Consider the following 72,089-nt stretch of genomic DNA (forward strand, 5'->3'; position numbering starts at 1 on the left):
GTAATCCTGACCTTTAAAAAAGGGTAAAATTTAGATAGCTCATTCTCACTCTTGGCATATTTTACTGCTAAGACATATTTAGCACAGTCTTAAAATTGAAACTCTTATCAGAGCTAACATAGAATGGAAAGTAAAAGTCAGTAAGAATGTCCCTAAATTAAACTGTATCAGTCTTTCCCACAGTTCCTGTAATATGTTCCAAATGGATGGCAGTCAGATGGTAATTATAAATCACTGCTTTCAGTTTTCTAACTTGAGCATGGTCCAAGATAGACAGTGAACACCTCTGAAATAGCTTATACTGCCACCTCAAAGACTTCAGGAAGATGTTAGGTTTGCTGTCGTTCTGTAGGACTTACATGGCAAAATCTGAAAAGTGTCTTCTCACATAAGGTTTTTGTACCTCTTTACAGTTTGAGAAGGTGTTGGGCAGCTGCAGAGACTCTGGAATAATCTTCTGTGAACTCAGGAAGATGGTACTATACTGTGTCATTCTTAAGTCACTTTAGAATTTTTTTTTCAGGAACAGCACTAGAAACCTTTTTTAAAAATGAAAGATATTGGCATTCATGGTGGGGAGTGGGGGCATCCTGCTGATTGGATTTTAGACAGTTTTTTTGATCAAATTCTATCTGTCACTAACTTACAGAAATATATTAATAGTGCTCAAAGGATCATTTATTGCACTCTTGATCTGTGAAAAATACAGACTGGGTAAGTTTCCTACTTGCAGTTTCCTCTTCCACATCTCGCAGGATCTTGTGAAATGTTCCAGCAAATTCAGGCTGGAGTAATACTAGAACAGCTATAGAAAGTGTTGGATACACAAAAATGGAGCAATGGACAGTAGAGGCTCTTCCAAAAGGAAGCTTGAGAACACATAAATATATTTCAAACAAAAGTTCTAACCTGGTGAAATTTGCGCAGAGGCTTAACATTTTACTTAGTGACTAACTCTATTTAAATCAATGAGGCTCTTCACAGCATGTAAAACTTGACACATACACAAGGCTTTACAGGATCAGGGCCAAATATTTTTTTAAGTGTGACTTGCTTGGAGACATTCCAGAGGAAAATGAACCATGTGGATCTCTCTATAAAATTGTTGGCACCATTCTGCTTATTAAATAGACATGAATTCACTCAAACAAAATAAGGTCTAGACATTTATATCAAGTATGTGGAAGTTTGTGCCTATTCCTAAGTTTAAAAAAAAAGTAATAATGCTTCTAGATTTGTAGGTTGGGTTAAATTCTTGTGAATCTTCATTTAAAGTTTTATAAGCTTCCCTCTCTTACCTATTTTAGTATCTTACCTATAGTTTTTCTTTCAGGCTAAGTTTGTTCTGTGAGCCAGTAAATTGCTGGAAGTTTCAATGGAAAATAATTTTTATTATTTACTTCATTATCTTAGATGTGGCAAACATAAAACTTCCTATCTTACCTCAAGTTAATTCCACGCTGAGACAAGAATTTGTTGTTCAATTTGCAGCTTGTGTATTGAAGAGCAATATATTCATTTCAGGAACAGAGTCTAATTTTAGATCCATATTGAAGGTGTGATGAAAAGGCAAATGCTGGGAATATCAGTAGGACTTTTCAAGAGCAAGCCAAATATAGTTCTTGAACTATATAATGATTGTGAGATTAAAGAAATCATAGAATAGAGTTTACTGATCTAAGTGGAACCTGTTACTTACCTGAAATTATTTACCCCCCACCTGTTATCATGGGCATGGCCTTAAACTATTTCAGATAAATGTGTCAACATTAGAGCTCTCCAAGAAAACAGAATTAGTCATTTGACCCACTGGATGCTGGACTGCTGGTGGGTAGCTGCTGCCAGCCCTTTAAATAAGAGGTCAGGGGAGACATGTGGAACATCTGGCAACAGCAGGTACTTTTGTTAATCCCACAGGCCACAGGTCACATTGTACCACAGCTCACAAAATCAGCCACTTTTAGCAAAGTAGGTTTGCTTGACCTCAAGGTGTCTTGAGGTCAGATTCAAAAGCTTCTGCAGATGTAGACAGGAACCCAGCAGGATCTTCACAAGTCTCCAGGTGCTTGCTTCCAATTGGTTTCTCACTGGGACTGTCTTTGTAGGAATACTTTAAAAACAGTTCAAAAATATGGCATTAGGTGTCTTAAGGCACACTGCTTCAGGCTGCAGACAGCCAGATGCTGCCTTTTGGGTATTTGGTTTTCAGCTAAAGTTAGGGCAGCTGTCCCATATCCATACCAAAATCCTCTAGTCCTCCCAGTCTGGGAATGTAGGAGACCTGGATGGGTTAATAGGGAGAATTGCTGCATGAACCAGGTACATTTTAGTGAACAGAATTGCACTGAATGTCTTGGAAGACTTCTTCTTCTGTGACAATCCCTGTGAGTTTTTCAACAGATATAGCACCCCACATATACAGGGAAAAGAATAGTTTCTTCACCAGCTGGGCTGAGCTTGATGCTTCAAAATCATCCCTGAAACAAGGATTCCTTCCCTTCTATAGGCATACTTTCCAGAGCAATTTCTGCATTCCTATTTTTAAAAGTTGCACATTTTGAAGATATGGGAACACATGCTCTTTGCAAGATAATCTCCAGCTCCTTCCCCACTCCATACTGTCACACTGCTCAAAACCAATTTTAATGCATTGCTGCAAAGTCTGTTATAGAAATGTATATAATCTATATGATGACTTGCCTGAGAAAAAATGGGGAATATTGCCAAGAACGGTAATTGCATTTTTAAGGTTTCAGAGTGTTTAGAGGTGGAAGTATTGAATCCAGAGCAATGTCCTTGAAAACTATACAGCAAATACAAGGATCAGCAGATTAGCACTAGATGGCACTACAGTAATTTCCGCTCAAAAAGCAGAGGCCAAGAACAGGGAATGATGGACTCAGGTCCAGCTCTGAATGGGAAGCTCAGATTTACCATCCAAATTTTACTTGTGTGGCCTAGGGAGATTCTGGGGAATATGAGGTGCAGCAGTCTTTCCAAGGATTAAAATATAGAGCCTTCACTTATATAGAGCCTTCACATCACTTGAAAACTTATATAATACAGATGATGAAGAGTGGAAAGCTACCTGAATGTTTTAATTTCACAAAGTGAGAAAACAAGGTACCTGAAAATCTGTTATGTTCTACTGAATCCAAGGTAAGCATACCTAGATTCAGAATATCAAAAGGATTCTCACTCAAAAGCACACCAGAAGTGTTAAGTGTTGTTTGGGCAGACAGTTCATTGTCTGTCTGCAGATACAAACTGCCTGTTTGTAATTACAGTAGTTTGTGCTTAAAAGTGAAAACTTGATTTCTTTCACCAAAATCACCTGGATTTTGGGACTAACCTCATATCTTACATTTTCTGTCACACAAAGTAAAATGCTGGCTCTTGCCAATTTCTAATATTTCCCATGGGTGATAGCTAACATCAAAGCTCAATCCATATCTTGTTCTTATAACAGTCAATATAGCTCATTATCTCTAGCACACTGATTTGAGAACTTTTGGAATTTTGCAGAGGTACAGTCTTTACACAGGCAGAACTGAGTGATTCTGTAGCTTACATTATCAGATACATATAGGAGAAAATAGAGCCTGTCAAGAAAGTCATACTCATTCTTGTAGGCTGAATCACTTTAAACTAAATGCATACGTTTGTGGCATTGAAAAAAAAAAAAAACAAACCATGGTCTACCTCAGATTTGAATTTTAAAACACTGTAGAACCAGATTTATAAATCTTGAAATTCCTTTAAAAGAAATACCCAAGTGCAGATTATTCACTGCAACAGCACTACAAGTTATTTTTACAATAGAATTATTTTTCTATTATTCCTATGAGTTATATTTTGCCTTCTGTTATGCTCCAGGTTCAAATCCTCAAGGGTAATTATTATCTATTTCACTGGAATCAGTGGGAGTTAGATATTTCAAAGATAGGAAACTCTGACATTTAAATTTTAAGGCAAGTTCAATATGAATGTTTGAGTTTCTTCAAGTAAATCTTGTTCTAGTCATACAGCTACATATACTTTAGAGATATTGCCAGCTAAAAGTCCATTTACTTGTCAGTCAAAAACAACCAAAAAAACCCTACTAGTACATTCCTTTACCACAAGAATGGTCTTTATCAATGGAAATAGCCTGACTGGAGACAATATAATCACTTAAGTAAATAAGCACTGGAACCAGTAGTATTTGACCATAAGCTCTGCTCTCACCCAGCCACTGTGTGGAGGTTAACTCAATGGGCTTTCATCCCAAAAATGCTGAAGAGGGTTAAGAGCATAAAAATCTAGCATTGCACCCTTGCTTCAAACTGCCAACACTTAAATAGCATCATTTAGTAACAAATGAGACGCCCCTTGTGCTGGAATTGGACTGTTTGCCCATGCAAGGCTAAACCTGTGGTAAAGAGGAGAGACACATGATCTCCAAAAACACTTTAAACTCTCTCCTTCAGTCATGAGCCACTGCTCTTTGAAACGATTCCTGTGTGGCTCTGAGCACATCCTGAGAAAATGTTCTGGTTGTCCTACTTCTTCTAATGTGTTCTCTAATAAGGGCTCCTTTTAATCTGTGCTTTAAATCTCCTTTAATCTGGTCATGGTTTCACACTTTGAGATGTTTCCCTGAGGCCTCCTCTCACCTCAGAAGAGGCTTGAAAACAACCATAACTTGCTGCTTGCTTTTTCAGACATGTCTATGACTGTTTCTGGAGTCCATGTTGGTGCTGACAGACACTGCAGGCTCCATCCTAGATGCAGGAATGGTCTGTGTAGCTGGCAATGAAGCGTGGCCCTCTTGGAATTACTTGGTGAAGGTCTGATGAGACATGCAGTTTATTGTTCCCATCTTGCAACCTGGGTGACTTTACCAAAGTCAATCCCAAGAACCCATTTGAAGTCCAAAATGGCATCTGGAAAAGATCCCCAGCAATGTGTTATGCCTGTGGGAAACAACAACAGTGCCCCAGAGCTCACTGTTTTCTTTGTCACCGCACCAGAACAGGGTGACATGGAGGTGGAAGAGCAAGGCCAGCTTCAGTGGAGGTGTATCAGTGCCCAGCTGTGCAGAGCTGGGAAGAGCACTGTGCTTGACAGATTGCTGGGGACATTGGCAAACCACTCTGGGTGTGTGTGTGTGTGGGTGTGTGAGGCAGGAGAGCCAGGAGTTGTCTTACCTGGCTCTATCACCAGGTAACTCGCCTAAACTAAACCTATGCTCTCTTAGTGTCAATGGCAAGGTAGGTAGGTTAATAAATATATTCTGTTCTAACCTAGAAGACAAATATTAAAAAACTACTTTAGAAGGTTATTAGCTACTATTTAGTTAGCTGAACATGTAATAAAAGTTTTCCCTCATTTAAAAAATAAGGCAAACAATCGTGAAATATTTTCAAAATATACCACATTTATGACAATCTAATTCCCTTCTAGGTTTAATATTCACATTTGAAACTTTCCCAACTTCTTCAATTTATCTATTGCCTTGAATTTTGTCCCTCTTCATTTCCAACCTAGCCTGTTTCACTCCTCCTCAGACAGCCTGGGCTACCTGGGGATCACAATAGAGCTGCTGCCCTTATTGAGGTGCTTGGGAGTGTTTAGCTGCATTCAAAAATCACGTTAGTAGCCACTAACACCAACCATTACTGATTATCATCAGATTTTTATGAAAATAAAATAGCTAAATCCTAAATCCTATATTGCTGATGTTCAGTGCTTTGAAAACACAGAAGTTGTTCAAAACTTCTTTGCTGCAAGTCCGGAAATCTCCAAGTGGAATGAAGCCACCAACCAGAATGTCTCCCAAACTACCTTGTGGTAGGCACTGCCTCAGAAGAATACAGCCTGCACAATTATTCTCGGAGACTGTGCAGCTGCTTTGATTTTTTACACTCAAATTATGCTGACAGTCAAGTGACCTGGAGAACCATGAGATTTTTTTAGAGCTATTTTGTAGGTTGTTCGGTAAAAAACCTTGGTCAGTGTAACACAGCACTGTTGATGCTGGTGTCAGGTGTCACACACAATTTTGCTTCACCTCTCTCCAACTAATGGTGATTTCTGCAGATTAAAATTGCTCTTACAAGTGCTGAAAACCAGTCTTCCACGTTGAATCATGGAAGGCATGGTCTGCCAATCCTGCAGTACAGTGGACAGTCAGAGGGACAAAGCACTGAAAATACAAGCCTGGCATGCATCTGGGTGGTGTTAATTGGGCTTCAACCCAACCTCCTCCTACTGTTGCTGTAGCCTGAAAAATTGTGCAAATGCATTGCTGCTGAAGAAAGGAAGGAAAACGAAACAAGTGCAGAGAACAGAGCCACCAGCTCACATTAGTATTCTGCCCCAGTGAAATGAATCAGATCCTTCAGACTAAACAGGCACAAACCAAGGTCTCCTCGGGAATACAGCTGCTTGAATAGGAATGGCTCTAATCTCAGCAGTACCACAAATCCCCTTTGAGAAAAGGAACTTTGGGACTCTTTAAATTTTTAATTGTTCCTCGTTTTCTGTGAAACAGCACTGTGCCTCAAGCACTCTAATAACATTGCTGGCTTGCTCTGCTGTAACAATCTGTAAAAACTCATCCAGTCAGATGATTTGGAGTTTAATATCAAATTGCTTTGGAGAACATTCATGGCTGGAAGTGCATAATAATATGTTTTATTATTGCTGTAAAAAAAAAAAAAAAAAAAGAAAGAAAACCTAGAAGAGAAGTGGTTTGCTTTCATCCACTGGGGAGCTCTGCTTTGTTATTACATTCTGTGCAATGATAATTAATGATTCCACAACCAGCACTAAAAAAAAAAATGTTCCCTGGCTAAAATTTTCAAAAGTAACTAATGGTTTGAGGTTTCTTTGCTTTTATGAATTCAGTTTGAAATACCTTGAAGATGGTTTTCAGAAAAGGCTAAGCACTGATTTTCTGCAAATGGTCAAACTCCCTCTCAAAACCTTCAGACCCTGTCATTTTAAGATCATGGTAGATACTGTTTACTGGTGACAAAAGTATGCCAATTCATGAATTAGTAACAGAGCACCACATTAGATCACAAATAAATCCATTTCAAAGGAAAAATTATACCTTCCTTGCACCTGCAAGAACAGACTTCTCAACTCTTGGGATGACTGGAAATTACTTAATGATCAAACAAACAAGCAAAAGAGGGTAGGCTAGGGACCGGTTCTAGCAGTTGCTTTGTATTACTCAGTAAAAGAAAGATGAAGAATGCATACTACACTCTTGGGTGGTGCTTGGACGTGTCAGAGAACTTGTGAGTGTCACTGCATGTGTTGTGCCTGCCTGAAGCTGTCCTGGAGCCTGGTTGTCCTTTTTCTGGCAGGAGGAGTCACTATTAACACCTATGCAAAGTGGGATCCTGCAACCAAATCAGAAAGTTGATGTTTCAGCTTTGATGTCAATGCTTATTCAAAGTCCAGAACAATGGAGAAAGGAGCATCATAGATGTTCTTATTTCATCCACCCAAATGACTCAGCTTCCAAAAAAATCATAAAGTCTTCCAGGTCTTTTCCCCAGCTCAGCTGCAGTGGAGGAGGCAGAGGGAAGCAAAGGGCTGGAAAGCAAGTAACCAGCCCCTTCTGAGCTCTTCCTCCACCACAGTGATTACACTGGGGTATCCTTATTTCATGCCCCTCTATTTCTAGTCATGTTCAGTTAGCCCAGATTAAACAAACTTGGATTTATATTGTCCAGCTTAGTCCAGTCACTTCACCAGCCTTGCCTTTTCTTTGAAGGGCAGTCCCTGGCTAGGGCAGGTCTGCTGGATGTTCAAATCAGCATTTAAAAATCTATTTTTCTTCTGATACCTGAAGTTCTTGCATTCTTAAGTGCAACCTTGCCTTCTATTTATTTAGGCAAGATAGAACTTCTGGTCCTGTAAAATTAACATGATTCTGCTTGTGAACAAACAGATCACCAAGCTGTGACTGATTTTACATGTAAGCAAAGCTGCCAGAGGTCAGTGAAGGCAAAGCAGGGCAGCACTTGGTAGGTGAAGGTGCCCAGCAGGCTGGCCTGCTGATGAGGGTTCCTCCGTTCTTAATCCTGAAGCTGTGCCATGTTGGGATTATTTTTGTTAGATTAGACACCAGACAAGACCCTGCATTTGCTCTACCTTTCCCAGGATTGTCCACTTTTGCTTTGCAGAAATCTCTTGTCCCTATTGCAAGTCCCTCTTGCCAAATCTTGTGGTTTATATCTAGTACATGCTCATCAGCCTTTTGCTTCAAGGTGTCCTTTGCTGACAGGATTTATCCACAGACACCAAGATTTCCTCAGCAGGATAATGAAAGTGCTTATTGTTTTACTCCTCCTCTCTTTCCTTGCTATTATACTAGGTTTTCCATCACTAATTATTCGTCTCTGCCTGGCTGAAGGAGAGAGTAATATTCATCTCACTCTGAATGGAAAAAGACTGGAAGTAAGGAGGCAGCATGGAGTACTCACACTAATGATGACTACCCTGATTCCCATGGGCAATCCTCTGGCTTGGTGCGTCACCATGGGCTAGAAATGCACCCTAGCACAGGAAATTCCTACCACTGTATCTGCACCTCAGTTCCACAGACACACAGATTTCTGGGCACAGATGATGGGTCTGCAGAGAAGGCTGCTTGCCACATCAGCCAGAATTTAAAAGTGCTCTTTAGCCTTGCTGAAGTCCAGTTTTACAACCCCTGACACTGAGGTTTGGTATGTGGCTGTTAGGAGTGAGGACAGAACATGTACATTGACTAACTTCTTCAAATTTATTAAGTTCCATCTGGAATGAAAAAGTTTTATTTAAGATCATCATAAGATCTATGCCTGCATTTGCTTTCTCAGAATTGCTCTAGGCAGAAGAGAGGATAAATTCTGGACAAGGAAGTGGGAGAGAGTGCTTGGGGCCAGAGCTGCAGAGGTTGCCAGGGTCAGACAATTTGCAATACAGAAGCAGGATCAGCCAGGGACACACAGAGCAGCAACAATCCAGCAAATTTGGGCTAAGGAAACATGGTTAATGTGGGGCTGGTGAAGCAAGCACGGTGGCCCATAGCAGAGAAAGTGGGCAGTGTCACCCAGGAGTGGCAGACTGAGGGCACTGTGCACAGCATGCCTCGCAGCGCTGCATTGTTGGCAGCACACACCCCGGGCTGGCGGCATGCCTGGGAAATAAACACTGAAAGATGAAAGCAAGCCAATGTGGGAGGTAGCAGCCAGCTCAGTTTCCAGCCTCTGATCACCTTCTTCCAAGTGGTGTTTCCTCACAGCATCCCCATGTCCTCCTACAATGCACAGATCATTGCCCTCCATCAGGAAAATTAATTGCCATATGAAAGATGGGGTTGCCCAGAAATTTCCCCAGGGAATTGCTTTTCATTCAAGACTGTGTGCACACCCTAAGAAAGGTGATCTGATTTCTTCCAATAGGCTCATTGCAGCCTCATAGTTTGGAACACCCACCACAGTCCATGGCTTTCTCATATCCTTCCCAGTGTTATGGACAGAGCTCTTCAGAGCCCCACACAGTAGTGCAGAGCAGCCACAGCAAGTTCCATCATGCTTTGAGGGCTGAGAGCTGGTCCCTTGCATCAATGATCCCTCACAAAATCAAAGTATGTCCTACAGCTGTGTGGGTCAGGGCATGATAACCACCAGCTTGGACATGATAACCACCAGCTGCACAGTCTCCATTCTCCTGAGCTCTGCCCACAGCCTAGCTCTGCTGGTATTAGGAATGGTATTAGGAATTTTTCTTCTTGTTTATAGCATGTAGCAACCTATTTCCTTTCTTTTCGTCCATCCTATCATCAGATCTTTAAAATGAAACAAAGCAGTTGATTATTTCTCTCCAGCCAGTTGTAAGTTCTTTGTCCTAGTAGCAGGCCAGAATGGCAGGTGTTTTCATTAGATGAAAACTGTTGGCTGAACTTTAATCCTGACAAAAATGGTAAAATCAAGAGGACCTGCTCTACAAATATAAAGAGATGTAGCAAATCTGAGGGTTTATGTTTCTAAAACTTTATACTTCTGATAAGTTTTAAGTATCTAGCATAAAAATTTTTACTGCATACTGGAAATGAAAATGCTACCATTTGCTACAGAATTAATTAAAAAGCAAAACAGCCTATAAGTTGAGGTAAAACTGATTCATAGAACTTTTATACAAGTGGAGTCAGTGTTGGATAACTGCAGAAAAGACTCTTGTGGTTTAACCCCTGGCTTCATCCTCTTTCTATCTTCCCTTCAGGTATTTATACACCTGAGTAAGATCCTCTTCTAAGCCTTTTCTCCTCCAGCCAGAACAGCCCCATCTCCTCCATCCCCTCTTTACAGGAGAGGTGCTCCAATCCCCTAATACCTTAGCGACCCTCTGTTGAGCTCTCTCCAGTAGCTTTGTACCTCCCTTGTACTGGGGAGCTTCGCAGGTTCAGCCTCACCAGTGCTGAGGACAGGAGCAGAATCAACTCCCTCAACCTGCTGGCACCATGCAGCCCTGGATGCTGCTACCCTTCTCTGCATCAAGGGAGTGTTCCTGGCTCGTGTTCAACTTGGTGCCCACCGGGACCTTCCCACAAAGCTGCTGGGACAGCCCCCTGCACGTACAGGCACCTGGGGCTGCTGCTCCCTTGGTGCAGGACTTGCATTTTCCCACGTTGAGCTGTTAACCAGATCCTGGCTATGCTGGCTCTATATTTATTTTGCCTGTTGTTGCTACGTGTTAGCACATTCTTTCTTGCACTGTTTATGTAGGGCTGCCAAGTGGCAATTCAGCTGCATTTGTGCGGGGTGCACATGAATCCTTCATGAGTGCTACCCCACTCTAGAAATGTAAATTCACACACTGGCCTCATCAGTATCATTTTGAATGCAACTAACATCCATTAGCTATGTTTCATTATATTTTTCATCCTCTTCCAAGGTGCAGAATTGCTTATACAGTGTATTATTTAATCTTTGGGGTTTTTTGCTTGTAATGTAGATGCTAGGCTGTGTTCTGTATGCTGAAGTATTTTAAGTTGTCTCTTCTTCAGGCTAATCCAGGGTGGTTACCTCAAAATCTGCTCACAGGGCAAGTGCTGCCCCTTCCCCTGGAGCACTTGGTGGCTTCCACTGAACTTGTTTTAGTTTGTTGAGATTTTCCTTGCATTTTGTGACCCCAAACTGGATGCACTATTCCACAAGTAACTGAGCAGAAATAAATAATCTCTTTCTTTGGCCTACTGGCTATGCTTCCAATAGTATGACCCATGCTCTTGGCCTGACACCAATGTGCTGTCCAACGAGACCCCACATCCTTTGCTTCAAAGCTGCCCCACAGCCCATCAGTCTCCACCCTGTGTTGTTGCAGAGGCCTGTTCCTTCCCAAGTGCAGGACCTGTCAAATTTCCTTGTGTTCATCCTTGCTGGGTTTCACAGGCTTCCTATCACGTCATTCCCCACCCGGTCTACATGCACTTAAATGGCAGCTCTGTCGTTCAGCACTCACTGTTCCTGCTTAGCACCACCTGCAAGCTTGTTGAGCACACGCTCTGTGTCCTCCTCAGAAGCCTCTGAGAAAGATGCCGAGAGAACCGGCTCCTGCCATTCTCTGCTTGCTGCTGCCTCCCAGTAGAGTAAACCCTGGACCCTTCCCTTCGAAGGGTCCTGCATCCTTCCTCATCTGAATGCACCGTAGTGTCCCAGTGTGCCTGCCAGACACAGGAAAATGTGATATGTTCTGTCACTTGGAATAGCAGCCATCTTTTTGCACTGGTGCAGCAGAGAGCGATTCCTTTGCCGACGCGATCGGATGTTCCTTCATCTGCGCTTAGGCCAAGCCATGGATGTGCTCTCCATTACACGGGGGAAGGGAGATGAAACTGCTTTGAATGGGGTATTGCTCCCAACAGCACTGTAAAAAGGCCAATCACTTGGGTTTTTTTAAATTTTAAAAGTTTAATAGTAATAAAATGGTTATAAAAATAGTAATACAATTCGAGTAATAATAATTTGGACAATTTGAATTAGGACAATATGAGACAATAGAAACAAAGAGTTATGGACGCCCGGGTACCTTTTTCTGGGCAGCACAGGCCCGAAAAAGGGCACACGTTAACGAAGGATTAACCCTTAAAAACAATAGCCTGTTGCATATTCATACATCTCATACACGATGCATAAATTCCATTCAAATACAGGATTCTGTCTGGTCATCGTCAACTTCTTCCTCTGAATCCTAACAGCGCCTTCGAGGTGGGAAGAAGTTCGTTTCTCCTGATAATGGGGCAATAAATCCTCTTTGAAAGATTCAGGTGTCCTGTGGCTGCTATCTCGCTGCCAGTCCTTTCTTTAAAAAGAGTATCCTACATAGCATAGTTTCTATTTTAACAATTTTTATAACCTAAAACTATATTAAACACAATACTTAAGAGAATTAATACAGCATTACTTTCTAACACAACACATATAATATTCATTTTAATATTTGCGAAAAGCCAATCCTAAAATACGCATTTTCCACAATACCGACGTGTTCCAAGGGCCTCCACGCGTTAAGCTGTTGCTGCTCCCTGCAGCGCGCAAGGAGCCGCCGGCAGGCGCAGTGCCGGGGCGGTCCCTGCCTGCGCAGCATCCGGCGTCCCGGGAGCCGCACTGTGAGAAGCCACCAGCTTTCCCCCGCCGTTCCGCTCCGCTCCGCCCCACCCCTGACGCCGGCTGTCGCGGGGAATTCCGGCCGCCGGCGGGGCGGGGGCTCCGCTCGGCCGCCCCTTCCCCGCCGCCCGCCCCCGCACGTGGCTCCGCCCGGACCCAAGATGGCCGCCGGCCGGCCGCCCCATTCCCGGCGCGGGCATCGCGCCCGACTCCAAGATGGTGGTCAATGGAGGCCACCGGAGACAGCCTAGCGGGTCAGTGCGAGCGCCGTGCCCCGGTTGGCTGGGCGACGCCCCGCCCCCGCCAGCCCGCCGCTCCCATTGGCGCCGCGGGGGGCCAGGCCGGCTCTCATTGGCCGGCGAGGTGTCGCTCCCGGTGTCTCCGCTCCGGGGCCCGGGGAACTATTTTACATTGGGCGGAGGGAGGGAGGGGGCTCGGTCCGGTCGCTCCGGGAGCGGCACCGGCGGCGGGCCCGGGCTAGGGATGCTACGGGCGCTGCCCCCGCCGGGACGGCGCTGAGGCGCTGCTGCCCCCGCCGGGACGGCGCAGCGGTAGGTGCTGCCTCCGGTCGGGGCGCGGGCGCGGCGGGCGGCCGGGCGGGCGGGACCTGCCTGCGCCGCTCGCCCCCCGGCGGCCGCGGCCCCGCTGCCGCTCGCCGAGGCCGCGGCTCCGTGCGGGAGGGGGGCGGGAGCTGCCGCCCTGTCCCGGCCCGAGGGCGTCGGGGGCCGGGAGAAGAGACGGCGAGGACTGGGCTGTAGCCGCGGCCGGGAGAAGGGCGCCTGGGGCGGGGGAGGCGCGGAGCGGTGCGGGGGGGCGGCTCCGTTCGGTGCCGGCCCCCGCTGAGGGCTGGAGCGGAGCCCCGCGAGCGGGCATCGAAGCTGCCCGGCCGGACGGCGCTGCCCGGGGTCGGCACCGGGGCCATGGTGGGGCCGGTGCGGGAGCAGCGGGGCGCTCGGCGCTCTCCTGTGCCCCAGTCTGCACGCACGGCTTGTCCGTATGGAAACGTCCTGGCAGAATGACCACCGAAGGGACCTCGGCGCGGCCAGGCTCCCGTTAACCCCCGCTGCGGAGCGGCGTGCGCTGGGCAGCGGGCCGGGCTCCCTCGTGAGAGCGCATAAAAGTTTGCAAGTGGTCCTTATACGCATCTGATTCGAAGTTGTGAATGATTTCTTGGAATTGTAGGAACAGTAAATCGAGTTATTTCTGCTGTTGTTGTTAACTTTATACTTCAGTACTTGCACTGAATCACAGGAGCTTAATCCCATGGAATACATTTCTGTCTCTGAATATTTGTTTCATCAGGGTTGTGTATAATCTGGTGATGTGGTTTTATGAACCCAGCATGTACAATAGTCTGTTTCCATTCCCTGAATACTTACAGAATCCTCCCCTCTTGTATTTTTTCCCCTCTCCTGTAAAGCTTGTTGAAGTTTTCTGCACTGTTTCTGATTGTAAGCAATACATTTTTATGCTGTTCATCATGTGGCACCATATCCCATACTGTGAGGTCTGATCCCAGGCCATACCACACAAACCAAAGATGCTTTTTCACTGGAGCTAATTCCAGTATTGTTTGGGAATGTTACATCCATAGAAATCTGGAAGTGTGATCCGTGCACCTCAAGACCTTGTGTCATGCAAGTTTGTGCCATGAGAAGCTTGTGCTGAAGATCTCATGCAGCTCTCAGCCTGAGCATAACCCCTGTTACCTTGAATATCCTCAGCTGATGAGTTTGCTGCAGTGAGACACTTGAAAGGAGGCAAGTTTCCAAGTTAGCAACCTCCTACTTCATTCAGTTGTCAGTCTGTAAACCAGGATACTCAAATGGACCTCATATCGAAGCAATAGCCTTAGCAATAGAGTTTCTGTCAGAACAATCCAATTCTTTACATTTCTGTACATGACTAAGTATGGCAGAGTGAAATATTTGTCAGTCCAAAGCAAGCGACAAGAAAGAGAAAACAAACCAATTTTGTGACCTGGTGGACTGAGTGGATGAAATCTGTTCTGATTTTCCAGTTGGTCTAAATGCCCTGCCTCTGCTCTGGTTTTCAGCATTGCATTAGCAATACAAATCAGGCAGTGAATTCAGACAGTTGGGTAGCAGTAGCTTGACATGACTTCATGTGTATGAGAGCATTGCAAAAATGGCTGAATAAGTCCTTGTAGGAATATCTAGAATTTCTCTTCTGTTGCTCTTTTAATGATGGCAGGTACATCTAATAAAGAGGGAGCAAATGCAAGGGATTAGAAATCAACTGTGTTCAAGCAGAAAGGGTTTCTTTTAAATCTTCTTTGCAACATGTGAAACCTGTCTCTCTGCAGCAAGGTTCTAGAGAGATGACTGTTCTTCAAATTAGATGTTTCCTTGATGGACATATAACCAAAGATGGTATAACATGCATTTTTAGGGCTCATTCATTATGCTTAGAGATGGATTTTAGTCTAATCAAACAACAGTGATGGTTTTTATTAATAGTTGTAAAGCATCTCATCCTGTGATAGCTTCCTGCAAAATAGCTAAATTTTTGATAGATACTTCGTGGATTCAGATCACTCCATGTAACTTCCATACAGCAATTTTACCTATTCTTAAAATTTAGTTAAACTGGTGATATTTTATTTATTGTTGCAAATAGTGAAAACAAATGTAAAATCTAAACAGGATGCCTTTTTGTTTACTAAATTGTACATTCCTGACTTCATAGATGAAATAACTTGATGTAAAGGCTTCGTCATAAACTCCTAAAATACTGATTTTTATTCCAAAGTATTGGAATAGGTTGGCTAGTTAAGTAATTCCTGAATAATTGTCTGCTTTAGGCTGATTTCCTTGGCTTGTTTTCCCAAGAGCTGTGCTTCCTAGTTTCAGCCTTAGGGGGAAATGAGCACTTGGTTTTACCTGATTGTGTTTGTGCCTAGAGGCTTCCAGGGGGTGCAAGGTTTGGTTGTACAACAAGCAGTGCCTCCCCTCCATCTGATCATGGCCTGCACTGTACTGAGTAGCCCTCTGTCTTCCAAAGATATCCACCTAGTTTAAAAGAACACGTTTTGATTTATGGGATTTGAGGTCTGAAGGATGATCAGCTTTTCTGATATGCTGACCTATGCATTAGTTTGAAACAAGCATGCAATTGCTCCATTAAATAAGAGGTGCCCTGGAGTGATATGTATTTGTGTGGTTTGCTTGTTGGGCAGCTTATTTTAATCTTTGAGCTATATCTAGTTAAAATGTTGTATTTAAAATTTAGTAAATGTATGCTATACCTTCTGGAGCCCTTATACTTTGTCAGCTTGATAAATTAACTTTGACACACTGAATATTTTTCACCAGCTAACGTAGCTGTTAGTTAAGTTAAATAAAGGAGAAGAGCCCACATGCTCTCTCCATGCATACAGCTGGACATTTCTGTTAAATTTTTCAACAAAAATGTAATTTTGATTGGTTCTTAAAGCTTCATGAATACACTAATTGGTGAATCATCTGATGTGCAGTTTAGTTTCAGGAAATATGAAATGGCTCACTAACTTTGTAGTTACAAGATTATGCAGACCTTCTGAAAATCTCAGTAAGAAAATGTGTGCAGTGGTGGTGGTTGATATTTTTGGCTGTGAGAGAGGTTGGCTAAAACTCAATGCAGTTAGGCATAGTCTGCACTAGTTTATATGGTAGGCACTCACTTGAAGAATTATCTGGAAGGAAGAAGGAATAATTTGACAGGCTTATCTGCTCTCGGGACCTTATCCAGATTTTGGTGAAGAAGTTTGCAGTCAGGAACCTCTTCTAGCTCTGTAACAGGTCCTGAACATAGTTGCTTTTCACCCTGTGTTTTTATAGTGCCGTGGTTGTTGAATTCTTCAGCCTTAATGTTGGACAGCTGCAAAGCATTTAAAGCCTATCTATGAAAGATTGGGATAAGAAGGAGGGGGAGATGGAGGCTGGCCCAGATCAGTAATACTTCTTGAGGACTCTGAAGTATTTTCTTTATGTAGCTGAATACAGTGTGTTCAGGGCTAGCTGGAGACTCCTTGGTTATGTACTGCATTATCAACTGAAGCATTTAAACCAGTACTCCTTTTTTGTGAAAGTTTGAATCTTTACAGTAGTTGAAGGATCAGAGAAGTCAGAAATTTGGTTTTCTTTTTGTTGCAGCAGAATAATAACAATTTCAGTGCACTACATAACTAGTCTGTGTAAACTCAAGGTTTTTACAAGAAGTATTTTACTGCTGTTGTGGATCGTGAAGCATTCCTTAAGATACTGTTGTATTGCAATACCTGTGGTGAGCACCAGTTTGTAAGAGGCAGAAACTTTTACGGTTTTTGTAAGTGCTTCAGTGATTTCAGACTGGAGCACATTTACAGAGGTGAAATTTGAGATGTTGCTTAAAAATTGAAGTGGAGTAGGAGCAATCAAAAATAATTTTTCTGCAGTACTAAATCTGATATGTTTTTGTTCCTCCTCAGCAGAATGAATTCTGATAGTAATTCAATGGTCAGCCTGGCTCCCAAATGAAATAACTTGGGCCTCATTGCTCAAGACTCAAATGTCAGTCATAGGATTAAGAATTGTAATTCTGGGATAAAAAATGTCTGGGGCTTACTACCTAATATTCCCATTAGGCTAGTAGAGACTCAGGGACAGCAGTTGAATGAATTAGACTTGATCAAAACTCTGATGAAAATTGATCAAGAGAATTTCTTTGACTTTTTGGCCTCTAATAACAAAAATTTAGCTTGCAGTGGTGCTTATGCCAGTTTGACTTACTTAATTTTATTCATGGAACTTGCCCAGCTAAAGATGAGCATGTTTAATGGGGTAGACCCTGTTTCTTGAAAAGAACTTAAACAGGGAACTTCCATCTTCAAGACGTCTCTAACTTCTGATTCTTGGGATTTCATCTGCTTAGGTACATCTAGTTTTATATCAAACTACATACTCTGCCTCTGTACCTTGGGTTTTTGGTTTTGCAGCAAGACATGTGCAGCACTGTTTGATTTACTGACTGATTTACTTGTGGAAAAAGTACCTATTACTGAATTTTGGTTTGAGGGAGATTTTATACTTGGGGTCTGTGAAGGAGGCATTTTAATCATTCCACTAGTGCACTAACTCATCAATTTTATCAAATATATATTTTTTTAATTTAAAATTTGCTCAATAAGTTCAAATTTCAATTGAGTTGTGTCTTGCAGTGTTTTTGACTTGGTAGATATGATTTTCCATTTGTTGGTCTTACTCTTGGCTTGGAAGAGGAAGGCAGCAATGTATTTTTAAGCTGTCAAAGCCTTGCGGTGGTAAAATTATTAACAGTTAAGATTGAGAGGTCTGGCTAAGGGGTTATCTTTACTCCAACAACATTCCTTTCAACCAAAAGCTAGTAGTCTGATTGTTTCCAACTTTGCATCTCAGACAGGATAATACCAGGCCGCCCCTGTAGGCTCCACCACGAGCCATCTCCATGTTGTCACATTATTTAGTGCCAGAGTCCTCATTAGATTTATGGCTGTTTAGCAGCAGACCTAAGGAGTCCATCCCTCCCAGGGAGGGTACCTGGCTTTGTTAACATTGATGTGATTGCTTTTCCTTGCCTTTCTCTGAAACAATGTATGGTTTGGGGGTCTGCAGCTGCTTGGCAGAGAGCCAGGAAAGATGCTCTCAATGTTCTCTCACTGTGATCGTGGTTAATAAAGCTTCTGTTTGACCTGTCTTAAATTGCACTTGTGTTATTACCCGCTTGGAGTCTCCAGATTCTCTGACACAGTTTCTCCATTTTTATTCAACCAGTTGATTTAATCCACACTGTTCTAATTTCTTTTTTCCTCTGCATTAGTTGGTAGTGGGTTAAGGGAGACCAACTCTGGGCTGTGTGACAGGGCGTGGGGGTACAGAGGGGTGATGGTGTTACGTTGTCCCTTCAGACTGCAGTGACTTGTTCTCTTTTAAGTCTCATCCAGCCACACTCTTAAGGTAAGAAAAGTCTCTTTTCAGTGAGTGAAGTTTCTGCTGCCAGTATCTCACTGGGTATTTTGGCAGGTTCTTGCCAGCAGTTTAACTCATTTGGACATTTGACATGATCTAAAATTTTGGCAACAAACCCGATCTTTGATTTTTGCTTTAGTTTTATTGTTCATAGTACATTGAGACCTTAATGCAGATTGTCACAGTGATGGTAGATTGGAATGTAAATCACATTTAAAGTTTCAGTATCAAACCAGCTTTATCATCAAAAATGTGTGTGGTTTATCTACCAAATAAGTTCCTCATATTTATTGTTCTTAAGATTTGGTAAACTTTACTTATGGAAGCAAGAGCTTTGACAACAGGAGCTCTGGTTCTTACAGATGTAAAACAGATTATGTGTCATAATTTAGATTTAAATTAAGAGATTGAAAGTATTGATTGTATAGTATATCTTGGAGAATGCAGAAGTACTATTTCTGGGTTTAAAAACACTGAACTGCAGAGTACTGACTCTGTGAAAGGATATGAGGACTGTGTTAAAAAATAGTTCACCTGTTGTTGTATTCTCTACTGAGCAGCATGTATTGGCCAGACAGGATTTTTATTAGGTGTACCCTGTGATGGTCAGGGCTATTCTTATGTTACATCCCATTACTGTATTTCAGGAGTGTGTTGTCTGCCTGTTAGTATTTGCTGACATGATTAGCATATAGCCTGGTTCAGCAATTAACAAATTCTGTCCCATCTGGATTATGACATTGTAATTGTTGGTTTCTTTCCATAACTTAGTTCTCTTTAGTTGAGAATGTTTGAAATGGTCTTTTTCAGAAAATCTGGCTTTATACTTGACACTTCGCATAATGTGCACTAGTAAAGTTGTAGAAATACTGATTTTTTTTTTAACCCCTATTCAGTTAGTCTATTTGAGAAAGAAAATCCATTTTTTGTTCTTTATTAGAAAGATAACTTAGCAATTAGTCTTCCAATATGACAATTCCAAATTAAATTCTCTTAGGTCTTCTTTGGTTCTTTCATGTCTGAGTTAAATTATTTCCAAATTCAGTTAATCTGCATAGTAGTCTGTATTATAGAGGTACTTTTATTGAATTGTATTCTAGCAAAAGTTATTTTAATAAACACACACACTCTTTCAGATTGACCTGATGATGTTCTATTTCCCTTTACTGGAACTAAAAAGATAAAATCTGGGAATCAGGAGTTTTAATGTTTATAATGCTCAAATAGTTGTGCTGTGAGAAGTGAGAAAGCTTTGTGCCTCAAGAGTCTGTGTTGCCCAGTATCAGTTCTCATGTGCAGATGAAATGTCTTTGTTTTCTCAAATTCCTTTGGGTCTGAAGCATTTGCTGGAGGATTTAGCATTTTTGTTGGTAGAATTGTTAGTCCCCATGAGCATACAACATGGCTTTGTTCTCTCAAACTCCTTTAGGAGTGAAGTGTCTTTCAAAGGAATTACAGTGGTCTTGTCAGAATGATTGTGACTTTTACATTCAAAACTGTCAAGTAATTGCACACACTACAGCTCAGAGTTGCTTATGAGGGCAACTGATGACCACTGTGTTAAACAAATTTTCTATTTTGATATTTGTCCAACAGTTGTGAACAAAATAAATGAGGTTTGGTGCCTTAAGGTCCAGACACAGACCAGTAGAGCAACTGGTGTCTGAAATAGTAGTAGGCATCTTGTATCTTAGATCAAGGTTTGGACTTAGATTCAGTGTGGCACTAGATTTGGAAAAATATTGTGTTCTGTAGTTCTGTATAATTCAGGAAAAACTGACTTTTTGTTGATTGAACTTACACTTCCTTTCAGGCCAGAACCCGATTTCTTAAGCAGCTTGAAAGTTTGAAATGTCCTTGCTTTGAGTTGTTTGGTTTGCCCCTTCCCCACATTTGATGATCACTGTTGTAGTTTTTGGTGCCTGATGTTTAGCTTTTTTCACAACTAGTTTTGATCAGAATTTTAAAAATGGAAAAAAATAGCAATGTACCATTGCTTGTCTCTTTGACAGTACCTATATTTAAATACATATGGAAATCCCTGTTGCTAGTGTGCTCTATAGGAACTTTACAGCCCTTTTTCAGCAATAGCTTATGTGGGTAGAAAATATTCTCCTGGAGTATCATAGATGATAATAGATAGCAGTAACTGCAAATCTTCAGCTTATTTTGGGAATGGTTTTTAAGGTAGAAATTATTTGGGTTTTAGTCCTGGAAGTTCTTGCTTATAGGCTCAAAAATTATCACATAATGAAATCACTTTTTTTTTTTTTCTGTTATGCAAATAATTCAGTAGAAGCAAAAACTTCAGAATGTCTACATAGCCCATGAATTCTATATTTTTAAGCGTTAGTCAAATATGAAATGTTCATTCATTTTGCACCATGATAAGCCAATTGTTTTAATGCTAGTAAAGTTAATGTGGCATACTAGTAGCATATCTGTGCATGGTTGAGGAATGTGTGATCCTTGTACTTGCTTTAAAGCCTGTAATAAGTGAAAAGAATCTTGATTTGACAGTTTCAGTGACAGTGGCATGTGCAATTTCACACAAGTTTCCTAATGGCACACCTGCAGTGGGGTTTTTTGTTTTCCTGAGAAATACAAAGACACCACGATTTTTCGTTTGACTTGGTTCATAATTGCAGAGAGCAATAAGTAAAACAAACCTGGAAACTGTAGAGAAAAGAGAATAATGTTATGTAAGGAGATAAAATGCCATACAGTTACAGTTTATGATTTGTTCTTTACTATGAAATTTCACGAAGTCTTATTTGTCCTTTTTAATAATAATGCTTTTTTTGGACAGAGATTTGATACTGCAAAGATGAGCAAAGCAGAAGTTTTACTCTTTTTGTTATATAGTACAAATGTAGAAGGAGAATGTTCAGGGTTTATTCTCAGTTTTCCCTATGAACTCCCCACTTGTATCTCATTTTCTGGGTTCTCACAAATGCTGGGCTTGGTTTCTTCTTTCACTTGTAGACTTGCTTTTCTTTGTACTATTAAGTTTTAGCTGGAATGCCAGAAAATCTACTTTGCAATTTAATTTTGGCTGACTTCAAGAGGGTCAGTAATTACAGTTACTGTTTCCAGCAAGTTGAGTTTTTCCAGAAGTCTTTTTATGAAGAATGTGACTGTGGATTAATTGAACGTAAAAATGAGTCAAAAACTTTTTTCTGCCAAAGGCAAATATAGGAATAGGTGCTAGTAAGGTTTTCAAAACTGTTACCTAGGTAATTTGTAGATGTAGTGTGAGCTGCTGCCCAAAGTATAAAACTGATTTAATTTAGTGAGGAAGTTACTGGAGTACAGCTTACCTGTAAAATAGACAGCCATTCTCTGCAAGTGTTTTAGTTTTCACTCTTAGAAGCAAATTGATGTTGAGATATTTTTAAAACCTGCTGCTGCCAGGCTTCCTGTCAACAGTAAGGTCGTCATCTCTAAAGCATGGTACCCTGTCTTTTTTCAAGTTATTCTGAATTCAGAGGGGACAGTAAGTTAGCAGTTGTTGATTTAAGAATATGCTGACATCATGGATGACATACCTAAGAGAACTTCTTCTGTTCTGCCTTGCTTGTTTGTGTGCCTTCCTGCAGTCTGGAGGGCTGAAGAGGCAGCAGTGGTGCTCTGAGGCAGCAGGATGACGTACTTTAGTCATTCAATAGCGTGTGAGAGTGCTCAGCTGATGCCTCTCTTCTGAAGGATGTTTAGTTCTGTGGTTTCATTAATCACTGTAAGTTTTCCTTATGCCCAGGATGCACTTTTCTTTTATAAAAACATCATAGTCTTGCTATAAGGAATGATCCAAAGGGAAGCATTTTGCAAACATAGAGGAGTTTGTTGTTAGCATGGGAAAATAGTCTTGGTCTTTGCTGTTGGAAACCCTTGTGATTTGTAGATAAGAATTGTGGTGTTACAGATACAGCTACATATGAAAACATTCTGGTCTTTGATTTGGGACAGTGATGAAAGAAAGCCAAATCTCCAAAAGAATGTCAGTGTACAGAGGTAACTCTCTTTTACAAAATCTTGCTAGTGGGCCTACCAGTATAGCACTGTTTGCAAATCCTTTAAGTATAGCTGAATGCAGTACTCCTAATCTTTGTTTCCCACTCATTTAGCTTTCCATGTTATTTTGTCTTTTTACTAATTTTGGAGTTGAACTGTGTATTTAGCTCTAAAGGGAAGTGATGCCTCTATGCAGGAGCTGAGCCTGGGACTCAAATAAATATGTGTACAAAGTTGCTACTCAAAAGGCTTTGCACAAGCAGACCTGTCCTGTGTGTGCAGGAGTCAAATAGCTGGGGGTAAACTGTGTGTTCATGCACTCTGCTTGTTGTGGGAGCAGACAGAAAGACAGACTTGAGCCTCCTTGGTGAGGAGCAGCAGCAAAGGAGCGTACCATGAAGTAGAGGCGGGCAAGAAAGCTGGTGCAAGGCCTGGAAGCAATGTCCTGTGAGGAGCAGCCAGGGGCCTTGGGCTTGTCTGCTTTGGAGACAAGGAGGCTGAGCATGACCTCATTGTTCTCTACAGCTCCCTGAGAAGGGAAGTGGAGAGGGAGGTGCTGAGCTTTTCTGCCTGGCATCCAGAGATGGGATGTGTGGGAATGGTTCAAAGCTGCTCCAGGGCAGGTTCAGACTGAACATTGGGAGGCATTTGTTCAAACACTGGAACAGGCACCCTAGGGAGGTGGTCAATGCCCCAAGCCTGTCAGTGTTTCAGAGGTGTTTGGACATTGCCTTTAAAATGTGCTTTAACTTGGTCAGCCCAGAATTGGTCAGGCAGTTAGAGCAGGTGATTATTGTAGGTCTCTCTCAACTGAAATACTCTATTCTATAGAACAAACAAGCTTAAAAAAAAAAAAATAAACCAACAACAACAAAAAAGAGTAATTAGACAAAGGTAACTTTGTACCAAATGTAGCTGTGTTCAAAGGTATTGCAATAATTTTAGGCTGGGTGCAGGTAGTGCTGGTGTGGTGATACTTCAAATAGCTTACAATTGCCCATCGTGGGAGTTGAACAACAGTGACTGGATGTAAAGAGTTAATGGCCTTGGCTGTTTCTGGTTTTACTTATATGTGATGGAATTTAAAAAGAATGTCCAGGACTGCTTGTAAGAGAGTCAGAAGAGTGAAGGAAAAATACTGTCCTTGTGTATTTTCTTACTGTTGAGGTGGGGTTTTTCTTTGAGGGGTCTGATCTTGTCCTTATGGACTTTAGCTCCTGTTTGCTGTAGGCCTAAAAGTCCTCTACTGTCAGTATTAACTTAAGAGAATCTTGTCCCTGTATATGCCCATGTTGCTTCACTTGTTTGCTCTCTTAGGATGGAGCGTGACATTGTTTGGGATCAAGGCTGTGAAGTCTTCCAGTTGAGTCTGTCTCTGAGGCTTGCAAAGGTCACTCTGATTTACCTTTAGATTTTTTCAGGAAAAAATAAGATGGTATGGAGTGTTAATGTTACCTGATCACAGTGAGTAAACAAGCAATTGGAATTTTTAGAAAGGAAGATATTATTATGTTTTATTTGTGTTTGCTGGCTCCATCCTGTGCTGTCATTTCACTGAACCTGACACTGGTCATCACACAGATAACTAACTCTTAGAGTGTCCAGCTGTTCACCCAGCAGTTTGCAAAGTCAGAATGCACAATTTGAATGGTTTGATTTTGTATCATTGACAAAGCACCCTGTTTTGTTATCCAGCTGTAGACTTCTGTAACAAAGAGCATTGCTGGTTAAGTGAAAGTGGGAGTTCACACAAGTCATTGTTCCCAGTGGTGTTCTTCCTTCATCTGTTTCTTCCACAGATAATAGGAAGTGTTGGAAAAATTTTGAGAGCTGGTATATTCAATCATTTATAACTTTCCTGATCTCTGACCTCCTGGACCGAAATACTTAGAGGCTTTTCTTTGCCTTGAGTTTAATTTTGTTTAAAGCTTTTTGCCAAAATTCTTCATCTGTTTTCAGAAACAGAACTAGAATAATTGTGCCTTTTTTTAATGTCAATCTCTACTTTGAAATATTGTAGTGCACCTCTGAACTGGAACATTTACATGAAATTTGTCTGTGGGCAGCCTCTGGCTGAGCAGTATTGTTTTAATTTTACATGAAAATCTGTAAAAATTGAGCCAGTTCTCTTCTTGAAAATTTCTGATCTGGACACGACAGTTTTCTGTTTTGTTTTTTGTGGGGTACCCTGGAGACTCTCTGCATTCTGTATGCTCAGCAGGGTTTTTCTTTCAAGTACATTTCTGGGCTGCAATAAGCTGTGCAGAGCATGGGAGCCAGAATTGTCCCAAGTTAATTGATTGAGGGGGGTCCTATGGCACAAAGCCAACTGGGAAGTCTCTGAGACAGCCCTGACATGTGCCAGCTCCAGAATCATGCACTTGTGCCTCCTCCTTTCCTGCCCCATTGGCTCTGCAGTACCTCCAGGCTCCTGCCAACAGTGGTATTTTGACTGTGACTTTTTGTAGAGATTCAAGAGAAGCTGAGGTGTCCATACTGGGCTAAAGCTTGGCTTCTTCTGTGTGTGAATGCCTTTGTTACTTCTGAGCACCACAAGGATGTCACTCATCACACCCATGTATGTAGCTGGGGTTGTAGGGGGTGCTCAGTCACTGCCCACACACAGGGTCTATGCATTTGGTCAGGACTCAGTGCTGTGACAGCCAAAAAACTCCATAGGATTCTTCAGAGACCTTCACAGATAAAATCTCAAAAGACTGCTAGGCTGATGAACCTAAAGGTATTTTTCTTCAGGAGTTCCAAACTGGACCAAGTTTATTTGAACCTTTGTAAAGGTAGCAGAAGATACTCCACACAAAGGCTGAACTTTCCTGCATTTATAAAATGAGGTGGTGGCTTTTTAAAGGCGACCAAAATGTAAGTTTTTTGACATTTTTCCAACAACTTAGACTTTAAAGAACTATTTTAGGTAGCTACCTAGCCTGTGAAATTCTGACCAAATCAGAAAGCTAGAGAAAGCAATCGAATGTGCCTGATGATAGGAAGCATTGGGTGAAAGTAGTAAATAAATTATTTTGTAAAAAGGAAAAAGAGAAAAAATATTTTCAGAATCATGTCCCGTTGGGAAAAGACTTTGGGGCCACCAAGTAGACTGACTTTCTTTGCTGTTTTTAAGGTGACTAGTTTAAACTTTAAGAAAGATGCCTTGCCTGTTGACACAGCACAGCTGAAAATTTCTTTTTTCAGAAGCATTTCCCCTGTAGCAATATCTGTGTTAATTATGTAGGTGTTTGGAGCTGTGTGAGAGAGCTTTTCCTGAGTTTCTTTGCTGTCCTTCCTCTGAACCAGCAGCAGAGCCCACTGTGGCAGTGTGAACTTCTTGGGAAGTTGGTACCTGCTGGATCAGGTGCTTCTTTTCCATGTTCATTCAGTATAGGAGCAAACAGATTTTGCTGCAAGAATGTTCCAGTCTGCCTGCTGATCAGAATTCTTATGAAGATAAATAATTTTTCTTCAAATCATGACATGTTTTAAGTTACCTACAAGTTAATTTTGTATGTCTGTGTTCCACTGGTGCCAGTGCAATCAGAATTTTGCAGCCTTGTGTACAGTCAAACATTAGGCAGCGTTCTGGGGTTTCCCTCCCCCCACCTAAGTGGCAGAGTCCTGCCAGTCTGTAGCAGAAGAGTTTGACATCTCTGAACTTGCACAACTGGTTTTAGTTATTTGCACCCTACAACTTTATATAATGGTTTGAAGGGTGCTCCAGCTGTGACTGTGCATAAGTATTTTAAGAAAATTTCTTCGTTTTCGTCTAGTTTTGAATCTAGAATTTGGAGTTCTCATTCTTGTGATCACCGTGCTGCATGTTTTTCTTCAGGAATTCCTGTCCCCTGGGTGAAAGTTGTTAGATGTGGAAATTGCCATGTCTCATAATGACTTTTCTTTAATTTATTTTTTGCATCAAGAATCAAAGTATTTTTCATCATGGAGGATACTTAAGGATCAAAACTTTCTGAACTCTTTATTGAACAGATTGTTCCTGTGCTCTTAAAATGTTCCTGTTCTTTATAAAAAATACCAGAAAATGTCTGGTCTTTCATGTAGCAGTTGAACCATGTTTTTGAAAAAATAAAGGTGAATTTTTCTTATATTTCTATATTAATAGTTTTCCCTGTTAGCAGTGTTACAGTTCCTGATCTTCTGAAGGGTACACTGTTTTTCTAGATGAGTGTTAGTCTTGAAGCTAAGTTTTAGTTTTTGTTTTACAATTAAGATTTTGATTTAATAAAACGTGTTTCAGGTTATAAGGAGAATCTGGTTAACATTAAGGAGTAGGTTTCACAGAAATGGCTAAACCAGCATTAATGGCTCACTGCTGCTGGTAGACATGGTTCTTTTGCCTCCTTCTCTTGGTATAAGACTTAAAATTCTCCTACCTCCATGCTATCACTTCTCTCTTCTGGCTTCTTTTTTCTCATTGAAGTGCTGTTTGTCTGTCTGATGCTTCTATCAATTAGCTTATGGTGAAAATGGAGGTCAGATGAATGCTGGAACTGATGCGAGGGGATGGGAGGAAAGCAAGAATATCCTTTTTAATAGAAGCAAAGCAGTGGTAGATTAATTATCATGGACTGTCACCCTTAGGGTGCCCTTTCTATGGCTGAATTCTGTTCATGAGAAACAACCTAGAAAGAACTGTACTCTTCAATAGCTGCCCTCTGACAAGTTTATCACTCAGTAATCATTGATTTAGGTTTGCTCAATTTTCTGTGGTGCTGCAGGCTCTTCCTGCATGGAATGCAGCCTCTTAAGCCATTACAGCATGCCGGAATAGGTAAGGTTAGAAGGAAGGGTCTGCAGTGGATGATCTGGTCCAACCTCCCTGCTCAAGGAGGGTAGGCCATTCATGTAACTGAGTCTCTGCTTTCACAGGGCCAAAGAGCATTACAGGTTTTATTAGTGCCAGGCAGCTGGCAATGGTGGTGTAAAGATTCATTTTTCTGGTCTGCATCTTCTTGGAGTTCCTGCAGCCTGTAAGTTGTGTTCATCCATGTCAGATAGGAGCCCTTGGATACCAAGCAGCTTTCCAATACTGAATGAGCTGGTGTGCAGGTATTCAAGTGGGACCACAGGTTAGCGAGTTGTCTTTTTAGGTAGGCCATTTGCCTGTTGATTAATAGGAATGCCCATTAGCTAACCAGTGAATTAGTGATTCATGGCTAGGGTCTTGCTGGGACAATCCTTTAGTGATAACTGGAGACAGCTTTTGGATTGGATAGGTGATTTCAAAAGACAAAGCATTTCTATATTTTGAGAATAATTTAGGAGCTAACCAAATACGTATATTTTTCTTAGAAAATTCTCATCCTGTGGGGGCTCACTTATGGAACATGCACAGGTGCCTCTTTGCTAGAATAAGCATTTCATTAAAATAGTTTTATTTAACTGATTGCTTTATGCAAAACAAAGAAGAAAGATGTAGCCACATATTATCTATCTTGCTGTCCTATTTCATCTTCCTGTGCAATGGAGTCTAGCACCTTGAAGATAAGATAGTAGTGTAATAATCTAGTTAGCACCTCAGTTGTAATGGAGTGAGGAACTGATGCTCTTCAGGGGAAAGACCTGATTTTCTTATCAGTGCTTGTTCAGTCTCTGCAATGCATATCCTGTGCAGGTAGTCATAGTCTTACATTTCTGACTGTTGAAGGGTTAGGTATTATTCCTTGAAACTGTTATGGTGTGTCTTGATCCTGTGTTTTGAATCATGGGCATTCCTGTTTTTGCATGGCACAAGGAAAGTGTGGTGTGGGTGGGTTTGGGGTTTTTTTTTGTTTGTTTGTCTTGGTTTGGTTTTGGGGTGGGGTTTTTTGGTTAGGTGTTTATATTTGTTTTTGTTTGTTTTTTTAAAAAAACACTGAGTCATGAAGCTCATGAGTGGAGACCAAGAGAGCCTCTAGATTACTCACTAGTAGTCTTGAAATATAAATGGAGAGCAGGTGTTGCAAAGGGCTGGACCCTTTGCTGTCAGGCAGAGAAACATTTTTTTGTTTTTGCTAGAGCAGTAACTAAACACAGTAACTTTTAATCTCGTTACCCTGGGGTGTTTTCTTTTTAGATATTGCCTATGGATCATTGTATTGGTACTGCTTAGTACCATGAGCAGTTAAAGGAATGTTGCAATAATTCATGTGGTGTCCCAGGTAAGAGCACAGTGATACACTCTGCCTCTTTGGGTGAGGTTGTTCTACTGCTAACATGGGTTGACCATCAAGCTGTTCCACTGGAATCTTTTGTTCTCCCAAGCACCATCCATTGGCATGAATGCTTATTGATGGAAGTGTTTTTCAGACTGAGACTATGTACAAGTACTCTTCCACATTTCCAGTTTTAAGATGTGGAAACTCAGTGCTGCTCTACATTGTTAGAATTCTTGACTAGCAAGCTAAAATGCCTAAGATGTGAAAATTGGCCAAGAAATAATCAATGTATTTGCTGAGCAATTTGCTTTGAAGAAATTTAATTCTGACATTTTAATGTTTGTACTTACACTGTCTTGCACACAAAAATTTCTGATGTATATTGATATTATACATATTTTACATATATCAATTTTTGTGTATGTCTATATATAGCTAGATGCTTGTTGATTCAGTTATACAAACTCAGCTAAACTAACTAAAGGATTTTTTTTGTTCCTTACCCCTAAGAAAGATCTTCCTACCTCAGGGGCTAAACCTGCAAGGCTAATTCTTTTAGTTTTTTTTAACTTGAGTTTTAATATGAAAAAAACAAGGGCAGAATTTCAGAAAGCTTCACATTCACTGAAATCTTGATTCTTAGAAGAGGTCAAAATATTTTTAAAGTCTTTTAACTTTTCTGGAAATCCCACTTAAAATTCCTCATACATTCTACTTCTAGCTACTTTTCAGAATGTTGGGGATTTTTTAAACCTTTTTTTTTTTTTTTTACTTTTTTTAAAGATGCAGTTTAATTTGCAATGTTCATAAGTTGTCATTGCTCATGCTTTATGTGTTCAATGTACAGAATATCCAGAACAGTCTTAGTTTCGATTTTCTGGCAATTTAGTCTATAATTTTAAAGGTATGGTAACACCTTTAAGCAAATGGTGGCATTAGAAAACCAAAATGTCAGTTGCACTGGAATTTAGTGCTGGTGTTGATGTTGCAGCTGGCTGTGCTGCAGCAGGACCCTGCGCTCCAAGGCTTAGTGAGTGCTCACTGGCAGAACTTGCAGGTACAGAACCACAAAGCACAGGTTTCCTTCAGCTGGGAAGTTGAAATGTTTCTGATAGCTCTAGCTGGGTAGAGTCTAGGATGAAGTTGCCTGTGGATTGAAGTGAAAACATGAAACAGGCTAGACCTACTGGCAGCCCTCCAGCTGCTTCTCCCTCTTCTTTGCAGGGTTTATGTTCTTTTTCCCTCCCCAGGCCCAGCCTGGGGAACCAGGTGCTTGCTGCCAATTAGTCTTGTCAAGACAGCCCAGAGCTTCTCTTGACAAGCCTGACTGCTGACAGCAGCTGTGGGCTAGTCTTAGGCAGGATTTTAACTCCTTGCTTGCCAAATGCTTTGCAGATTAAATCCCCTGGTCTCATTCTGCAGTTACTCAGTTTTCTATTTTATTAAAGTGTATTCTGTACAGAAACTGATCTAAGATTTACAGTGGTGCAGTAGTGATAGCATTTACTTGCCAAACTTCTGGCATGACAGAATGTGAGTTGGGAGTTAAGTCATTATGAAGGTCACTTTATAAGTTTGTTATTAGGACTGTCCATCTCAGGCCACCTCCTGCTTGCTGTAAGCATAGCTGTAGCTGGGTAGCAGCTTGGGCTGTTAGTGTTCTCAGCTGTCAAGGATTTAGAAACTTTTGAACTTTTGGCTCCATTTCACTGAAATTTGAGAGAATGACTGCTTTATTTTATTTTTTCTGCAAATTTCATGAATGGCAATAAGGCTTTTCCCTATGTGATCACTTCTAGGTACATTGCTAGAGAAAGACAAGTACAACTTTGTTTTTATCAGTTGATAAGAGGTGGCAAGTAGCTAGTCTGTGTTGGAGAACATGATCTTTTGCTTGGTCAGGTTGAAAGGACACAGGGGAAGGGTGCATGAGCAAAGCTCTGTGTCCAGGAGCTGCCTGTAAGCTGATGGGGGGCATGGATACAGTGGTGAGGGAGAGGCATTAGACAGGCTGTTGAGCTTTTGGAAAATGTTGTGAGAAGAAATAGGACTGTTAAACCAGTATAAATTGACCCCAGAACAGAAGGATTGTGTTTGGAAAATAGGCCATTTGCAATTGAATGAAATGCTCTGTTTACAAAATATATTAAATTGGGTGTTTTTACTGAGCTTGTCAAAGATGTGGGATGTGATTTGACTCATCTTTTCAACCTTGCTTCCAATTTCCTTTGCTTTTAGTGAGGCACAGCTATTAAGGTATGCTTTTTCTTAACTCAGAACTTCCAAGAATTACATACAAATAACCATTAAATCACTCTTTTTATCAATTTGATACCTATTTATATTTTAGAACTTTGTAGAGGAGGATGTGCTTCATTAGTGTTCTTAGAAGTAGAAACAAATTCTTCTCTACTAGGGGAGAGCTCCATCATTTTTCTTGGAGTACTTATGGCTTTTGCAGAAGTCATCAAGAGGCCTGCTGTACTTGACTTGAACACTGACTGGAACCATTTATTCTATCCACATGAATTTTTAAAAAGTATAGTGGCAGCTTCTGTGTGAGAAGAGTTAAATGTAACAGTATGGGAGCCATTACTACACTAAATCACCTAGAGTTCCCTTTCATGGCAGGTATTTTACCTTGCTAACTTAATGCTCATTTTTTTTGGTGTTTTTTTTAAATGTTAAGGTAAAATTGAATTGCCTGCTTAGGGTGTATGGAGGTAGCTTAAAGGAAACTGCTTTAATTTAATGTTGCTTGTGTGGACTTACATGTTACAATGCGTGGCTGCCATCAGGATGCTGCCTAAATGGTTTGAAGGTTTCTTGACTTGGAATTGATGTGTGCCATTGTCTTGAATTTGCAGTTTCTAGCATAGAAATCTACCACTATGTGGAGTTCTTGGTAAATCTGTATGGTGTTATTTCTGTTTTAATATCTGAAACTCGTGTTTGCTGTGTGATTCTTACCTAATTAGAACTACCAGCTTTCCTCATGATGGTTATTACCTACTAGACTTGTGTAAGTAGAGGGAAAGAAGTATTTAAAAAGCAGTTGTCTCTAGTTTGGATTCAGTGCCATAACCTTCTGTTCTTTTATTGATGGCTTGTCTGCCTCAGGGATTTCAGATTTTCTGATTAGCAAAGAAATGGATAGCAACTGTACAGTACTTTTCAATGCAGGGTGAACACACATAGTCCCAAAATTGTCCTTTTGGAAACCCAAAGCCTAGTAAGGGGCTTACAAGAATGTTTGCACTGTTGAAAGTCTTGGAGCGGTATTTTTGGACTGAAGTTACCAATGTGTAGCTGCTTGAGGAGAAACTGGCAGAACATCAGCTGTCCAAGCTAAGACTGAATTTTGCTCAATGCAAATCTGCACCAAGGAGGGGGAGGAGGAGTTTACTTCTTGCTCCAGGTTGGAGCAATGGCAAAATATCATTATTTGGCTTTGACTTGACAGTCGGCCAGCTTAAGTCCTTGAAACTTGCAGCTTTCCTTGTGTTTTAGCAGAACTCATCAAGCCAACTCGGCATTTTAATTTTGAAGTAAAGGTTTTCAGTGGCTGGACTTTCAATATAAGTGTTCAAAGCAGCACATTAAATAGAGTCTTAATATCTTTCTTTGCAGCCAGAGCCCCACAGTTGAGAATGGAGATTTCTCTTCGAAGTAGCCATCTAAGAACATCATAACTTCAGCAGAACTAACCAGTGCTGCTGTGGAAGGAAGCAATCTTGCCCTGGCTGCTGCTTCCTCCCTCCTCATCTGCTCCTCCCATGTGTTAACTTGAATGTTTGTACAGAAGTCATAAACCAGATGGAGTAAATGATTGAGACTTTTTCTGAGAATTCATTTTAGTCTGGATCAGTTCCTTGAGCTGGTTGACTGAGCAGCCATATGGTGTACAGACCACCTCCTGCACCAGCACAGGTGGCCAGGAAGAGGCTGACGCCATTTCTTTTGGTTGCAGTGCTGACTTAGGCCAATTCTGTGTGTTGTTGGAATTATAGCTCTGTATCCTTTACCTCTTTTCTGGCAGGTTTGAGTTTTGGTTTGGGGATTCAAACCTTCGTATTCATCTTCCTATGCAACTGCACTTCCAATTTATCAAAGCCTAATAGTTAAAAACCAGTAGTACTTTATCCTAATAAGGCTTTCATGAGCACTTGAGACACTTGGCCCCTTTACCTTCTTTAGTTAAAAAAAAGAAGCAGCCACCTTTTCCTTCCAGGCCTCTAAATCAGCTCTTTGAGCTGTCTGCAGTGAGCAACATTTTTGTGTGTGTAGAAAAATGCATGGTTCCTCTTGAGCCAACAAATTCCTTGTTTTTCAGAAACGTTATCTCTAGTATTACAGTAGTAATTCATTATTTCTGGAATGTGCATTGGAAGGGAGGAAATTGCTTTGTAATCCTTAGTACTGCCCTTCCTTCCTCGAGTGGGTTACTTCAGATGCAGGGGTTGCCAGCCTTCCTCACTGTGACTGGATGAGGTTGAGGAGCACTGGTGGGAGCAGCTCCCTCAGGGCATCCCTGCAGCAGGAGCCTGCAGTGGGCATTTGGCAGCGGGCACACAGGGCAGTGACCTCTTCAGCAAGCAGCCCTTAATGGAAGCAATGTCTTTAATAAGAGTCTCTTGCCACTGCTCAGCAAATCATTTTGAGGAATGACACAAATAGAAGCAGTGTTTCCCTCCAGGCTTTTGCTTGTACCTCTGTGGTCCGTGCACCAGGTTCAGGGAATGTGGTAGCCAGTTTGCCTGTGCAGGCTCCAGCTAATATTGAGCTAAACAGTGTGCAGGTTTCTAGCAACTTCACTTTGTAGGTTCTTTTTTTTTTAGCCTGTTCTGTAAGATATCATAGTTTGTGCAGTGTATCATCTTTTGTGAAGATGGTACATTGTTAGAAGTTAATACTTTGAATATAATAAACCATACTGAGTAAATTTTAAATTGGGTGAACTGTGAGAGTGAAACGAGTGTATTATCTTCCAGACAGAGCACAGCCTTGACTTTGAATAGAGTTCCTTGTGACAAAGTCACAAGATCTAGGCAGATCTTTCTGCCTGTGACATTTCTGGAAGGAATGGTCTGAGTTTTCACAGTAGTCTGTTAATATGTGATATTTTAGGATTGCAAAGAAGTTGCAAGTGTAGCTTTATCATATTGCTTAAAATTTCTTTGTTGTCTCAGTATTTGTGCTCTCAGAATACTTGAAGACTACACTCATGCAAACTTCATGCATTTGAATGTCTCTAAATTTACTGCAAATGGGAGTATAGCACTAAGGTATTGCTGCTCATTGCTTCTGTAATCCCTATAGAGTGCTTATTATATGTCATTTTTAAGATCATTTATACCAGTTCAAAGTAGGTAGAAATAATTTTTAGTTGAAAAGAGATTGTGTTAAGAACATCAGTAGAACCTCTAGTTTTCTAAGAAGAAATAATTGAGTTTTTGTTTTTTCTTAGAAAATCTACAAATGGTTGGATTCACTTTGTGGATTTTGATGGAATGAAATGGATTTCCTGTTTAGGCTAGAATAACCACTGGCGGTGCTCCTTTGTAAAACTAGGATGGCTTTAGAACCAGTTCAGAAACAATTTTTATTTTGTCAAGCTTAGTGCTGCCACAAGAAATCTGTGAAACCACACATCTGTTGCACATTGGTTTAAAGTAATTTAAAATCACTAGGTTGAATTTTAAATACTTTACCAGTGACTCAACTTTTATTCTAACACAAGTCTGAGATGTCTAACTGAGACAATTTGCCCAAATTCAAGGAACTGTTTTCCATTAGGGAAGGCTGGTTCCCAAAGAAACCACTCCCTCCTGGAGCCACCTGGCAGTTTGTCCCACAGCCTGTGTCAGCTGGCTGGCAGTGGTGATGTGATAGGCGTGTACTGACTGCTCACGTTTCTGAGCAGAACTGAGAATAATGGGGACCATATAAAGCTAGTGCCATGAAGCATGACACTTCAGGATAAGCATCCATGTGGGTTTTTTGAATTTTTGATGAGTTAAAATGGTTTGCATGCAGCCCCTTTGCCACCTGTGCCCAGTAAAACAGTATCTCTGGTATTGTTTGCAATGAAGACGAACTTCAGAGGGCTGAATGAGCTAATGTTCCAAGTAAGGTTTTGTTTTAAGTTGGATAGCCCTTGTTCTAGCAACTTTACCTTGCATTTGCTCTGTTAAGGCCTTGCACTGAACACATTTTAATAGGTTTGACTGTCTTGTCTTTGTAAACTTGCTAGGAACATAATGCAGAACAAAATAAGTGAGAGTAAACGTTACAGTTGCAGAAGAACTGTACTTGTGCTTTGATCTTCATCGGCTAAATCCTTGGTGCTTGTCACTCTGTTGCTCTCTGAAAAGGTTACTTTTATGGAATCTCAATAGCAATAGTGTGGCCTAACTTTAAGAATGTTTCAGCAATTTTAGTGCCTCCAGAAGGGAATAGAAACTAGTAATACTTGGACTTTGCTGCCATTGCTCTGGAGTTTCTACATAGGAATATTAACTTTTAATATCCACTTAGAGATTGCTCAACCCTGTAGCTTTTCATTGGAGTACATTTCAATATTTTTCTTCCTGTTCTGTGTGTAAAGCTTTGGTATAAGTTCCCAATGTTTTCTCTTAACTCTTACTGCTATTCTTGAATCTAGCATGGAGAAGCAAATAAATCTTCTCTGTTCTGTTACTGTTACATTTCTGACAGTGGTGTGAGCATATTAAATCCCTCGACTCCTCTTGGATTTCTGAAAAACAATGATGATTATTTTAGGGAACTGCTGACCTACTCTTTTAATAAAGAACTTGTCTTGTATTCCACTTTCCCATTTTTAGAATCATGGTTCATATTGCTCTTGCTTCACAATCGTGTAACATCCTTGTGGAGAGTACAGCAGTTGCTTACCTGGAAAAGTAATATTAGAAAAGTGTGTATTTTTAGCTGCCTTTTGATGTGATGTAGCAGCTGGAAACAAGGAGGAGAGACAGTATGTGGTGATCTGACAGCACTGCCAACCACAACTTGAAACCAAAATGTGGGGGAACCATTTCATAGGCTTGATTATGCCCATTGTGCCTGGCACTTCAATGATCCAGATACTGTGGCTTTGCTCTTGGTTGTCAAAAGTTTTATTTCAGAGTCCTTCCCATGACTACTTGACAAATGTTGTTAATGTATAGAAAAAGCAAGTTCTGTGAAGCTTTTTGTTTATGTTAATATGCATTAAAAATATATAAAGACCAGGCAGTTACATGGACACGTTTCAGAAATAAATAGTAAAATATCCCTTTGATGTCAGTGATTAACAGTAAATGTCTAAATGAAAAGATATTCTAACTATTAACAAAATTTCTGCTTTTCCCTTTGTAGTAAACATGTCCACAAGTCAAAGAAGGAATCTAGCAAGTTCATGTTGAGGTATATTCTCAAGACAAGACTCAGTGACTCATTTGCTTTTCTGGGTAAGAAAGGTATCTTTATTCTCTTGAGTGTGACAAAAAGTACTTAACCTTTTAAATTTAACTTCAGAAAAGTACAGTCTGTCAAGCCAGTATGCTGGGGGGGTTGTGGGTGGAGTGTTTTGTTGGTTTTTATTTTTATTTGTTGAAGCTTTCTGGGCACATGTAGAGAACTTTCCACCCTAAGACCTTTTAGACTAGTGGCGCAAAGGAAGAGCAATAAAGAGAAATTTCAGAATAAAAGACACTACTGAATAGCATGTGATTGTTTGGAGGGAAAAGTAATTCCAGTTCATTGTCACAAAAATGTGTACATTTTCTAGCCTGACTTGCCAAGGGAATGGTGTTTGTGTATTATCTCATTCTTTTCTCTTCCCAAAAATTTTAAACATCTCTCTGTCTAGGAAGAGAATAAAAAACTTACAACTTGAGACAAAAGTGTAGAAGTCAACCTTACATATATTGTGTTGACAGGCTGGCAGCCAGCAAACATGTGCTCCTCCATGGTCAGCATGGGTATTCTGAGACACCACAAACAGCTATGATCATTGCAATGACATGAGACATGTTGGCTGCTTCCTGCAAATTTGTATGTGGTCTGATTTTAGTAATTCTGCTGCTCCTAGAATTTTCCCAGCTTGATCCAGACAACTCCAGAACAAAAAAGAATTTAATGATTTTGTTATTTTAATCAGAAAGATGTGCTTTGCTCATTTGCTTACAGTGTTTATGTATACATGGACCTGTGTAGCATCTTCTATGTGTAACATTGCTCTGCAAGTGTTTGCCTCCTTAATAACCACGTGGGTGCTGTGCAGATTGTCCTTTAGCACTGTTGTAGGTAACTTGTACCAGTAACCTTCAGAGACTGGAGGCCTGATTTCCTCTTTTCCTCAGCTCTCTCATCCACACTCAATTCTTGTGGTCTTGCTTAGTGCGGTTGGGTACCTGGGTTTGCTGGATCATCTGATGACAGAGTGAGAAAGAAAGCTTTTGTTTTTTTGTTCCTATCACAGTCAGGTGTTAAAATTCGTTCACTTTCATGTTTCTCATGTAAGCTGTGCCTCTGACTCTTCTCCAGTCTCAGTGGACTCTGCTATAAAGTCGTAGGCTTACAGCTGTGCTCCTGTTGTAAGGACTTGTGGGCTGGATCACCAGAGCATTGCCTGCTTGTTCATCATCCACTTTGTCATGAGCCCCAGTGCATTTAGTCACTGCTTCAGATTCCTCTCCCGTTATGAACAGAAAAGTAATGCAGCAACAGAGGAGTGTTGCTGCAAAATAATCTGTTTCCAAAGAACAGAGCAGTTTCCATAAAGAGTTAAATTAGATGAGATGACGTATTTTAGTCTTTTAAGTTTAGCACTTCTCTCAGAACTTAATTAGATCTAATTTAGTTTGGCATTGCCTGACTTTTTTTAGTACAGAATTAGCCTGTTTCTCTCTGTCCTAGGGCAGTCCTGTAATTTTGGCAGTCTTGTTCCAATTATCAAACTCAGTTTCTAAAGATGTAGTTTCAGAATACACACTGCTAATGTTTTTATCTTTTTACAGTATCTTCATGATTCACTGTCATCGTGTTTCTGCTGTGGAGCTGCTTTCTTTTTAAGTGTTCCTACTAAAGATAGAAAAGCTCCTTGGGCTCTTTCATTCTTTTATATCTTAAGTAATAAAGCCGACCATTGGTTGCTGGGGTTTTTTTTCAGCTGTTTCATATGGCTTATATTAATGTATCAGAGACTTTGTAATTCTAAAATTGTCTTTTGGTGATTGTCTCATCTAATAAGGATGAATGCTTTTTTTCCCCCCTAAATTTCTATTTTTGTGCTAATTCTTTTAATCTTACAAAGCTATATCTTGGAATTTATGTGGTGTGCAGCTGGAGCTTTTGTTTTTACGTGGTGCATCTGGACATTTGCAGTGCACTTGTTGGATTTTACTAACAGCTCTCCTAGTCTGAAGTGACTTGAAGAGTTCTTATTCAGGATTTGTTTTACTGCTGCTTATTGGAAGCTTATCAGGGAGTCATACCTAACATATGATTTAAAAATTCTTTCTTAAATGAAGGATTTTAGATTGTGTATTTCCTATTTATCAAATACAACTATGCAGACCTACCTCCATGCCTACAGAAAAATAGGAGGGCCTACTTGTAAATGAAATGTTTGCAATTTCTTAAACACCTTCTTTGTGGTGATTTTACCAAATACTCATTTAGAAAATAATCAAAAATATGGATATTTTTCTAAATGTTGAAATGATGTGATGCATCTTGCTTCCACATAACCCTGCAAAGACTAGGGCACTTTTTAAAATGTATTTCATTTAGTTAATAATAGTCATCTTGGGTTTGTAACTTAAATGATAACTGAAGATGTATCCTCATGTTTTAAAACTGTATTTTTATTTTAATATTTCTTCTCCTCTTGATTTAGATAACGTAATCCATGGATAAAGTGGGAAAGATGTGGAACAATTTCAAATACAGGTGCCAGAACCTCTTTAGTCATGAGGGTGGAAGCCAAAATGAAAGTATAGTTGTGAACTCCAATAATTGCTCATCTGGTAAAGAGAAAGCCATCCAGATAAGTGACTTGCCTCAACAACAACCCAGCAGTCCTTTGAGAGAAAACATTGCTTTGCAATTAGGCTTAAGTCCTTCAAAGAATTCAGCAAGGCGGAACCAAAACTGTGTCACAGAAATTCCTCAGATTGTTGAAATAAGCATTGAGAAAGAGAATGACTCATGTGTCACCACAGGAGCCAGGCTCACTCGAAGGGACTCTTATTCTCGGCATGCTCCTTGGGGTGGGAAGAAGAAGCATTCCTGCTCTACCAAAACACAGAGCTCCTTGGATACTGAGAAAAGATTTGGTAGAACACGAAGCGGTTTGCAGAGGAGGGAGAGAAGGTACGGGGTGAGCTCAGTCCATGACATGGACGCGGTATCCAGCAGGACGGTGGGCAGCCGTTCTCTGCGGCAGCGTCTCCAAGATACTGTTGGGCTGTGTTTTCCCATGAGAACTTACAGCAAGCAGTCCAAACCTCTGTTTTCTAACAAAAGAAAGATCCACCTCTCTGAACTAATGCTTGAGAAATGCCCTTTTCCTGCAGGCTCAGATCTGGCCCAGAAGTGGCATCTGATTAAACAACACACAGCACCCGTGAGCCCTCATTCAACTTTCTTTGACACATTTGATCCTTCCTTGGTTTCCACAGAAGATGAAGAAGACCGACTCAGAGAGAGACGTAGGCTTAGTATTGAAGAAGGGGTTGATCCCCCTCCCAATGCCCAAATACACACTTTTGAAGCTACAGCACAGGTAAATCCATTGTATAAACTGGGACCAAAGTTAGCCCCTGGTATGACTGAGCTGACCGGGGACAAAACCATAACACCTCCAGGGAGCTGTGACTCCGAAGAGGACACGACGACGCTTTGCCTGCAGTCGCGCCGGCAGAAGCAGCGTCAGATGTCGGGAGAGAGCCATGGCCATATCAGCAGGCAGGGGGCTTGGAAAGTGCACACTCAGATCGATTACATCCACTGCCTCGTGCCAGACTTGCTCCAGATCACAGGTAACCCGTGCTACTGGGGCGTCATGGACCGCTACGAGGCAGAAGCACTTCTGGAGGGGAAACCCGAAGGCACTTTCTTGCTCAGGGACTCTGCGCAGGAGGACTACCTCTTCTCGGTGAGCTTCCGCCGCTACAACCGCTCGCTGCACGCGCGCATCGAGCAGTGGAACCACAACTTCAGCTTTGATGCCCACGACCCCTGTGTGTTCCACTCCTCCACCGTTACGGGGCTTCTGGAACACTACAAGGACCCCAGCTCTTGCATGTTCTTTGAACCCTTGCTCACCGTATCTCTGAACAGGACCTTCCCCTTTAGTCTGCAGTATATCTGCCGGGCGGTAATCTGCAGGTGCACTACGTACGATGGAATCGATGACCTTCCTCTACCCTCAATGTTGCAAGACTTTCTAAAGGAGTATCACTATAAACAAAAAGTCAGGGTGCGATGGCTGGAGCGGGAACCTATAAAAACAAAGTAAAAGGAAATCAAAATAAGCTTCTGGAACGTGCTTTTTTTTTGTGTATTACAGTTTAACTGCAGCAAGCGCACCGATGGCGTCTAGCTTTTCTGCAATACCCTATTTAAGCTGAGTGTTAGTATCCTGTCAGATGCTGCCTGCTGTTAATCAAACTAAGTTGTGATGCCTCTTGGAAACAATAAGCAGACACAATTCTGCACGTTTTTCATTAAGGCCTAATGAAAATATTTTTGCTAATTTCTAAATATTTTGTTTCCCTTTTATAGCTGTAGTAATTGGATGAAGAAACTATGAGGCATTTCCCATGGGGCATTCATGTAATGCTGTTAAATGCTGTTAAAGAAAGGCTTTGTCGGAGGGGCATTTTGCTAATATTTGAAGTATTTTTTTAAAAATTCTCTTCTTGAAAACTTTCCTCAACTCAAAGTAATAATTTAGATCACAGACAAGTTTCCAAATACTGGTGAATATTTTCTTGTAATGAAGAGCAGTTCATTAGAAGCAGTCCATTAAGAGTTAATGGTGCTTTGAGGCTAACAGATGAATCATGCTTTTCACAGTGTATAATGTTTCCTAATCATTAAGACTTGAATATGCCTGCTCAGTACTGTAATTCTGTTACAAACACTTGGAGATTTAAGTGGCATTGTTAGCAAAAGTAGTACTGTCTCAGACAGTTAAAAATACCTTCCAGTGTGAATTGCTGCTTCTGTGGCAGGACACAGAATTAGATTATTGCTGTGAAACAGAAGGTTGTGGGTTTTTTCCAAAACAGATTTTGGTGTCCTGACTGCTAGTAACTTACAGTGGAAGATAATAGTGACAAGAAAAAAATTCTTAATTATTTTAAGTTGTCTGATATTTTTATGGAGAACATGACAAGTGGTTGAATTATTATAATCAGAGTACAAAATCTGACATATCTGAAGCAAATGTCAGGTTTCAAAGGTACTGGTACACTTTATTTGTAAATATCTTTCCATCTGCGCTTTTAAAAATGTTTTAAAGTAATATGCACTGATGATAGTTTCAACAGATTACTTAGAAACAAGATTCTAACTTCTGTTTGCTTATTTACTTGGAGATGGAACTTAAAAGTAGTTCTATCTTAGATATTTTGCACTAAAATCTTGTTGGAATGCCCTGACCCCTGTTTAATGTTTTGTACCAATTCTGAGTGCTCCCTAGTTTCTTTACCAGCTGCTACAGTATTTGATTCCTTCCTTCTCTACGGCAGTGACCTGTGCGAGGTAGGAAACACTTTGGCTGCAAGTACAATAAACGTTATTCTTGTATGCTACACTAACCCTTCTATTGATGTATTTTTCTGCTTGCTGTGCCTTGTTCTGGCTTTTTGTGCTAATAAAGTACAGTATGTTCAGTGTTATACTTGTATATCTGCTCTGTTTTTATATATTCACCTAACTTGTAGCAGTTAAATGAATTTTTAATAGGCTTTTCTTAGTATTTAGGATAGGTAATGCACAAGTACTGTGCAGTTGAGTATTAGTTGGTCAGCACACCTTACTCCTGGTTTTTGTTACAGCAACTTGACAGTGTACACCATTGAATAACGTTTCTGTAGTCACTGCAAGGTAGTGGACTTGTCTGCAGGCATAGAGCATTTTACAGGTTTTTGTAATGCAAAGGATAAATGTTAAGCAAAAAATGTTCTAAAACATTATTGATCCCCTGTAATGGTTGCTGAAGGTGTTTCAGCTTGTATAGGTAACTGCTAAGGTTAATATTTTGATACTCCCCACTGAGGAATGCTTATTCCTGTAAATTGACAGTACAGCAGCAGCATTTGTTCACTTTTAGACTATTTTGATAAATAGATGTACACACAAATTGGCCAAATGTCCTGTTTTTACCAAAGAATACTGTCAATTTATGTTGGGGTATTTTTTTAGTTAAAAAAAACAAACTCGAGAGTGGAGAGGTGCAATTTTTGTTCTATCAAATATTTATCCCAAGCTATGATAAACCAAAGTATTTGACAACTTCATCTGAACCTAAGTAATGTATACGTTTATGTTGGTGGAGCCTAAAGCTTTTACATCAATGGTGTTGTCATTATTCCTGAACTCACAATGCACCTGAAGAGGAGTGATTTAAATAATTTTCTAATGACTGGAACAGCACTACAGAATAGCTCATACTGCGAGGGGTTAATCTGAAGCACCCAGAAAGCACTTTAAAACATGTGTTTATATGCTTGTGCAAAGTTTGTGATCCCGTTATGCATTCTTTGTAGTAGATTATCTTCTTTCATGTGTTAAAAGACTTCAACTGTTAAAATGGAACTTTGTTTAGAATATGTAAATACTAAGTTTATGTAATTATGTGTACAACTGTGCTCTTGGTCTCTTAAGTTTTGAATTGTGTATGTGTCATTGGATATGCAACTCTTGGTTTAAAATCTGCTCTAAGCATAAAAAGAGGAAAAAGTCACCAGCATGAAATTGCACCTAAGTGTACCTTCACTGTGTCGTTCTCACTGTTCCCTCAGTCGGATCTGAATGCCAGATGAGTTTACTTCAATTCTTGCTTTCAATATTAGTGTCATACAGTCAGCCTGCAGCCAAGCTTTGTCCCAGTGCAGGGACCTGTTTTTCATTTACTCTTGTTGCAGTTGCTTGTCATGAACTAGCTGTGCCATTGTCAATGTGGTCAGGAATACAAATTCATCTAATTTTTAATCATGTGGTGGAATCTTTGGGAAAGAAAAATAAAAACCCCAAACCCTAATCTCAGAAAGTTTGCTCTTGCATTGTATAAATAATCTTTATGGAGAGATTTGCTCCCCTAAAACACGCAAAAAATGAATTATCTATTTCTCTACAACTTTTTTAAAGCTCTGCTTCACTGAAATATACAGAATAATTTGCTAGTGTGGTTATGCTAAAATGAATCACTTTTTAAATTTTGATGGACTTGAGTGTTGACTATTCCAGTTGCAGTGTATTTCTTAATGAATACATTTTCAGTTCTAAAGGCATTAAAATGCTAGTAGGTGGAGAATGCAAATAGTTGACTTCTTATTTGTGTTTCTCATTCTGGTTTCATTTAGAAAATCTTAAACATTTCTTAAAGAGGTGCACAAACGACTGCTTTATTTTTTTTAAATGTAACAGTAGGATTCAATGTAAAAAGGTACACTTGTATTATTCCAGTCTAATTTGGTTACATGACAGATGAGTTTTTGCGCCTCAGTCTTGTCAAGTGTTTTTTTGAGGTGATTCTCGTTTCAGCAGAAAGAGCTATAGAAAGTGCTTACTCTGTAGGAGGGTTTTGTGAGGAATCTTACCAAAGGTATTTTATGCCCCTGTGGAATTGGAGAAAGGAAAATATACTATATTTTGAGTATCCAGGAAGGGTCTATGAGTTTAGGATCTCTTAGCAGTTTTATCAGGTCTATGGTGTTTATCAGTTTTAAATGCATAATTCATGAAAATACATGTAAGGCAAGTACACTTGTCCAGATAATTTACTTGTCAGAATGGAACTTGTGAAGAAAATAAGTTGCTAATTAATGTTTTGCATTTATGTACTTTTAAATTTTATTCGCATTTGAAGACTTACTGCTTACAAAATGATAGTCCTTAAATCACAAGCATAGACTTGTGAAAAGATGTGTCTGTTTTTCTGTAGTGTTTGACAATATGAAGTCAAGCCTTACAGATGTCACTCAAATCCTTAAGTCCGTGTTTAACTTTAAGGTTCAGCACTGCATAGAAACAAGCAAAGATTCTGAATTTCTCTGGTAAAAAACCTGTTTGCTCCAGTCTCCATGTGCAAGCCAAAATATTTGCAGAATGCTTTAAAGCTTTTCTCTGCTGCAGAATTGCATGTAAGACAGAAATTGTCATTGTCAGAAGTTGCTGAGTACCAGAGAGATATATCTGCAGGCATCATGGTTCTTTTTTTTTCCAAAGTTCTCTTGAAAGACAGTATTTAATGGAAAAATGTGAACTGAATCTTAGTTGATTCTTTTCTAAAATAGTGTTTCTCCATTTAAGACACTTAAAACTCACATTTAAAATGATGACAGCACTTTTTGAGCCTCATTTTTTGAAAGTTTTGTTGTGAAGTGAGCACGTATGTGCCAAACCTTAGTCTGCAAGTATCAGGCACATGTATATTTATATGTTAATAAGATGCCTCCAAGCATGTTTACATTCATGGAATTTTTTGAAGCTACTGAAGTACACCAATATGATGAGCATTAATATATTGGAATTCTAAAAATTCTGTCTATTTTCTGTCTGTGTATGGCATGCTTTGCAATTAAAAGGACTATTGTATTTATATCTTCACCTGCACTTCTATATATTATGACCAGTTGATTGGTGTGTGTTTTCCTGCTGTCATCACACTTACCTAAACAGTTGTCTCTGGACTGTGACCAAAGGAGATTTTTCATACCTGTTTATTTTAAAGTAGAAATCAAATCAGTTGGCTTTTAAAGTATTAATCCCTATGAAGCATGGTGTAACACTGCTAATTGCTCTTTTCCTTTTTGCAGTATTATGTACAGAGAATCATTTAGCTTGACCATGAGTTGTATCTCTTGAATGTAGTTGACTTCAAATATCTGAATTTTAAGCCTTTTTTGTTTAATTGAAAATGTTCCTGATGAGGACTTTGAAAAGGAAAAGGTTTGATGTTTTTATGTCAAAATACCTGAAGTGAATGTTTTGCAATGAGATAAGGATCTGTTGAAGATGCTTTTTAGAAGTTTTCCCCTGTCACTGTCTTAAATCAAGACTCTTTAAAAAAAAAATCAAACCCCAAACCATCTCTTGATGACTTAAACCTTACAATCTTTTGAAAACTGAAATCTGGTGCTTTTACTTAATTTGCTTGCATATTGCCAGACTGATTTAAGAATAGTTGTTTCACGAAGCAAATTAAATCTGTTATTTCAATGAAGCATTGCCATTTATAATTTTATAAAATATTCCATTTACAAAAATTGTCTATCAACAGGATGTTAACCTGATACTGTATTTGTTGTTATCAGGGTAACTGTTGTGTGTATGCTTTTCAAGCTGAGTAAGTGTTCCCTTTGTAAATTTGCATTAAGGCTACAGCTGTTACCAGCAAGGTTCCCTAGGGCCAACACAATGAATTTATGAGCTGAAGCTCCTGGTGCTTGACCCTTTTTTGTCTTCAGTAGGAAAAAAAGTGTGTAACTCTGTGCAATACAGCTCATGTTACAAATTTCCATGTTAAGCACGCAGCTATGCTGACAAGCAGAAACATATCTGAACTTGCTTGTCTGGAGTAAAGCAACCTCTCTGACTTCTCAGCAGGAGCTGTAACTTGGTGGCACGTTGGCAAAGAGGAAGCAGAAATAGGTTTTGCTCTTCCCTGAGCAGCTGTTAACTGAACACGGGGTGTGCTTCCTGTGTGATAGGGTATCTGAACTCCTTAGAGCCCTGAGAATGTTAATAGCGTTCGGAAGATACAGAAGCACTTGGCTGCTTTGCCACTTCTTGCTTTCGTGCTTGTAGTTTTGCAAAAGCTTGAAGAGATGTATTTATTAAAATTGAATCTATGTAGTCACCAACTGTATAAGCACTGCTTTGTAATATCTTTACAGAGATATCAAATTCCTACACAATTATATTTAAACTGTTTTGGGAAAATGAATAATGACACTGTGGGCACAAATTAATTCAGATTGCACTATAAACTTTCTTACCAGAAGCCTTCATTCTTACAAAGAACTATGCGATCCCTACACAGAAACTGTAGCTTTGGTGGCGCGCTCTTTGGTCGGTGTCCAAAACAGCGGCATCCCGACGGTCCCTGGACCTTTTCTGACATTCCAGTTGAGGGGCCTGGCAGGCCCGCTGGGCACTCGAGGAGTTGGCTGGCAAGCACGCCGTGCCGAGCGTCACCCGCTGCCAGCACCTTGTGTAACTCTGCTGGTGTAGGTCTCCCCAGCTTAGATGGTTTTTAACTCACTGCAGCTTAAATGTTTCTCCACCCTGCCTAATTTGTCTTTGTTATTTGGTTGCCAAACTGTCTTGCATCTTAATAGAGTAAGAAAATAATGTGATTTATGGCTACCCAACCAGTGTATTAAGTAATAGATGGCTCTGTCTTAATAAACAGGGTATAAACTGCCATATTGTTTTCTTTTTATATTTGTTTGGGAGCAAAAAGTTGTGGGTTTAATGAATTTAAGTCCGTGCTGTAAATGCATAGTTTTACAAATATTTAGTTGCACATGTCAAGAACAGCAAGTAATCAGTAACTCATGTTAGAGTTCTTTTCTCTTTTATCTAAAATACTTGAGTGAAGAGATCCACAGACTGATAGTTGTTGTCTTCAAAAGTTTTATCACTCTCTGAAATTCATCAGTTAGTTTAATGAGTTTTCACTTAAATCACTTAAAGTGTTTGTCTCTCCAGCTGTGGGCTAAGGACATGTTTTTGTGACATAGACGTGTCTTCTAGAGCACAGCCCCTATGAGCACAAACTCAGGAACAGATGTAGATGTCATCCTGTAAGCTAAGAGTGTTTCTGCTCTGTGCCTGATGGGAGCTGCTCCCAAAGCAAATTAGTGCAAACCCTATAGCTAATTATGAAAACTGAGCAAAATGCTGCTGGTGAGCAGTTCTAGCTGGGCACAGCAACAACCATGTGACAAGCTGAAGAAGTGTCGTGGCTGCTCTGTGGAACTATTTTGGGCTTCTTAATTTGTTAATTATATATTTTCTAGACCACTGCTCCTAAAAATACATTTAGTCTAGGCTTCATTGGAGTATTTATATCTCATCACTGGTGAACTAATAGAAAACTGAAACCCTGAAAACAAACCATGTGGTTTTGGCTGTTTTATATAGAGATTGCCCATGTAGTTTTGGCTTCATTGGTACATGGAGAAGCCTATGTGTCTTAAACTCACCTGAAATAAATCTATAATTGATTAAGAAAGGAAAGTTATGGAAATTGATTCACTTGTTGTAGTGGTGGGTTTTAAATATTAAGCTCAAATTATGTAAAACTTATGGCAGATATCCTAATATTATATTAAGTATTTTATGTATTTAGCTAAGGAAAATACAGGCACAGTAATACTTCAAAAGGGTTGCAAAACACCAGGTATTCTGAAGCTAAAGTTCCTAAAATCAGTATCTTCTGCATCACTTTGCTAGGGAAGGGAATTTTAGGAGTCTCTTAGAAAGCTGCTGTGTTGTGACTTGGCAGGTACCTAGGAGAGAACATGTCAGTATATGGAATAGATATAGGAGAGGCCCTGCAAAGAACTTGTCTGTTACACTAGCACAGGTTGTGCAGGGCAGAATCTGTTCCTACAGGGTTTTTCTTGGGCTTCTAAGGGTCCAGTAAGCATTTATTTGGTTTCCTAGATGGAATGCAAGAGTTGTAAGCACGGTGGAGATTGCTGAAGTGGCATTGCTGCCACTGAACACAGAGGACCTGGACAAACGAATCCATAAGAAAGGTTTGTGTTGTCGCTTCACCTCTGAAGCAGCTGGTGGTGTGAGGAACATTAGGGTGGTTTCACATCTGCGCTTCCCAACATCTGATAGCTTGGATGTGGATGAAATAATGTTGGCAGGACCTGCTTGGAAGACTGCTTTCACTTTCCCATCAGGTGTCATGGGGTATCTAGGAAGTCAAAGTTGTAAACCTTCAGTGGAGACTTCACCGCTTCTCCTGAAAAGTTACCAGATGAATAAAAATCGCCATTTACAGGGTTTCTGATCTTCAGAATAGCATTAGTTGTAGCTCTCATCTGTTACTTTAGTAGGAATGAGTAAATTCATCTTGATTTCGAGAGTGGGACAAAGACTTCACAGGACCTCAAAGAAGTGCTTGGAATCAGACTGGCTGGACATGGGGCAAGTGGGATGTGTTGCTGCTCAGGGTTCCCTTTTGTGGAAGAAGAGTGAAGATATTTGATTCATCTGTGCAACAGTTTGTGCTCTGGTGAGGAGCACCACGTGTGTGACACTCGCTTCAGCGGGCGGTAGAGCTGAGGTAGGTGTGTGTATCTGCATTTGAGAGGTTTTGCTCAGGGATGGCTGACATGATGTACACAATTCATAGGGTCGCAGTGGTGTGGCACTGAGTGCCAAACGCCCTTTATGGCCTAACCCAGCCTTTGTTAAGTCATACTTTGGGTTTTCCCACATAAAGTGGTGTTTGCTCCTTAGAAGCTCCGTTGTGGAGACACTGGCTTTTGCCTCCTCACTTCTGTAATTTTATTTTTTGTGTCCAATCTGATAAGGCTGATAAACTTGCACACAGTGTGTGAGGAGAATTTCCTGGCGTGAGCCGAGGAATTGCTGAGATTGTTATCATTCTGTACTACAGAAGCGCCCTGTTTTATTTATACACCGTTTGTCTTCAGTTTCATTATGTGCCAAGAAGAAAAAAGACACTTTCCCTTCAAGTGGTTGCTTGTATAGCCATTCATACTACGGGTGTGTGGACGCCTTGATACTTCAGCTAAATGCTTTTCTGCCCTAGCAGTGCTTGTGATGATGCTCTCCTCTCCACCCCCAGCCTGGCACACGTTGTGTACTTATGGTTGGAGGATGCTTTCATCCTTGTTCTTCTAAATGACCATTGGAGCCTGAGCTATCCAGCTTTTCTTTTAAACTGCAGGTTTGCTTTCCTGACTTTGTGGGCATGGCTTTGCATGAAGGTTGTGGCTTAAACTGTTCCAGATGTGGTGGAGTCAATGCTGACCATCAGATGAGTGCTGCCACTGTTTATGCTGTTCAGGAAAAAGCCAGTGGGAAACATTCTGTGAGTAGGGCTTTAACTCAAGTGTTTGCTAGAAACAGCAATAGCTTCAGCTTTTTTTTCCCCCTTAAATTATTTTAGCTTCATCTTGATTCCATACTTTAAGGAGTCCTAATCTATGTGCTGGGTCACCTCAACTATATCTTTGTTTGCTTGTTTGTTTGTTTGTTTTGTTATATTGGAGGGTAAAGGAAAAGTGCTTGTAAATAGTTCCAGCACAAACTTCGAAAGAGCTATTTGCAAGACTGGTATGTGTCACTTTAAGACCTCCTTAAATTCTCAGGTGTCTGGTATCTCTGGCTGGAATTTAGGACTGGTACAGGCTCCAGATACAGTTGCCCAGAGAGGTCGAGCACCGCCCTGAAGCACTACTTGGCTGCAGCTCTTGGTGGATGCCTTGGAAGTCACTTTGCAGCAGGTCATCACTTGCTGCATGCACTATGTGCCTCACCGGCACTGGTGCCCTCCAGAGCTTGCCCTGAGTCCTGCTTTCTGGCAGTTTTAACTTCTTCACAAAGCTTCCATTTCCAATCCTTATGCTCCTCCCAGGACCAGTGCCACCTCAAGAGGCAGCCTAGGATGGTCTGAGGCTCTGAATGTGGCTCAATCTTCCTTGGCTTCCTTGGGGATACCTATTGTAGGTGGAAAGAGAGGGGGTTAGGCACAAGAGTTGATCCCCATTTCAGGCTGGGCAGAGGATGGATCTAGTGCCCAACCTTGCTTTCCATGCCCTGTGGTTAGAGAGCTTTTACTATCCTCCTTTAGCCAGAAGTTTTGGGGTGACAGGAGAGAATCTGACTTGGCTTCTGCCTGAGTAAGCCTACAGACCAAATCCCTCCATCCTAATAGGGCCAGTTCTGGCATCCCTTTCGTCCTGTACAAGGTAAGAGATTGTGCCCATCTGCCCTGGTTAATGGGACAGGGCTCTCCTTGGGCTGCCTTCTCCTGGAGTACAGAGATAATTCTGTACCCATATCATGAGCAATTTGCACTCTGAGCAGTGAGCTGCTTTCAGTTCTGTGTAAGGATAATTTCTGCAGTATAATTGCCCTCCTCAGGTTCTTTCAAAGGGCTCCTGTCTAGTCTTACTATGTCCATTTTAACTTGACTCAGTAATAGCTTATAATTTGTTGTGGTACAGCAAGTTTTGCCGAAAATAACTAAGTAATTAACTAATCAGTAACAATCAAGTAGACACTGATCAACACTATGCTTCAGAGTTGCTCACAGTCTTAAATCAGCATCTCCACTCAAAGCTCTATTCATTGCCCTTAGTCATATGGTCCTCAGTGTTAAATCATGACTTTGCTTTTCTGTTGGGAGATACCCTAATTAACAGCAGAAATGAATGCTTAAGCCAAGTAATTAGATTCTCTCCTTCAAGTTTAGTCATCACTTCTCTGCAGGGACATGTTCTTCCCTTTCCTTCTGGAACACTGTTTGATGTCTGAGCTTCTTAGTGAAAAGTTTGTTTGTGACCATCTTTGCTCCTCAAACACTGTTTTTCTCCTCCATCCTGCAATGGCTAGAAAGCTTATCGATTTAGAAACATTTCCTTTCATTCTCTTTTACTTTTCATCTCTAGATGTTATTTTAAAACCTCTTTCCTTAGTATTTTAATTGGATAAGACATCTATGAAGATCAGATGGCTGAGCCCCTAGCAACCATTCTGCTGGCTGTCAAATTGATGACAAGGGTGAGCAATGCATGCCCTTCTAGCTGGCCCTCCCTGCACTGCCTCTCTCTTGACTAAACTGCCTTTTGCACTTGCTTTACTGTTTTATCTGAGTTTTGTGCTAATTACAGTTTTCCCCAAAACTGCAGATACACAAATCTGAATCATCTCATTTTATCTTGGAGATTGAGGAACCATTTGGTTTTTTATTTAAACAGCATGAAATTTTTTGGGACCACCTTCCACAATCTAAGTCCAGATCTCAGCTCTTTTATCCAAAGGTTATGGAACCAAAGAGCTGGTTGTGACACCACCTATAATGAATGTGAGAAGATTAAAATAGTAAATGTGGTTAAAATGCCACTCAGCAAAGCTTGGACTACTCTGGTGAACTGGGTAATGAAAGCAGCTACCTGGAAGTGTGGTTGCATCTTTACCAAGGAGTGTGCTGATGTGAGGGCTTCCAGGAATGGTGAGCTTTCAGCAGAACAGTGCCCTGCTCCTCTCTCTCCAAGGGACTGCAAAATACTGCACCTCATCATTTATTCAGATTCCAGGGATAGCAGGGTTTTCTACCGATGGAGAGTCTGTGGAAATGAATGTTGCTCCTGTAAAAATGATATTGTGACCTCTTGTGTAGTGAATATGTGCTTTGACAGACACATACTTTTTATTGTCTGAAAGATTTCAAGCTTATTGAAGTTGTACTTTGGGAGGATGTTTCTCTCTGCCAAGCCACTCTCTTTGCATGGATGAGGAAAAGACTGAAAGACTTCAGGAAAATGTCTTCACATAAAGGTTTTTTAACTAATCAGTAAACATGCAAAAGAAGTTTAAAACTTTGTTCCAATGTGTTTATGTACAGAATGACTTTCCAAATTCTACAGCTTACTTAATTTGTGCATATGTATCATCCCCACCCAGAACTTACTGTGCACTTGTTGGTCAGCATAGACATAAGGTGAAAGTTAGAAGGTGTGCTAGGCATGTGTGTGATGGGTTACAGAATCACAGAATAGGATTGAGTTGGAAGTCACCCATCAGGATCATTGCAATCCAGCTCCTGTTTAGCTCAACTGGTGTTGGAACCCATGTTAAAAATGACAGGGCTGGATTCCTCCTGTATGAGATCCAGACCTGGATCAGCACATCACCTACGATTTTCTGTAGGTGAGCTTGTAGATCTAGAAATACAGAATTTGAAGCTGCAGGTTTTAATCATTTATGTTTTGTCTTGATTTGATTAAATGCTACAGTGATTAAATGCTGTTGTGTAAGATGAGAAATTAGTATGAGTTTACAATGGGGATGTAAGGGAAGCTTACAACAGCTGTGAGGGGCTGTTTTGATTTATTGTGAGTACTTGAGTAGGTAGACTCAGAAACAGTGGATTGGGTTAGGCAGCACTGCCTGTGTGGAGGGCTGGGAAGCATTCATGGAATACTTTGTGGCATGCAACCCCCCAGCCCTAGCTCCCCCCTCAGCCAGCCTGTCAAATTATTGCAGCTTTTGAGCTGTGCATTTGAATGTTGTTTGCATGGAAGCTGCAACATGGGGAAGGTGGCCACAGATAGTGCAGGCTCACCTCTTTCCTCAGAATGTCCCACAGCATGGCCGAGAGGCCACAGCTGCTCCACTGGACTCTCTGTAAGGCCATGCTCTTCCAGGAACACAGCTGTGCTTTGTTCAGTGCTGGCATTAGGTCACTGCTCCAAATAAGAGATTTCTTGTTGTGTATTTGTGGAAAGAAAGTTTGAGTCTCCTTTATTCCTCGCTTACCATGTCTGGCTTGGGATCCAGTGCTGTTTGGTGGCCTGTCAGGCTGCCTGTGTGCTCATCCTCTGTCGTGTTATCGCATGGAGTGCGGGCTGAGTCAGCTCGCTCTTTGTCCTCAGCAACCAGCCTGGGAGACACTGCCAGTGCTCCCTGCTGCTCCCAGGGATTCCCTGTGTATTTACAGTCGAACTTTTTTAGGATGAGCCCTGTGGTCATCCTGGAGCAGGTTTGCCAAAAGCAGTCCTACATGGTGTGGCAAAGGCCTCACACACAGCTCGTGCTGTGGCAATATTGAGATGGCCAAAGGTCCAGCCTGACGAATTCCAGCAAGGGGAACCAGCTACAGGGACGTCACAGGTAACTGTCCATTGTACAAACATGCCAATATTTGGTGTTTCAGGGCACACCCCAAAGAGTTTTGATCACAATCCCAGCAATTCCTTGTGCAACAGAAAGGCTGTTCAGCTCCTCAGAGATGATTAGGATGGGCTGTGTGAACACGGGGCGTGGTAATTCACTTACACGTGTTGTCACTTGAACGAGGTCCTGTGTGTCTCTGTGCTTCATGTGTATAATTGTGACTAAAAAGGTAGACATATTTAAAAACTAACTTGGATTTATTTTTTGTTTGTTTGTTTGTTTGTTTGAAGCTGGCATGGAGACAAACTGTAAGTAATTCACTGTCTTTTCTTTCCTATTGCAATTGTTGAAATTTAAATAGACCAGACCTGCTGTTCTGATGATGATGCCTGGTCATTGGGATTTTTGGGTGGTTTTGAGTTTTTTTTTTTTTTTTAGATTTGTTTTAAAATCTATTTAATTAAGATTTATGTGCCATTTACTTTGCCTGAAACTGTTAAATGGATACATAGGAGAAAATCTGTGGAAATGGTTCTTTTAGTATTACAAATTAATATACATTGTGACATTAGCATTTTACACTGCAAACTGGGACATACCCACGTTCCCATTCCTAATAGGACTACACATTTTGGGACGGAATCTCCTATTTATACCAGTTTATTATGTGAAATAGTAATGTCCCTTAATGGCAACGCCTGAAAGGTCTATCATGTGTGAAGAGACACATTAAAACTAGTGAGAATACTGTAGTGTTCTGAGCTATAGAACATAAAGAAAAGTCTATTAACCAAAGAATTTTTCTGTTATGAGAGCTAGAGATAATAGTCAGAATACATGTCATATTTACATTAAATTTTGTTTGTGCTGATGAAGGAAGTCAGACTGATCTAACGTTTGTTACTTCTGAGAAAAAAATCCTCAATAGTGTGTTTTTCAAATTTGATTTTTTTTAGAAAACAAAAATTTAAAGCAATCTAAATTATCCCGACTTTTGAAGTCTCTCATGAAGCCAGAGAGGCCTGAAAATACTGAATTCATCACATTACAACTATATTCGTCTCCAGGCTTAATACCTTAAAGAGCAGAATCTGCCTGATGAAACGAAAAGATACTCTTAGATATTGGCTGAATGCTTTGAAGTAGAGGAGAAAATATTCTGCTAAGTGTGGAGATAAGCAGAGATGAATGCTGGTTTAGGATTGCCATTGGCCCTCTTATGGTGGCTATGTGAGCTAAATGCTGTCAACAGCTTTCTTCTGTTTTTCTGAATTCAGAGATAACTCAAATCCACAAACACCCAAGCTTCTCTGAGAAACTTTACCAGGCACTGGGGACTGCTGAATGGGCGCAGATTTTATTGCTCCAGCAAAGTCAGTCTGTTACCACCAGGCTCTAGGGAACTTGCCTCCCCTTGGTGCCTTGGAATAAAAAGCTCCAAGTTTTCTTTGTTTGTTGGCTATGTGATTCTAGCAGGGTAAAATCTGGACAAATTTGCTAGGAGAAAAAGGCCCAGCCTTGTACCTAACAGCTTTTTGGGCTGTTAGAAGAAGTAGTAAGCCCTCCAAAGAAATAATTTCACTATCAGCATACTGGAAAGCATCATATACACACAACTGTTATTTCAGGCTATTCCTCCTTGCCACACTCAATTTAACAGACTATTTAAAGCTGCTAAACCCCAAAACGTTGGGGCAGTTGCCCACTAGACAAGGAGCACTACAGCTTAGCTGGCTCAAGGACATCAGATGCAATTGTTCCTTGCTCTTAATCCTCTCCCTTGATACCTCCTCTGAAATGTTAGTTCTATCTGATCCACAGAGTTAGTGTGGGACATTTCTCTTCTCTGTGGTGTGTCTGCTGTAAGCCTCTGAGCGATCATCCTGCTGTGGGGGTTTCATGCCAGTCCCATCCAAGGAGCTCCCAGATGCATGTCGGGAAACAAGTCAGGCACAAGACTTGGCTTCACTGCTCTCATGGGAGCCTTGAGCCACAGTTGCTGTCCAAGGTTCTCTTCACTTGATTCAGGAATTTACTTCAACGGTGTTTTTTGCTGCTTCTCAACTTCTGTGCATTAATTTTACTCTTTAGAAAATTGTAATTCTATCAGTAAGTTTTGTTCCCCCTCATTAAATTAGAAGGGAGGAGATAGATGACATCAGGGCTTGCTTAATGGACATTTAGCATGGGTATGACCATATCACAGATCCAAAGCTTGCCCTGACAGTGAAGGTCTTAAAGTCACATCTGTAATACAAATGATTCATGGCTGATGAATTTCATAGTACAGACCTTTAATATTGGAACCTAAATTTGTCAAAACCCGTCATTTCCCTTTCAGTTGAACGTGTACAGCTGTTGCAAACTCTGCTGCTTGCTGGTACCAAAAAATACCACATTTTTCTTCTACAGTTTGAACAGGAAATAATTGTGGTTTCTCAGATGCCACTTGGAAGCAGTGAGTTTTTATAGCTGGCTGACTTTAATAACTGTAATTGCACATGCAGTCCTGCTCCGGCTGTGCACCGGGCACTATGAGTCACTGTCCAAACCCATCCCTTGGGTTCAAACCACTCTTACAGGAATAATTCTAAAATACTCCTGAGGACCTTCTGATCTGTTATGCCTCTGGTCAGGGAGCTGTGTTGTGGCCGTTCTGGATGGTTTTCCTGGAGTTTGCATAGGCATATCCTACACTGCAGGCTCCCAAGTCAGAGCTGGGAGCAGGCTGTCCCCAAGGAGCAGCAGCCAGGCCAGGGATGGGCATATATGGGGACCTCATCGCAGAGCATACAAAAAAAAAGCAGACAAAAGTGTGTAGGTCACTGTGTTTGTCACCAGTGTCATCCTGGACCTTCTCTTGAGGGCACATGCTAGCCTGGGGACCTTCCCAGCGCTGCTGTTCACCACCTTGTGCCTCTTTGCTCTGCTTCTTGTTGCTGTCACTTCAGCATTTTTCCTAGTAGGTTAATTTGCTATGAACATCAACCAAGAAATCCAGGAATTTGTCCACTTTGTTAGAAGAAGCCACAGTTTAAATACTCTTGTATTACATTTTTATAAATTCCTTTCCATCTGCAAAACTCAGATCAGTTTATTGAACAGCTCAGTTTTGCCTGGTGTGGCTGTAAAAAATAAAGAAACTGAAGCAGAAAAGTTACATTAATTTCCTCTTGTTGAGTGGCCTGTAAGAGAGCTGTGGGTAAGGAGTTTATTCACTTCCAGCTTTCTTTGCAGCAGCTTTTGCCATGCTGTAAATAAAGTTCAAATACTTAAATATTTTTTAAATTCTTTAAAAATAATTATAATAAATGCCTTCCTATTTCATACATTTCCTGCCCACATAGCATATTTACATATTACATGTAGCTGGAAGGTATAATTAGAGATCCCTGTTCAGGCACCTGACTCATAGCACCTTTAGCTTTCCGCCATAAATAGGCATGTTCAGCTGAGACTGCTCGTGACGTGATGCCTCAGCCTGTGCACAGAAAGCGCCCTCTGCTATGGATCTTTAGGGTAAAGTTCAAAATCAGACTTCTTTTCCTCAGCAGAAGGCCATTTGAGTGATTCCCAGCAGATGTTTGCACAGGCTTGGGCCCAGAGGCTGGCCCTCAGCCCACTGCTGGTTTCATCAGGTGGGGTGAAGGTCGCCTCCAAATCAGAGCGGCCATGAGACATCCTCTGAGTGAGGCGCGGTGAGGCTCAGGGGATCTGTCTGTGTCAGCTTTGCTGGAGCTGCTCCTGCTCTGCTCTGCTCTGCTCTGAGAGGTGCTTGGTGGCAAAGCACTGGGTCTGTGCAGACCAGCTGGCCATACTGAGAAATCAGGCACTTGAGTCTGATTTCCTGATGTGCTGAGGCATGGAGGCAGGAGGTGGGGTGAGAGCTGCTTGAAGGTATCTCAAGGAGCTGGGTCTGCAAATGCACTCAGTAGTGCTACTACTGCCTGTAGCATGTATTCGAACTTGGAAATACAGGACTTTGTCCAAGAAATGCCAAATCTCCCTTGCCTAAGATGGGAACATGGCTCAGGTCCTGTTATGGACCTGTTATGGGTTATCTGATGCTTTGGGAGGTCCTTGACTGTATGTGTGTGAATTGTACCGACTGAGTAGGATGGTTTCCCAGCAGGATCAGACTTGGGCAAATCCACTGTGCAGCCATGAGCAAGATCTGGAGTAAGACTTTCAAAATTTTTGTAATACCCTTAGCAGTAGCAAGTTACATGGACTGTAGCACATATGTACCCTGGGTTTCGAGTTTTCTGGTAAGCCTGAGTGGATTTACTGCATAGAGGTTCCAGTCACTGCTGGACACATTCTGAAGTGCTGGGAAAACTTGGAACAATAGCTCCAACTGGGAAAAAGATATACTCAGCATCCTCTAGGAAAAATTATAGTTGGCCTATAAGTCCACCCCTGTGTCTGCATTGGTTAAAAAGCCAGTCCCATACATTTTCCTGAGTGCTGGGAAATTGTACAGTTCATCAGATCTGATCCAGTTTGTAAACAAATGTTTACTGTAGACTCTCAAGAGATTACCAGCAATCCTGGAAGGTTGCTTAGCTTGATGTCTCTCAATTTACAGAACAAATCCACATAGGATGCAGAACAGGATGTGGTTGCTCAAGCAGAATAGCAACATTCCTGAAGGACCTACAGGCAGAGAGAATTTTAATTTTAGTTATTGAACACAGAAGCATTTATCTGCTTATACAACGCTTAGAAGGGAAGAAGAACATGGTCATTCTGTAACGTCCTCTGTTGAAACATTGTAATAACTAAAGTTGTCCTTCAAACAGCAAAGTGGCAGCAAGTGTCACCTGGAAAAATTAAGTACTGGGGAGACTTTACACTCAGAAATGGCTTGACCTTGTATCACAGTCTCCAAAGCTGCACATAGAAGTCAAGGGATTTCTCAACATTAGAATGGTATTTGTTGGGTCTCAAATGATGGGTTTTTGCAGATTAGCAATCTGTCCAATGAATGATATAAGATTTTTTTCTAGCAAAACCTGCTGCCAACATTTAAAAATACCTACTAAATTATTTTCCCATTAAAACAGTCTTGTTAAAATTGTCTGTTCCAAACAGAACAATATTTTGCTGTTCTTGGTTATGTGGCTTTCCTCATCAGATTTCTGTGAAAGCACGTGTTTCACAAAGCATATCAAAGTTGTCTCATGGGCAAAAACATGTAAACATCAAGTGTGTAATTTTCTTGAAAGCCCCTGCAAAATGGCTGACCATGCTGCTTAAACACTCAGAGGCATAAAAGGAAAAGGATTTTGCAGGCACTCTAAGCTTGAGTGTGTGGAAGAGCTGAGATGAGGCTGTGGCTCTGCAGTCACCAATCAGGAAGTCACCCAAATGCTTTTTATGTTGCAGTTTCCTCATTTGGGAGGCAGTTACTGTGTAAAGGTTCTGCTAATGAAAAATACGACACAAGGTCCACGTGTGGCTGGGTTGGCCCATACCTGTTTCAGCCATACCTGCTGTTGTGATGCATAATCCTAGCTCATGTTCCTGGAAAAGTGCATCTTGCAGCACTGTGGGTGGGAAGTTTCTCTCTTGCACTGGCTCCACATTGAGCTCTTTCTTCTTAATGCAGCCAGTGGACTTAAGGAGGACAAGCTCACTTCTTCCTTGCCTGGCTGTTCAGGGTGAATCATTAACCAAGCCCTAGAGTGACAAACCCAAATTGTTTGTTGAGTGCCTTCTGCAGGGACACTTTGCCTTCTGCAGGAGGTATGGTTTGCTTCTCCCACGGAATAAAAGCCCACAGACTCCCTCTGCTCTGCACTGTGCTTTAACCAGACCTGCAGTATGTATATAATAATACAGAGATCTATGTCTAGCTACATATATATATATGTACTGAAGTATATAATCTATATTATAGCTACAGAACTTCTATATACGTATATAAGTTCTGTGTTGCTCCTGCTTTATGGGTGAGGAAAAGGGATGGTGTACGTATCCTGAACAAAGAAATTAACTTTTCCTTGTACTCTTCCTTTGTAGCCTGTCGAGTCTTTTGGTGAGAGGAATGATAATCCTTCTAGCAGCACTTCATGAACTGAAATCATTCTCTAGGATGATGATGACATGCCAGTTCTTGGTATATGGACATGACTCCTGAGATCCCACACATGGATACATGAAAGGACTGCACACTGTGCTGAAGACTGGGGAGAAGATGCCCTTGTGTGAAAGGTGGAACCTTTTTTTCCTAATGGCTGCCTTGAGTGTTTCCTCCATAGATTTTTTTCCCTGTCTTGAAAACATTTCCTTGATGTGCTGGGCTGTAAATCCTTGAAGGAATAGCATGGTCTAGGTGGAAGTTGGTTGGCTTTGTCCTTTTCCCATGAGCCAAGACTGAAGAATTACTGAAATGTTGTAACTATCAATCGGGTGAGTGCTTTCATTGTAAATCTGTAAATCCTCTTAACCCCTATTTGTATGAGATGAATGGGAGCCTGCAGCCCACCTACTCATGCCACTCCCATTCATGTCAGAGATACAACAGCAAATACTGATTCCTCCCTATTTAATGCAAGAGCATTTATCTGCCAGTGTTCAAACTGCATTTCCATGACATAACAAAAACTGTCTGGATAATTAACTAATACTCTTAAAACACACCAGTTTGAGCAGATGTTCTTGTCTGTGCTTTTAACATGAATGGCCTTGATTTTGCAGCCAAGTCAGTGAGATGCCACCAGAATGCAAGGGCTTGGGTTTGTGAAGTTTTGCAGAATGGTGGCCTATATTTATATTTCTCTCAGAAACTCTCCTTATACTGCATACAAACTTCATTCTTAGAGTTTTACTGAGACAGCACATTCAAGCCTTCATTATTAGGGGATGTCTGCAATGCCATTGTCTGTTTGACATTAATTCTTCCAGCTGTGCATTTATGTATTGTAATTGCCCTGATTTGTTTGGTCACACTTTGTCTTCTGCAGTGTCCTAGTGCTGTTCAGCACTTGTGATGCTGACACTGAACCTGGGCTGTGTGGCAGATGAGTCTGTCCTCTATCAGAAAAATATGGGAATATGGAGATGTCAGAAGGAATGCTGGTGTCTCCACTCACCCTTGGCTCTGTAATTTCATCATCCAGCCATGGAGGATCTGTGCAGGCACAACTGGCCAAGGTAATGGGTGAGCACAAGCTGCAGGAGATAGGGACCTCTTGCCCACAGCAGGAACAGCAAGTAACTGCAATTCTCAAAAGTCTTTACTGAGTCCTTAATTGCAGTATTTCCTTGCCCTGTAATCTGGCCAAATTTAGGTAGGTTTTAATAGGGATAGACATGTTTCTACCACAAAGGCCACTTCTCTGCCAAATTTGAAATTTTCACTTCTGCAGCTAGAGATCCTCATATAAAAGGTTGCCTGGATTTATTTAGTATGTGCCAAGCAGTATATTTTTCCTTTAATATTATTCCTGGAAATGGCTGAACAGTTTTGGCTAAAGCAGATGCCGAACTGTTTGAAATTAAATTCTCAGTGCTAAAGTTTGGCAAAGTAGAGTAACATGCCATTTTGTTGACACTGAGGAAGGCTGAGCACCATGGCAGCAGGGAGGGGAGGTGGCACTGCTGGTCAGCAAACCAAGGAAACCAACAAGTGCTGCTTTTAGGCAACTGCCCACTTGAAGCCAGTGAGGAACATCCCTGGGCTCCTGCACTCCGAGTTTTGTATGTTCACATTAAATGATGAACACAGAAACCCAGAGGCATCAGTGCTACTTTCAGCTCCCTTGAACTGCTTATATATGTAGTTTAAATCACCCAGGCTCCTTTCTCCCCACCTGTATTGCTCCTGGGCTTAGGGCTGGATCTATACATGGAATCTATAGTTATGTATTGCAGTTTGGCCTGAAGTAATTTGTATTGCTGACTTGGTACTCTTTTTTCTACTTTGGAAGTCCATCTGCAGAACCCCTCTGTGCCAGACAAGAGTGTCCCCCACAGATGTTACACCATATAGTTACATCTTTTGTGTTAAAGCCTTACAGGGCTGTGTTGTGAACCAGGACAAGGCTTGGTTCTTATTTGCTCTGTGCCCTGTCTCCTTTCTCTGTATTTTAGGACCCAAGCAAGAGGGACATAAAGCTCCTGTTCTGCTTCCTGGTTGTATATGATGCTTTATGACATGAATGGGCTGGGAAAAGCTCTGGCACACCGTACCAAGTTGGCTTTGTCTCAGACAATACTATTATTTTGGGGGTAGACACAAAGTTCCTATCTCTAGAATTTAATATAGGAATGACTGAACAAACCTGTTACACTCTTAAAAAATGTGTGTCCATTGACCTCAGCATCTCAAGTTGGATTTTCATGCCCTTTCCAAGTTCTTGCTCTGCATGTCCTTTCCTTGCGCTCACTTACTACTCAGACTTCTTTTTTTTTAAATTATACTGGTACCAAAGCATGGGCCCAGCACTTCTATGAACTGCAGAGCTGTGAATATCTGTTTTTATGGATCCAATGTGCGCGTGCTGAGGTATTGGGCACAGGGTACATCAGTGTTGGAGTGAGACTAATAATAGCCTCTAAAGATAATTTGAGAAGTTGCTTACCTTTCCAGGGAACAGGACATATCTTTGTATTTCCACCTTCAGACATACAACCCACTTGTGGGCTTGACTGCATAGCAAATACAGTATGAGAGTCATCCTTGCTTATGTAGATTTTTATTTTCTTCCTCTCCTTCATGTTTTGCTTTGCCCTCTCAGTAGCTTTCTGCCTGTTTTCTCTGAGGCTAGTGATTTCTTGGCAAGTTATTGTTCATAACCAAGGAAAGGTGGTGGGTAAGCAGCAACTGCTGCCTTAGGTAGCCCAAGCTGACCCTGCCACTGCTTTGGTAGGAGAAAGAAGCTGTTTCAGAAGAGCACAGCTGTCCTGGGCTTTGTGCACACAAGGGCTGCTCAGAGCAGCCCCTTGACCCCATGCTGGCTGGGTGACCTCTGCCACTCTGACTTATAACAGTGATCGCAGTTTGTGTTGAGGCTTTGTTCTCTGCTTCACAGAGAGAAACATTAAACTGCAGAGTGACTAAGTGCCTTCTCAAAGGCTACATAATGAATCAGTGAATGAACAACTCCCAGCATCTCCAGGCCCCCTTCTCTCTGCAGAACAATGCCTTTCTCCCTGTATGAAGATGCACATGTAGTATAGGTTGCATACAGAATTATGTATTTCAAAAGAAATTTGAATATTAATATTTATTCCGTACTGATGCCACTGTCCTCTAGGCTCTGTAAATACCAGCACCACAACAATGTGGATTATTCCTTTTATGCAAACCCTGGCCAGTGAAATAGCTTGCCAAAATAAAATTGCTGCACAAAAGTTTGACAGCTACATTCATTATATATGTCAATCAAAGGCTCCTAAAGGCTTTATTGTCCCTGTACAGAGTCTGAACAATCTGCTAGCCCAATATGCTGCAAAGCTATTTTCTCACTACTCCTTCCATTTAAAAAATAGCCACCAATAACTTTTGACAAACCATCTAACAAAACTGCATGAGCAGCAAGGGAATCTTAGATTTTCTTGGGTATCTGTGGGCTGGAGCCTTCCACTCACTGGGCTCTGTCACATGTCACAGTAGATGAGATCTGGTCAGAAACAAGGAGCCCTAAAATTACTCCCCAAAACCCAGGCAGGCTGGGGTCGTGGGGAGGGCACGGGGAGTAAGGGAGGGAAAGTTATGCTAAACAGAAACTAATTAAATCATTTTTGGCGAAGGCTTTTTTTTGCTTTGCCAGGTATCAGCCATGCAAGCTCCTCTGTCCCAGGTCTCCTCCAGCTTAGGCTGGGCCCGTTTTGATGAGCTCTCGCCCTCAATTACAGCTTGGGAGAGTGGGGTATGTGTATTTCGGTTCGATTCCCCTTCTCCATGGCGCTCGCTCCTGCCGGATCCCAGCCGGGGCCGTGTCCCGGGGTGGGAGCGGGGCCGTGTCCCCGGCGGGGAGCGGGGCCGTGTCCCCGGGGGGAGCGGGGCTGTGTCCCTGCAGGCGGGTCCGGCCCTTCCCTCAGGCCGGGCTGTGCCGCAGCGAGGCCCCGTTGGCCGCGGCCCCTGAGGCCGGCGCGGCCCGGCAGCCGCGAGAGGGAGCAGCCGGCGCCGCCCGGCTCCCACACAGCCCTCATCCTCCTCATCCTCCTCCTCCCCTGGTGGGGCCCCGTCTGGAGTGCTGTGTCCAGTGCTGGGCTCCTCAGGACTAGAGGGACATGGAGCCCCTAGAGCGGGTCCAGCCGAGGGTAACAAAGATGATCAAGGGACTGGAGCATCTCATGTATGAGGAAAGGCTGAGGGAGCTGGGCCTGGTCAGCTGTGACAAGAGATGCCAGAGAGGGAACCTCATCAAAGTCTGTCAGTATCTGAAGGGAGGGTGCCAGGAGGATGGAGCCAGGCTCTGCTTGGTGTTACCCAAGAATAGGACAAAAGGCAATGGGCAGAAACTGATGTACAAGAAGTTCTACCTGAGCACGAGTAAGGATTTCTTTACTGTGTGGGTGATCAAGCACTGGAAAAGATTGCGTGGAGAGGTTGTGGAGTCTCTCTCTTTGGAGGTATTCAAAAGCTATCTGCACACATTCTTCAATAACCTGCTTTGGGGAACCCTTGCTTGACTGGGACCTAGATGAACCCAGTGGTCCCTTTCCAATCTTAACCAGTCTGTGAAAGCCTAACATTGTAATCTTGTGCTGTGACAGACCATACTAAATCTGATTTATGAGGGTGTCATAACTTTACCGTCTTTGTTCTGGGCTGGATTTTAGATTAAGTTACACAATTCAAAATATTTTGGAGGTTGGTTGTTTCCTCTAAGTGCTCAGCTTGGTTCTTAGTGTGTGCTGGTGTGTGGCTTTGCTCTCAGCCCCTGGTCATGCAGCAGCAGCAATACCTCAGGAGGTTACTTCCTGCACACACATCTGTCTGTGCCCTTCTGACTGCTGCTTTTGGAATGACATGCTGCTCTTGGCCTGTGCTAAAGGGCTGACCTGAAAGTGTGAAGAATAGCCTTGCTCTTGTGTTTGGGAGCGAGCCATGGGGATGCTCTGTGAGGAAATATTGCAACAGGATTACTGATCATGACAACTAGTGTTTCTACTGAAAAAGCCTGGTGAAGAAATTGGAAAAATGGAAACTTTCAAAGAATTGAGGTGTTAATTCATGTGCTGAGAAAGTTGTGCTGCCCACTCACCATCCCAAAAACTGTGTGACATTTCCCTGAGGTGCACTGCTTGCTGCTGCATCATGGGTGTGTGTTTGATCACAGGCAAAATTGAATGTGCTTTTGTAATCAGTGGACTCCACAAGTAACTTCAAGATACATGGGAGTAAAAAGATATAAACTGACACTTCTCACAGTGTTGAAGTTTATATGTTATGGTCTGTTCTCTCCCCATGCAGCATTGCCCTCCTTTTGAGGTCCTGTACAGAGCCCTTTTAATAATGTTTTAAATAATCATCACTGTTGTGGAAAGGGCATAGACGTCTTTTTCAGTGCAATTTTATGGCAAGCACCAAATGTTGTGCAACCGAGTGTCTGTTGTCTGTGATAACAGCTACCTTGCAACTGACAACTATCTTTGATTTCAGGTTTGCAAGACTGGACTCGGCTGAACAGTTTGGTGATGCTGACAAGATGCAAAAGGCTTTCTGTAAGCAGAGTGGACTCTGTGGGCCATGCATTTCTCACCAGTCCACCTCTGGCCAGGAATGTACTTTGTAATGTGTGTGCAATGGTAAGGACACTGCAAACACTTTTCCTCCTGTGGTAGGGCTAGGAGAGCCAGTTGCTATGCTTGATGCTGTACGTGGGAATAAAACCCTACACAAGTCTGATGCCTCTGCTGTGAGCATCGCTGCTTCATCTTGTTCTCCTGGCCCTAAAGGAAACCCTCCTGAAGGAACGCAGTCCCCAGCCACTCCCTTTCTGTGAACAGGAGGTAGTGGTGGCTTCCCAGGAGGAATAAACCTGTCTTTGGTTCTTGCCTGTCTCACTTCTCTGCCTTGTGGGGAAATGTTGTTACTGCCTGTTTGGGTGATTGCTCACACTTCTGCACCCTCAGACTTCATCTGGGAACTTTTAGCAGAAATTATGCACTGATGCTGGGATGGCATTTGCCAGCTACGAGCTGTTTCCCAGTGTCACTCACTTGTAGCTGGCATGTGGTATTTCCTCAATGTTTAATGTGACCTAATTGTGTACTTCCACTGTCTGGGAGCATCAGCTCTTCGGGTGTGACAGTTGCTGTAAATTCAGTGGCATTCAGGAGTCTGTCTGGCATTTGCAGCTGGGTACAAGGCACAAGTTCCTTGATTTTGCTGCATCAGACCCAGTGAAACATTGTGGGGCTGTGTGTGCAGCCAACGGCTTTATGTTACGCCTGGTAATGGTTGTCAATACTAAAAAAATGTAACCTCCAGCTGTTTAATTTACTCTAGGGGAAAAAAAGGCTTCCTAATAATCTTCATATTTACATGGCATGTTTGGTTTGAAGGCAGATGGATTGGTTTACAAGATAAATGACAAAGCAAGAAGAAGTGTGTCAGTGGCTTTAGAGGAGAAGGCATTTCTGATGTGGGGGTCTCAGTAGTGATCTTTCTAGGTTTTGTTTTTCACAAGTCAGCTTTTTGGACCTGCTGCCCACCCGTTTGTTTGTTGGTTTTTTTGAGCTCAGCCAACTAATTCCCTTCGTGCCCATTGTCACCTCTCTGTCACCTACAAGGAGGGGAAGGTGCAGAGCTGTAATGAAGGAGAGGGGCTGAGGTGGCCACCTTGGCCTTGGCAGTCAGCACTTCCCTCTCAGCTGTGCCTTCTTTGCCCTCTCCAAACTTGTGTAGGAGCCCCTCCATTGCAGCACTCACCCCTCCCTGTGGCCAGGGCAGTAAATCCCTGTGTCCTTTTGGATGGGCTGGGAATTGGTCCTTCCTGAGCCTCTGCTGCTTGGGGCAGTGGCACTGAGCAGAGCTGGGCTCTCCAGGCAGGCTGGAGCTGAGGCTGTGCCCTCCCTGCCAGGACCACGCACCCCTCTGCCCTGGCAGGCAGCTGCCAAGTTGTGAAATATGCTTCAGCACTTTTTAAAAAAATATTAAATTGTGCAGCTGTCCTGGAAAGGATTAGAAATCAGTTCTGGAAAAGACTACAGTGGTTTTTAGTGAAGAGTTCTGCCGTGCCCTTAATTATTTATAATTAAGGATCATCAGGAGGTAAGGACACTCTGTTAACCCTTCAGCAGCAAGAAAGATTGCAAATAATCCAATAAACAACATATGCACATTTACAGATTGAGTAGGTTTAGTTGCAAGTTCTGAGATGTAGAAGTGAAGAAATGCCAGAAATAAGGTTTCTGCTTAATATTTTGTATGTCAGACATCTTGTTTGATCAGGCAACTGGATTAGATGAACATTGTAAGTCCCTTTCAACTGAAATAGAATATTCCACGTTTCTAATGGCACAGCCCTCTCCTAAGGGGTCACAGGTTTGCTTACCACCCCTGCCCTGGTTGCTGTCATCATTCTCTGTAGTGGGTTTGCCTCGGGGGGTGAATTAGGGGCAGGTTGATGCCCGTGGGGCTCCTGCTCTGTGGCCTCAGGGCCAGGCAGGGATGCAGGAATACTGTGGAGGGATTACTGGTTTTGGCAGCTGAATGGCATCAGGAAAAGTAGCTTCCCTTCCTGCCACATGTTTCCTGAGGGCTGCTGAAAAGGTCAGGGAAGCCAAAGCAAGGCTCCTTTTTGGGCTTAGAAACCTCCATGCTGGAAAAACCTGTCCCTGTCCAGAGGGGAATCCAAAGAGCCTTGCAGGAAATGTCATTTTCAGGTCCTCAGGGAAATGAACATTGTGCCACTACTTCATGGCTGGAGATGTTGTCAGACCATTGGCATGCACCATCCCCAGGGGCCTGTTTGCTCAGAGCCTGGCACACTGAATCACTGATGAGTTCTTGGAAATATTCAGGTCCTCCACAACTTCATCTACTCTGTTGCAGAAAAATTTAGAAGCTACAAGAGATTTTTAAAGTCCCATTGTGCCCTGCATCTTATTAAAAAAGGTGTAATCTCCATTTCAAACTAACTCAATCCAAACAAGCTGCTATTATACTGTATCAAAGCATATTTAGAGATGTTCCATCAGTCTCAAACTGGACTATGGAGTACCAGCATACAGAACTCATCATTGTTCATTTTAGCAAGTGTCTGAATATTGATGATATCAGGAGTTTGACCTGGCCGTCTTGCAGCGCTCAAATCACTGCTTCCACCTTGGCAAATGCAAGTTTAGAGGATTTCTGAGATGTTCTAGTGCAGGGAGAAGAGGACCCTGAAAGCCACAGCTGGAGAGAGGGAGATCCCAGAGGGACATCACCCCTGAAGAACAGTGACCTCTGCTTTTCAGCAGCTGCCAGCACTGCTGATCCATGTGGGCTGGGCAGGGCAATGCTGCCTTCTTCATGGAAATCAGAAGGGCAAGGAAAGCTCATTACCAGGTAAGGTCATTAAGTGTTTCATTCTCAACTGAACCAAGAGGTATCAGCTCCAAAGTTAGAGTGATAAAGTCAGAAGCTCCAAACCCAGAAACATGTGTTTTGTAATACCCAGGAGAAGTGGGGATTAAAATAGAGATTAGTCCACGTTGTATATTTGAAGCTTGGATTCATGCCCATAGCTGTGGTTCTGAATTGCTTCTCAAGCTGGAAGGCATGTGGATAGGAAATCTTGCAAAATATCAGATCTCATAGGATTTCTGCCTCTTAAAATTAGCCATCTTGCAGGATTGGGCACTGTCAAGGCTTAGTTCTGCTTTAAAGTGGAGACTTACTTTTAAAATTAGCCTAACCATGAATTTGAATTGGATCTTTGCATAGAACATTTCCCAGATGCTGCAATAACACCTGTTAGTGCAGCTACAAATAAAAAAAGTACTTAGTATTATTTAAAATGTAAAAAAGTAATGTATATTCCTGGTACTGAACCACAGCATAGTTTCTCCTGGCACTGCTTGTGCTTATGAGACCTGTGAAAGCAAATCTAATGCAGAGCAAGTGACTGTTATGCAAGTGTGAGCTGTGGTCACCATGGACTGTTTTGATGTGGGGTCCTTTGGCTGTTAAGGAAAAGAAAACTCTTTTTTTTTTCCTTTTTGCAGGCTATTTCTTACACTTATTTTATATTGTTTTTAGTTAAAATGCAAGTATTTAGAGGAACACTTAGGCGGCATGGTGATTTTTAAGACATTTACTATTATATACTTGTGTGTGAAGGCTTTGTGAGTGGTTTGATGATATAAGATGTCATAGCATAATTTAAAGAACTTGAAGCACACGAGCACTCAGGAATATCAGAATGAAAATAATCAGATTAAATTAAATAATCAAATTAAATTAATAAATGTAAACTTTACCCAGAAAAGAGCAGTGCATTGAGCTGTTGCAGCTGGATGTCAGAAGATTTAGTCACCTTGAGACCAGAGTCTCTTGGCCCTGCATGAACTGTGATCACTTTTCACCATGGCCTGGTCAGGTTTGGGACAGTTTATGGGGATGCCAAAAAGGACATTCCTCGCTGTGATAGTCTGTGCCAAATCCCACTCCCAGGATTTAGTATTTTGGAAGCAATAGGACTTGTCAACAAAATGGGTAGAATTGTGGACAACTTCAATGTGGGCAAAACAGAACATTTCAGAAGCTTGTCTTGGTAATGATGGTGAGGTCTTCTTTGATTGCAAAGAGATCCCTAATTGCATCAGATATTTAGCAAAAAAAGGCTATTTCGTGACAAAGTTATAAACAGCTGAAAATAGGAGAATGTGAAGGGACAGCTTGTGCTGACAGGTGGCCCTACTACCATCTGCAGTAATTCTTTGATACAATCAATTGCTTAGCATATCATCTCTCAAACTCCATTAATATTTTAGTTATTTACTGCTTAGAGTGCATTTAAGGGTGCAGATTTGGAGGCTACAGCCTGTTCCCAGCAGTACCACAAGTTTTGTGGTGCTTTGCATGCCCTCAACTAAAATTAATTGTCCCCATTCAAGGAATCTTTTAAACACGGACTTAAACTGCCCTGGATGTCCTTCTGACCTACCCAGGCAAGCCTTTAGGTTTGACCCATGTTTCTTTGCCTTCAGCAGTACACTTTAGCATGTACTTACTAACTATTCATGTGATATAGTGCTGCAATGAAATTTGGAGTTTTGCTGAACATGGACATAAGTTTGGTCATTTTCTTATTTTAGGCATTACAGCTTTTTGGGCTGTTTTGAAGTAGGTGTTGTACACAAAATTATGGTGTTCTGTATAATCTATTTCTGTAGAAAAAGGAACATATTTTCCTACCTATTATGGAATGCTCTGATGCAGAGGCCAATTTATTTCTAGCTCTATTTTTTTTTCTAGTCCCTTTTTTTAGTGCTGTCAGTCTTGTCCTGTGTTATTAGGACAGTTTTCAACACCACCTACTCTTAGTTGTAAAGCAGAGAGATAACTTCATTTTTCATTTTTTGGGGATTTCATTTGCAATTTTGAATTTTTTCTTCATACAAGATGTAAGGAAAAAATGGTAGATTTTGCTAATCAAATGCATTTACTGCATTACACAGAATTGAAATAATATTTTCAAACATAGAAAATGAATCATTCCATCGCAGAAAGGTTCAAATAGTGCATTTAAGTCCTACTAAAGCTTTTTTTTTACCAACTTATGTCTTGATTTTTTCCCCCAAAGCTGCCACATTTCCCTTGCAGCTGCCCAGCATTTTCCAGTAATTTACAAGACTAGTTGGGTATCATACAAGGTTTCCTTGCAAATAAGCAAACCTGCAGGACTTCATAGACAACAAAATGCAACTATTCTGTCTTCATCAGTCATTTTCATTTATGAGTGTTTTAGCTGGTGTAGCTGTGTCCAAAATACATGCTTTTATTGTGTCCTGGAGAAGGTGCTTTCTTCCCATCCTTCTTTACATGGGCCTTGTGTGAAATCTTGCTCATCTTGTGTGTGATGTGTACAACACATCTACCTTTCAACAAGAAATTGTGTTTATGGAAATAATGTCTTCTGGAACTGGAAATGTAGATTAACAGATCCAGGAGCCTTTGTTAGCTAATACCTACTATGACAGAGCAGGGCTCTTGAAAGCAGAGCACCCAGATGTAACTTTGAAACTGCTCAGGAGTAATTTAGAGCATCCTCTCAAAGTTTGGATAATGTAACTACTGATTCCTGTAAGGTATAACATGGTATTTATTCTGTGCTCTGACCTAATCTTTGATGCTACATAAACTCTGTACTTACTCATGTGTGTGCACATCTTTGAGAGTAAAAGCACAGAAATCATCTGACTAAAGAAATGCATTCAAAACCAGTCAAGACTCAGAGTTTCCATAGTGCAGAGTTTTATTTTTACCTTGTGCTGCTTCTTCAGGTGCCTCTGTCTTTCCAGCCTTTGCACTCTGAAGTCAGAGAGGGCTTGGCATCATCAGAAGTGTGTTTCCATGTAATGTGAGGATGCTCCTATAAAAGTGGAGATCTAAGTCTTCTAGGGTTGGCTGGTTTTGACTGAGCCTTGCTCTAACACCCCAGTACAATGTTCTCCCTACAGAGCAACCCAAAAATTGTATCACAGATGCACATTCAACATTTCAGCTTTGTGAAATGTGTCATACAACCAAGAGTGTTTTCAGAAACCCTGAGTCTTACTCTTACCTGCATTTGCAGGGTCCACATGGGAGACACAGTGTTCCCAAATCCTCTTGAGAGAGCCACTTGGATAGGGAAAACCAACCTCTCCAGGCTGGTAACCTTAGCAGAGATTGCAGTATTCCTTCAGAGCAAACTATGCATGACATCTGGAAACAATTATTCCTTTAAAAATCACTCAGCCCTGGATAGGAGAACTAATAAACACTGAAGTTTCCAGTTATCCCACAGTCTGGGTGACCCACACTAGAGCAAAATTATTTCTAGACAGCCTGAGCAGGGTGGGCACAAAGCTGGTCTTGGATCTTAAAGCTGACCAAGCTGTTCTGAGACCAAGAAGTAACATTTATATGAAATGAGGTGGAAAGGGAGGTTTTCTTCCCATTTTATTATGGGAAGAGAGGGGAATACAAGGAACTGTGTCACACTAGCAGACCTCATCCATCAAGGAACTGAGCACAGAATTTATGGACTTAGAGTCAAATCATACTTTTTGCTGACAGGACTCATTCTTATCTGGCCCTTTTAAAACAGTCTAATGTAGAACTGCCAAAGGGTTGGAAAGGCATACAGTGAAAAACTAATGTGACTGGGGTTTGCTGGGCTAGTGAGGGAGCTCCAATGCTCTGCTGGTCTTGGCTGACAGAGTGGGTGTCAGGATATTTCAGAAGGGACAGATGCTAAAGCAGATCCTGATTGATTTAGAAATCACTAAATGTTGCCTTCAGTGTTTCCACAGTAATGTGGAAGGTGACTGGGAGCTGATTTCTCCTCCCTCAGCAGCATTAAGATATTCTCTAATACAGCAGTTCCCAGGTTAATTATTTTGTTCAAAAGACATGGAAGACTATGGGTCTGTTTTTAGCCTGGTTTCCCAGGGAAACATGTCTGCCTTCTGACCACTCTCAAGATAAAAATACTAAATTCCTTGAGTTTTGTGAAAACAGGTGGCTGTTTAGATGGCAGAGACCCGGGAGCAGTGGAAGCTCAGCAGTGCTCATGGGGAGCAGAGGATTTGTCCCAGAATGGGGGCTCTAGGGAGATCCAGATTGTGTAAGGGAACCCTGGTGGCACAGATAAAGCTGCAGAAAATGTGGAGCCAGCAGTTCCTGGTGGCACTGCTTTGTTTTTAACCCAGCCTTGCCCTCTGCACACTTCTCACAGGTGGGCCTCCCTTCTCCTCCTCCTCCTGTGTGCAAAGAGCAGTTACAGCAGTTTTCATGCCATGTCCTTGCAAAACCTCCCTGTCTTGTGGCCTTTCTGACCCCTCCAATTGCCTCCAGTGATTTTGCACCTGCACAGTGCTCACTGGGTACAGCTGGCATTGCCTTTGCCCTGGGGACCCCCTTTTGCAATGCAACTTGGCTGCTGCACTGTGTAGAGCTTGCTTAGGCAGAGGAGGGATGTCAGAGATGGGATGCACTT

At 41.5% G+C, this 72,089-nt stretch overlaps 1 protein-coding gene across 4 annotated transcripts; it reads left to right on the top strand.

Moving 5' to 3' along the window:
- Positions 1-12,807: 12,807 nt before the first annotated feature.
- On the top strand, positions 12,808-41,723 carry SOCS5 (suppressor of cytokine signaling 5). 4 transcript variants are annotated; one of them, XM_058020780.1, is made up of 3 exons: positions 12,808-12,904; positions 36,190-36,281; positions 38,714-41,723. In XM_058020780.1, the coding sequence occupies exon 3, from the start codon at positions 38,726-38,728 to the stop codon at positions 40,334-40,336; it is 1,611 nt and encodes a 536-aa protein (XP_057876763.1). In that variant the 5' UTR covers positions 12,808-12,904; positions 36,190-36,281; positions 38,714-38,725; the 3' UTR covers positions 40,337-41,723. The 4 variants fall into 4 exon arrangements, with proteins under 4 accessions (XP_057876763.1, XP_057876762.1, XP_057876765.1 ...); XM_058020779.1 differs by lacking the exon at positions 12,808-12,904 and adding an exon at positions 13,113-13,201; XM_058020781.1 differs by lacking the exon at positions 12,808-12,904 and adding an exon at positions 28,794-28,812.
- The last annotated feature ends 30,366 nt before the right edge of the window (positions 41,724-72,089 follow it).

Source organism: Melospiza georgiana, chromosome 3, assembly GCF_028018845.1.
Source record: "Melospiza georgiana isolate bMelGeo1 chromosome 3, bMelGeo1.pri, whole genome shotgun sequence".
Classification (NCBI taxonomy): Eukaryota; Metazoa; Chordata; class Aves; order Passeriformes; family Passerellidae; genus Melospiza; species Melospiza georgiana.

Excerpts from the sequence above, each read along its gene's own strand:
- SOCS5 (XM_058020780.1), top strand. The coding sequence starts at position 38,726 with ATGGATAAAGTGGGAAAGATGTGGAACAATTTCAAATACAGGTGCCAG.